Source organism: Lactuca serriola, chromosome 3 (genome assembly GCF_051521515.1).
Source record: "Lactuca serriola cultivar US96UC23 chromosome 3, Lser_US96UC23_V15, whole genome shotgun sequence".
Taxonomy (NCBI): domain Eukaryota; kingdom Viridiplantae; phylum Streptophyta; class Magnoliopsida; order Asterales; family Asteraceae; genus Lactuca; species Lactuca serriola.
In genome coordinates, this window is record NC_136410.1 from 31,595,244 (window position 1) to 31,667,332 (window position 72,089).

Genomic DNA, 72,089 nt, shown 5'->3' on the forward strand with positions numbered 1-72,089 from the left:
ACCAAATATGCAGCTCAAAGGTCCTAGAGTAGATCATACTCACAAGATCAACAACCTTGGGACCAAAACATGGAAAAACACCACCCAAAGCTAGATCTTTACTAAAAAGCCATAAAGTTTGAAGCTTTTTACCTCCAGAAGGTAGATCAAGATGATTAGAGCTTGGATCCACATGCTCCAAGAAATCCCACACTTCTCCAAGAAACTCCTTCTTCTTTAATGAGCACCAAAATGCACGAAAACACTCCAAAAGCTCAAGAACTACACCAATGGAGGTTATGGTTTAATGAGATGGAGGCTGAGGATAAGAAGGTTTGGTGTTGAGTTAAGGAGATTAAATAGGGTCGAAGACCCTAAATTAGGGTTTGGGTCTTATTGGAGTATGCCAACGTACACTTGGTACGTCCAATGTGCTCCAAAAGGTTCCAAAGATCAGCCTTCCTAGCACACCCAACGTACTAGGCTAAGCCTCTTAAGCCTTCAAACTTTCAAAAGTCATAAATTCTTCGTTATATGTCCGATTTCGATGATCCTTATATCCACGGAAGGTATCGAGAAGCTCTACACTTCTATCAACTCATAATTGCCTTAAAACTTTCTAAACTAAAATCCAAAATTCATAAAAAGCCCAAACTGACACTTTACCGATATACCCTTTGGCTCCAAAAACACAAACCGAACTCCTGGGTCATCAAATCTTCATTGCCCACACCTAAATAGGTCTAAATCTCTCTTTCCCAAATGCCCTAAGCCTTATGATAACCGATCTTTAGGTTACAACCCTGAATTAGAAACGATTCGGAACAGGGTGTTACAGTTGGATAGAGGATGGGGGAATCAACAGTGAACGACGTTGATGTAGAAGATGATCTAATGGATATGAAGTGAAGAATTACGATGAAGGGGGGGGGTAAGAATGTCGGTGTATAGATCTCCAAGATGAATTCGGGCAGTGAAAGTTGAGGTGTGGCTCCATTTAAAACTAAAAAAATTTAGGATTGGGTGTAACGATTTTAATCTTGGGGGGAATAGAAAGCGGGCAACCTGAAATTTTCAATAGCTTTTATTCTTGGAGGGAATAAGAAGCTGAAACCTAAGATTTTCAATATGATACATTGTCACATAAATTATATGCCACTAAAACCTTATATATAGTGACATAAAACCAACGTGTTGGTAAATGTTTGTGCCACTAAATGTAATTTTATTTGTAGTGGTGGTTGCACGAAACGGGGTGTCGATTTCAGTTGTCTCCGACCGTGACATCCACTTTACTTCCAAGTTTTAGAGGAAGTTTCATAAGGATTTGGGTACTCGGTTATTTTTCGATACCGCCTATGTAACGTCCCCAAAATATTGACATAAAATTTCGTTTTATTTATAGAAGAAGGATCATCAATGTGACATCCCCATTTTCACGGACCGAAAAGACAGATTTTGTTTATGCTTTTTTTGAAAATCAGAGTAACATTTTAAATAAAAGTGTTTTGGAATTTGTCCCAAAACAAAATATGATAAAGAATTATCTAAAGCATTTCCAAAGAAATGTATTTCATTAAAAGACTCGGGATGTCATGTTCGATACAGATCAAAAGCATAAACAGTACAACATAAGCCTTACTACATTATTTCATATTTACAGGCCTATAATCCCTTATCTCTCATCCAAACATCTATGCTCATGCGCCACTACCTGTAATATAAGAAACTGAGTGGGTCAGGATAGGGAGCATGGTGAGCATATAGGGTTTTCAACCCACAATAACTAAGTTTATTATTTTCAACAATCTTTAACCCGATTACCCGTTCCCGTTATCCTCACCTTACGTCCCTAAAGCATCTATCATAAGGGACCTATCCTAAGGAATTTCATCGGGATGGACACTACTGCTAAGGGGATTCCTTATCCATAAGTGTCCGTAAGGCAACCATGGGGGGATGGGGTACTGTGACATCCCCAAAATCACGGCCAGAAAAGACCGGTTTGTTTATGCTTTGTTTAAAAATCAGAGTAACATTTTAAATAAAAGTGTTGCGGAATTTGTCCCAAAACAATAATATGATAAAGATTTATCAAAAGCATTTCCATAGAAATGTATTTCATTAAAAGACTCGGGATGTCATGTTCGTACAGATCAAAAGCATAAATAGTACAATACAAGCCTTACTACATTATTTCATATCTACAGGCCTATATCCGTAATCCCTCGTCCAAACATCATATATATGCTCAAGCGCCACTACCTGTAATACATAAAACTGAGTGGGTCAGGCTTGGGAGCCTGGTGAGCACATAGGGTTTTCAACCCACAATAAATAGTTTATTAATTTCATCAATCAACAATAACCCGATTACCCGTTCCCGTTATCCTCACTTTACGTCCCTAAACACCTATCATAAGGGACCTAGCCTAAGGATCATCATCGGGACGGACACTACTACTAAGGGGATTCCTCAGCAATAAATGTCCTAATAGGCAACCATGTGGGGGATGGATTACATCTGGTGAGCACACAGTTCAAATAAACACCTACAGGTTGCGAGCCTGCTAGTGTTCCACTGGACTGTCTAGAATAGTCCGTGGTCGTCATCTATACTCCGCTAGATGACTGGATCATCAATAACATCTATAACGAGGCCTCTCATTATTTTATTTTGTCACACAACAACTATTACATCTACCCATGTTTTACCCAACACATTTTGTAGATATAAAATACATATACAGTTTAAATCTTTGAAAACATGTATAAAACGTTCATCCAGCATAGATAGCAAGTATTCAGATAATATGCACAAATAGCACGTAATTTATATTAAATACTTCATATCTATGTGTAAGTTGAAAGTAAATATGCACTCACCTGAAAAGGTGGTGATTCCGAACTCAGACAGCGCTTCGCTTCTTAAAAAGAATTTTCTTCGACGAAACCTAGTATTATTATCACTAGAGTTTAGTTTATTATTCGTCGAGACTAATTAATAGTCTAGCTATTATTATTATTATTATATAAGCGTCAAAAAAATACTTATATAACCCATAATAATAGCCCAAGTATTTATTATAAGTTCCTAATAACGTTACTATAATTAAATAAAAGCTATATTAAAATAGCGTAGGCGTAGCTCACTTACAGCGGGTTTTATAGAAAATCGGGCTTTGCTTGGAGCAGCGTTCCCGAGCCGAAAAGCTCTTCTTCTCGGAGCCTTCGAGCACTCCGGGGCTTCCGCCTCGTGCTAGGGAGGTTCCCTAGGCTTTTCGGGGGATTTCGGGGCTAGAGAGAGGTTCTAGAGAGAGAGAGAGAGTAAAGAGAAGAAAGAATGAGAAAGGTGTGAAGAAAATGAGGGTGGGAGAGGTGGTATTTATAGGGTGAAATGTGGCTGAACTTGGTGCCACATGTCACCATCTGGTGGCAAGCCTTGGGGAGAAAGCAATGGCCAAGATTGTGCCACATCACCCATTTTCGCACAGCACACTTCCGACTTCTAAAATCCGTAACTTTCACATACGACCTCCGTTTTTGACGTTCTTTATATCCACGCGTAGGTAATAATAAGATCTACAACTTTCATTTTGACACCGTCAAGCAATTCTCGATCGATCTTAAATTTAACAGTACAAGGAGATTATACTGTTAAACGTCTGCGTAAAATTAATAACTTCTACATACGGACTCTGTTTTTGTCTGTCTTTTTACCGTTGATTTCCTATTAATGAGATCTTCAACTCTCATTTACGTTGCGTAAGCCAAAAACCGCTCGAACTAAAATTCGAGTTTCAGGCCGTGTACTGCTAAGCCGAATCTTAGAAAAATCATAACTTCTTCATACGAAGTCAGATTTGGGCGTTCTTTTTATCGATGTTCTTAGTTTAACATATTCTACGACTTTTGTTTAGATTGATAAGGCTAAAAAGTCTTCTATCGTAAATTCACTATTTACGTCTCCCGGTGTCGTGCCGGTTTTGCCGTAAAACTTCGGCGGGCCATAACTTCTTCGTTATAGCTCGGATTTCGGCATTCTTTATATGTACGGAAACCTTGAGACGTATTCTACAACTTTATGTAGAGATATCAGGATTATCTCACACTTTAATTTTGACGCTCATTTTTATTCTTTATTAATTATACATTTATAATTAAATAATAAACACATAAACACACATAATTCACATAATACTCAAATATTTTATATTTATTACTTCAAAAAGAGTTACAATAGTTGACCTAGACTATTACATTGACAAAAATGCTTAGCCCTGAAAACCCGGGCGTTACAAGTACACCGGTGAACACTTCGTTCACAAACACCTACAGGTTGCGAGCCTGCTAGCGTTCCACTGGACTTCCTAGAAAAGTTCGTGGTTGTCATCCATACTCTAGTAGATGACTGGAACAACGTCAACATTGAGGCCTCTCATCATTTTATTTCACCACACACCAACTATTTTATCTACCCATGTTCTACCCAACATATTTGTAGAAATAAAATACATACATGGTCTAGATCTGTAAAATAAAGCTTACATCTTTTATCCAACATAACTTTTAAAGCATAAAATACATATATAGTCCAGATCTAAAAAACAATGTTTACATCCCTCGTCCAACATAACTTTCAAAGCATAAAATATTTTTACGGTCTAGATCTGAAGAAAAAGTTCAGATCTGAAGGAAAGAAGTTCAGATCTTTCATCCAACATAGATCTCAAAGTATACAGTTTAGATTTAAAGAAAAAGTTTAGATCTGAGATGAAAAAGTGTAGATCTGAAGGAAAAAGTTTCAGATTTGAAAAAAAGAAGTATAGATCTTTCATCCAGCAAACATCTCATTTAAACATATAACATATATATACACATAGCACATAATTTATATAAAATACTTCATAACTATGTGTAAGATGAAAGTGACTATACACTCACATGATACGGCATGATTCGGACAGCACCTCGCTTCTAAAAATAATCTTCTTTGACGAAACCGGGAAGTTTGCTTGAAAACCGGGCTCCGCGTGGGAAGAGTTTCAAACCGAAAAACTCTTTTTCTCAGAGCCTTCTGGCTCTCCGAGGCCTTTTTCTATTGATAGGAGGTTTACCTAGGCTTAGTAGGGAGTTAGGGAGGTAGTGAGAGAAAGTAGAGAGAGAAAGGAGTGGTAAATTGGTGAAGAAATATGGTAGCCCTCGGCCTCCTTTTATAGCCTGCAAGGCCTCGATACATTGGGCGTACCTTGGACCTACGTTGGGCGTAATGCCTGATCTATACACATGTGGCGAGACTTCGGTGGGGTGACGTGGCTTGTTGTGGACCGAGGAAAAAGTCAATACGCGGGGCGTAGTGCGAACGTTGGGCGTACCCCTTCGCACAGCCTTCGTGATTTCCCACTTCGACTTCAAAAATTCATATTTGTCACGTACGAGCTCCGTTTTCGACGTTCTTTATATCCGCACGTAGGCATGACCGTACTCTACAACTTTCATTTAGATATCTAAGGCTAAAATTCGCTCTATCGTAAATTCACTTTTTACGTCTCCCGGTGTCGTGTTGGTTCCCTCGCGAAACTTCAACGGGTCATAACTTCTTCGTTATAACTCGGATTTCGGCGTTCTATATATCCCCGAAATCCTTGTTTCGACCACTACAACATTATGTAAAGACATATAGCCGATCTCGTACTTTAATTTGATGCTTATTTTTATTCTTTATTAATTATACCTTTATAATTAAGTATAAAACACATAAATTCACATAATACTCAAATATTTCATCTTTATTACTTCAAAAAGAGTTACAATAGTTGAGCTAGACTATTGTATCATCTACTAATGCTTAGCCCCGAAACGCGGGCGTTACAATCAATTAGTTGCTTAAATAAATCAGATACATTATAATCGGAGTATAAACCCCAAAACAAGTCAAATGCAGAACAATAAGTGTGCGTGCCATGCGGTCAACCCGAGCTCTTCCTTTTGAAAACCGAAGTACCTGAAAGATAAACTGAAAATCGTAAGCACAAATCTTAGTGAGTTCCCCAAGTTACCACATACCATACATAACAAAACATATAATGGGCCCCGCCCGGTCATTGGAATGAGCTCGGTAGTAAATCGGGCCTCGCCCAACATGTATGAAAAATCTATGACCTATCTTCACAAGCCTGCTTCATTCAAGTCTTTAGCTTTTTAAGCCTAAATCTCCTTTAATTGGATCCGCAAAGCCTAATAATGCCTTGAAAGCCCACAAAGCCCATTTCCAAGATAATACACAACCGCAACAAGCTCCAAAACCCTACAAAATACCTCATGCAAAATAGAAAGTCCCCGGTACGATCCATAATAAAGAAAATAAATAAAATACAGTGCAATACTAATAAAAAGACCTAAAAATCTAAAATAAACTAATAAAAATAAGTAAATAAAATAAATTATCAAATCATCCCAAGCTTAAACCTAACTTGTCCTCAAGTTAGAACAAGACTAAAATGAGCTTGGGATGAGCTAAGCTAAAAAGGGAAAAAGAAAGATATCATAGAACTTGGTCAACATCAGTCAACATGGTCAAAATTAGTCTTTCATGGACCCTACACATCTTCAAAATGTTCCCCGCTTTAGAGCCATAAACCATATTCTCAAACCACTTGACGGGCGAATAGATTTCGGTCGGATGTAGTCACGGTGTGCAAGACAAAGGAAACAGAGGATACGCCTAGTGGGGGCACTTTGAATCACCAATGCAGACCATAATGCATGAAGGAAAGGCGTCTCTTCACACACTATGATTCCTACACTTGTCAGGATAAAGTGTATAGTAACGAAATAGGGTTTTGCAGCACGACCTCCGGGCAAACATCCGGTTTCAGAGGCTTCTCCCTTGTATTGTCCTTTACAATCTATCATCTCATCGTCATAACCTTTTCTCACCAAAATTAAAAATAAAATAAAATAAGAAAAAATTCTACTTACCCTAACAACTTAAATCTTCAATCTTGAACTTCTGTTATTTTGGTCTTCAGTCTTCTTGCTGCTCGATCTTCTGTCTTCTTATTTCTCTCCCTTTTTTCTCTTTTTCTAAGAGAAGTATTGAACTTTGAGTCTTGTTCTTCTTGTTGTGTTGCTCTTTTTTTCTTCATTGTTTTTGTTGCTTTTCTTTAATCTTCTTCATTGTCTTTTATTATCTTCGTTTTTTCAATTTCTTCATTTTTTGTGTTTTCTTCTTGGAAGGTCTAAGGAATTTCACCATGTAATATAGGATGGAGGCTAACATGAACACCTAATGATCATTGACAATGTGCCAATATCAACTAAAAAGGGTGGGATATGACTCAAAAATGGGTTTTACCGAAAAAACTTGATTCCAAAAGATGTGAATTGGGGGACCCACTTCAAAGTTCATCAAACACCTCAATGCAAGGTGTGATAAACAAAATCTATCTAACTATCTACTCTTGTCCCCTAAAAAAATGATGACCTATCTTAAAAAGGTGGTGGGAATCTAACTAAGCAAGGCTCAGACGAGACTCGGGAGTTCTAAGGGGTATTCCCCCCAAAACCAAGATGTGAGTCTTCAATGTCTTCAAAATACCATACCGAGCTAATATTTGCTCGCACACATCAGTTTGACCAACCACATCCCTCTGCACCTAGACCCAATCAAGCTACCTGTATCTGACCCCAACACAAGCGGTCTCAAAGTGGTCTGTGAGGCTTAAAACGTGTCCCATTTATCAAATGCAAGGAATTCCGTATCAAGACCCGGGACCAATCTATGATTCAATACTTATGACTCGGTGCTATGGTACCTGTAGGGATGAGAAGACAAGACAGAAAAAAAAATGCATGAACTTAAACTAGAATGCATCTAAAAAGTATGAAAATTAGAAAAGAAAGAAACAAAATATGCAATATTTTTGAAATTTTTATGAATGACCTAAATGACTTGCTCTAAATGCAACAATATACAATCGAAATGCAATCAAAAATAAAATATAAGAATACCTCACTCTAAGCTTAAAATGAAGCATCGTCCTCAATGCTTAGGATGAGAGTAAGGAATGATCATACCGGGATCACGGTGGAGAGGCCCGCGAGGACGGTATGGAAGCAACACATGGGTCGCATAATGATGTGTGGGTGGAGTTCTTGGATGCCTAAATACACCCTGGTAAAAGCTTGGTCGCGCAAAGGAAGCACATGTAATGACTCGAAATTTTCTTATGAAGTGGCAAATTTGTGTGGGTACCCTCGCAGATCTCTGCGCGGGTGAGGGGGTAGTCTCGCAAACTTTGTGCGAGTGATGTATGAGTCGCACATATAAATAATTAGCAGCATTGGTCTTGCAAAGAAGGGGAAGGATTTGGACTTGGCCGCCCAACAATCTGCGAGGGTGGAAGGAAGTCGCGCAATCAGTTGTGAGGCTGGCAGTCGGCTGCGCTGCGTGGGTGGGGGGTCGCCCGCACGCATACATCAGAATGTATCCCATGTGGGGGAAATATGGACTCGGATTTTGCGCGGCTGGGATGGGTCGCACAACCTTTGCGCGGGTGCCCGCGCAAATTGCAGATTTTTGGCACTTTTTGCATACTTTACCAAGATCATTGCTAAACTTCAAGATGCTTATTTTTTACCAACTTCAAGCCTAGAAACATCAAAACTTCAAGCGGATCTTATTTATTTACAATGCATTTATTTAACGTCTTTGCCAAGACATAGCCCCGGGTCCGTCAACCTTCATAAATCGGAGTTTCCAATGTTAAGTTGTAGAATTATCCCGTGTCACATCCTTCATAAAATGGTGTCAAATGGTGCTCATTCACTTTGAAGATTTGGTTTGTTTCCAAACTCTTGATTTCAACCACACCAGGATCAAACACTTTTATAACAATGAAAGGTTCGTGCCATTGAGATCGCAATTTTCTCGGGAATAGCTTTAAGCGTGAATGATAAAGAAGAACTTTTTGATCCAGAATAAAGTGTTTTTGAGTTATGTGCTTGTCATGAAATGCCTTTTTCTTCTCTTTTCACCTTTTGAACCTTTTAATTGTCTTCTTCTTGATCACTTCCATCATTGAAGGATTTAATCTTCTTTGAGCTTCTCTCTTAGGGTTACAATCATCTTCCATGAAAATCTTGTGTGTGCATACAGTAGGACTTATCCTGTTTATTGTCTCAATCACATCAAATCGATACAATGGATAAATTTTGCTAGGGTACCTCATTGCTTCAAAGATGTTGAAGTGAATGGTCTCTCCATCAAACTCCATAGTTATCTTTCCTTTATGGACATCAATGATTGTGTGAGCAGTATTCACAAAAGGTCTTCCAAGGAGGATCATAGATGATTTGGTAGGATTATTCTCTTCAATATCAATGAAATAAAAATCTACAGGAAAACAAGTTGATTAACTTGTACTAACACATCCTCCAACACTCCTCTTGGAGACACACATGACTTGTCCGCTAATGGAATGATTACTCCAGTTTCTTCCAAAGGTCAAACATTGAGAGATTGATAAACCGAATATGGCATCACATTGATCGAGGATCCAAGATCTAACATAACACTTTCGACATGCAAATCACCAATGGTACATGGGATAGCAAATATTCTCAGATCCTTGCATTTGGGAGGTAACTTCTTATGGATAACTGCGGACACTTTTGCGTTGAATTGAATCTTTTCATTCACTTTGAATTTGCTCTTCTTGGTGCACAAATCCTTGAGAAATTTTGCATAACTTGGAATTTGCTTAATAGCATTCAATAGTGGAATGTTGATTTGGACCTTGCAGAAAGTTTCAAATAATTCATTTTCTTCCTCTATCTTCTTGGAAAAGGCTAACCGGGAAGGGAAGGGTGGTGGTATGACCAATGGCTTGATAGGCTTGTTGGAATATTCAGGTTGCTCAATGTTTGGAACAACCGGTTCCTTTGGAGGAACTACCACTTTCGAAGGTTCAACAACAATAACCTAATCTTCTTCTTCTCTTGAAACTCTTTTGAGGTTGATTTCTCCAAGTGTTTTCCCACTTTTCAAGGTGATTGCACTCACATTGGGATTCTTCTAAGTTTGAGATGGAAGTCTACCCATTTGTTCTATATTGTTGAGAGCGGTGGCCAAGTCTCCAATTTGTGCTTGAATGTTGGAGAAGGTGTTCTTGGTCTCTTGTTGAAATTGGGTTTTGGCTTTGAGCAAGAGAATTAACAAGTTCTTGATGACTCACTTGATGGTTACTATTTGATTGGCCTTGTTGATGAGGTTGTTGGTAATGTGGAGGGGGTGAGATGTTTGTGGATATGGAGGTTTTGGGATGTGTGTTGGGAAAATTAGGGTCTCATCATAACATTTGGTGGATTTTGCTTTGGTGGGGACGGGTTGTTTGGGTTATTCCTCCAATTCAGGTTGTAGGTGTTTTGAAAGCCCATAGGTCTTGGTTGACCTTAATATCCTCCCATGGCATTAAAATCCTCCGGTTCACTTCCAAGTGTGGGACATTTATCCGTATAATGCCCCGCCATTGCGCAAATACCACACACCATCAATTGTTGACCACTTCCCACCACCATTTGACTTAACACATTAGTCAAGTCCAAGAGCATTGATTCCAAGTGTTGAGTGTTGCTAACTTCACCAACCACTTATGGGGAATTTCTCTTTATTTCATTTCGAGTCCCAAAGTTTCGTTGATTTTGAGAAATGGTACCAAAAAGTGAGCGTATCTCGTGAGGTGTCTTGTTGAATATGTCACCACCACTTGAAGCATCAATCATCCTCCGATCTTTTTCATTCGTACCCTCATAAAATTGTTGAAGAAGTAATTGTTCGGGAATGTTGTGTTAAGGACAACTTGTACACAAGTTGTTGAATCGCTCCAAAAAATCATGAAAAGTCTCATTCTCCCCTTGACGAATCCCCAAAATGTCATTTCTTTGACTTGATATCTGGGAGGTGGGATAAAACTTGCTATTGAAGGCGTTGAGTAACTCTTCCCATGTGTGAATAGATATCAGTGGTAAGTTGAATAACCACTCTCTAGCTTTATCTTCCAAGGTGAGCGGGAAGGCGGTTAACTTGAAATCATCCAATGTCACATGTTCGGGTAACATGCTAACACGTATCATATGAAAGGACTTCAAATGCTTTTGAGGATCTTCTCTATCCAAACCATGGAACTTGGTGGATTGGGGTTACTGGGATATCGTTTCATGTAATTGGGATGTGGTTGGTAAGGTGGATATAGGTATTGAAGGTGATTGTATATTTGTGGTGGATAAGGTTGGTAGTTAGGATATTGGTTGTAGGGGAGTTGTTGTTGTGGGTACATTGGTTGTTGGTACATTGGAGGGTGTTGGTAATTAGGTGGATTTGGGTAATGTACTTGTTGAACTTGAAAAACATTGTTTTGAGGTTGGTTGTTTTGGTGGAAGTTTTGTTTTTGTGTTTGTGGTTGTTGATAATATGGTTGATTTGGTTGAGGAGGTGGTTGATTCCAAGGTGGCATATCAATGAGAGGTTCTTGGTGTTGTTGTCTTGGTTGTTGGGGTGGTGTATTGGCATCTTGATTGTTTGGGTTTGGGTTGGGATTGTGAGGTGGAGTGTGATTCATGGCTATGTAGTTTTCAAACGAAATCTGTTCAAAAGAATGACCAACAATTGGAGAACTCAGTTTAGTGTCGGTATCACTAGAAGTATGAACTTGAACTTCTATGTTGATTAGTGGAGAAGAGGAAGAAGCTTGAACAAGTTGTTGTTGCTTTGCTTGTTTGGCTAACTTTTTCAACCTTTTTGCTTCTTTTTAAATTTCCGGATTGTAGAGTAGTTCACCGATTCTTGTAGACCTAGGCGTAAACAATCAAATAACAATAACCAATTTCCCCGGCAACAACGCCAAAACTTTGTGGGATGTCAAGTCCACCAAGAAAATTACACCCTTTGTTTGCAAATAAAATGTAATATAATGGTAAAAAGGGGTATCGATCCTCGGGGAAATGGTTGTATTCAATCATCAATGCAATCCAATAGAACTAGTGTAAATAAACTAACTAACTACAATTAAACTAAAAAAAGGGGGTGTTCGATTGCTTGAAAACTAAAAGAATTGAATAACAAAAAAGCTTGCAATTAATCAAGATGATGAGATGCTCAAATATTGGAGAGAATTGGTCAACCAAGGCAATTCAACACAATGGACATTTGTGTGTTTATCATTAGGATTCAATATGAAGCTTATCATTCATCCCAAATTGGTTATAGCGATCATGAAGCATGATATGCCAAGATTCCTCATAGGTATTATGGAGGTTGGGGAATCCCAGAACACACCTTCTTAATCAAAATCAAGGATTCAATTGAAGCAATTAAACCCAAAACTTGATTAGCCTTAAGAATGAAGGAATCCCCAATTCCTAGTGGATGTCAACGCTTACACATCCATAAAAAAGTTATGATCCATAAACTAGAGATGATTTCTACCATCATAAAGCTCTTGTTCTAAGTAAATTCAATGATTCAATGCAAACCCAAAGAAATAAACCAACAATTGCTCATTCATTTACCAAGCTCATGATCAAAGTATCAAAAAAGCACAAGAAATATGAACTAGAATCACAAACATAAGATAAAATGATAATCAAGCATTAATCCTTCAAAACCCACAAATATCCAAGGGTTTTAGCCAAAGTTAACCAAAATAGACAAACTATCCACTCATGGCAACAAAATAACAATCACAAAAGTGTTTTTGCATCAAGAATCTACCAATTACTTAGAAAGATGAGAATAAATGTCTCCAAGCTCCCAAATTCGCCTTCTATGGTCTGTAATGGTGGAAAATCAAAGTCATTGTTGTTAGATCCAACCCCCAGGGTAAATGGTGAGCCAAATGACCAAAATGCCCAAAACTGGGCAGTTGCGCGGGTACCCGCGCGCGTGATAATCTACCCTCGCAAATATTGTTGGAATGCTATTGGCTCATTTTTCCTCCACTACACCATTACACTACCCAAGATTCCCTTGGTCCCCTCCATATCCCACATGATTCAAATTAACTAATCATCCTCTAGCTTCAAATATGGATGCTCCAAGCCCAAAATAAAAATCCATGACCCATCTTCACAAGCCCACTTCATCCAAGTCTTTAGTTTTTTAAGCCCAAATCTCCTTTAATGGACCCGCAAAGCCCAATAATGCCTTGAAAGCCCACAAATCCCATTTCCAAGCTAATCGACAACCACAACAAGCTCCAAAACCTTAAAAAATACCTCATGCAAAATAGAAAGTCCCCGATACGATCCATAATAAAGAAAATAAACAAAATACAATGTAATACTAATAGAAAGACCTAAAAAATCTAAAATAAACTAATAAAAATAAGTAAATAAAATAAACTATCAATATAACATATATCAAATAAACACATACACATGCAACATAGATACATAACATACAAACAGTCATCGGGCCCCGTCCGGCATCGGACCTTAGCCCGGAAAGCATATAAAAACATTCACATACCAGAGTCACAAAGACAGCTAGCATACTAACGTAGCATAAACATGGTCCGACATTGGTGCCTTCGACCCGCTAAACCCAGTGAGGAAACTCACCACGCACTGCTAAAGTCTTGCGGATAAAACTCTAACTGCTGGCTGACAGATCCCCCAATTGTCAATATCAAAACAACACCCAAGTAATAATAGGGTTCCACGCAAAACCATAAATCCATACTTAGGGTAAAAAGACCAGTTTCTCCCAACCTAGCTTGATCCAAGCCCAAGGCCTAAACTCACACTCTAAAGGCCCAAAATCCAAGCAATCAACCAAGGCCCAATATATGGCCCTTTTTTTTCCAAATTGGGTTTAAACCCCTTACATGGGCCTTACCCTAAAGCCCATTTAAATATCCTTGTCCATACACTTGTTCTCAGATTGCCCAACAAGAACCCAAACACCTAAGCCCAAAAGAAAGGCCCAACTCGAAGCCCAAACAAAATTAGGGGTTTCACATAAAATGACGTTTAGGGTTAAGTAAAAACATTTAACCCATAAAGGACTTGGTCCATCAAGTCCATCCCTCTATTAGGTCAATCATACAATGTGGTTGGGCATAATTCATAACTCCAATCTTACGGTCCAAAACGTGAGTCCCGAAAAGTCCAAACTAAAGTCTCCAAGATTAGGGTTTCCTTAGGGTCTCCAACCCAAACACATGTCAATTGGGTCCAGGTTATGTTTTTAGATTAATTTGGGTTTCACTAGGTCGACACCACCCACTGCCACCTCGGGTGGTGGTGGTCGACGACGGTCTACGACTACACACACCCACACATGGCGACGACTTGAGGGATAATTATAATAACCAAACACACACACACACACACAATTTGCACATCAATAACACACACACACACACAACCACCTCCTCATGGTGGCTGGTGGCGGCAAAAGAAGGCGGCTTAGTGGCAGCCACCATGGTGGTTCGCCTCACCTTCGGCCAACATAACATCCACATACACTTCTCGATTGTAGCAACAACACACACACACACGAACACGAGAGTTATCACAAAAAATGCACCCATCTCAGCCACTTCGGGTGGTAGGCGACAACCGGAGCATAGAAAAAGGTAGCTACAAGGAGCGAAAGTGGCGGCAAACGCGAGCTAGCTGGTACGAAGAAGAAACAAGAGGAGGAGGGACGATTGCATCAGGGAAAACGGAGGTTGCACCTCCACCAAAAAATGATAGCAGCGGCCCTGGTTCCTAGAACTTCCGACCTTCCCGAAGGTCGCAACTTCGTCCTCGACTTCACCAGCGATAGGAGCGATGGTGGCTCAAGCAACAACAAGGAGGTGGCGATCCAACTCGATGGAGGCGATGACGGCTGGAGAATAAGGTGGCAGCTACCAAAGTTATGGTTAGGGTTTGAGAGGGATATGCATTACGTGAGGGAACAAGGTGGAAGGGGTGACGACTTAAGTCCCCAACAACATCTTCAACTTAAGGACAACTTACACTTCAGTCCCTCCCTCTCAGTTTCTTTTCAAATTAAATCCATAATTTACCAAACATCCCCCAGCTTTCATAATTCATTATAGATCAAGTCCAAAAGTTACAATTTAACCCTTAATATTCTCAAATATAATTTTTAACACCCCCAAGGTGTACACCCCGCTAATTATATGACTTAGGGCAAAAAATACAATATATAAAAAATACGTATCGGGGTCTTAGGGTTTATTATTTATTTATTTATTTACTTATTTTAATTTAAGCGGAATGTTACAGCCTACCACCTACAAACCGATAGACAGAGTGAGCAGACCATTCAGACTCTTGAGGATATGCTGCAGGCGGAGGTGGGTGACACCTAGCTGGAAAAAGGGAAATCACCGAGCAACACTCTTACAGGACCAGAAATCATTCGAGAAACGACAAAGAAGATAATCCAAATCAAAGCCCGACTCCAAGCGTCGCGTGACCGACAAAAGAGTTACGCTGACAAACGACGAAAACCTCTGGAATTTCAAGTCGAAGACCGAGTACTATTAAAGATGTCTCCCTGGAAAGGGATGATCCATTTTGGGAAATGAGGAAAGCTAAATCCACGATACATCAAACCGTTCGAGATTCTTGCCCGAATTGGTCTGGTTGCCTATAAGCTGCAGCTACCTTCGGAGCTCAGCAATGTACACTCTGTGTTCCACGTTTCAAATTTGAAAAAGTGCTTAACAGATGAAACCCTTTTCATTCCTCTAGAAGAGATCAAAATAAATGAAAATCTCCTGTTCGTCGAAGAACCGGTCTAGATAATGGATAAGGAAGTGAAGCCTACTAAACAGAGTCGCATTCCGATTGTGAAGGTTCAATGGAACGCTAAGCGTGGATCGGAATTCACATGGGAACGCGAAGACCAGATGAAGCAGAAGTACCCTCACTTATTCTCTCATTCATGATCCTACCTTTCAAAAGAATCTTGGGACGAAATTCCCTCTAACGGGGGGGGGGGGTGATGTCACAACTAGCATTTTTAGCTAGGAAGTTTTGTCCTGATGTAAACATCAATTATTGCAAGACTTGTAATCTAAGTGGATATCATACTCTATGCTCAATCAGAATCATCCATTTAAATAAATACTCCTGAGTGAAGTTCAATACCTAATACAATGCATCTCGTATACTTAACTATTGGTCTGAAACCCTAAAAATCCAGGTTCAAATTTATTATGGACTAGGATCCTCTTATTGGGCCTAATGGGCTAGTAAACCTTCTATTTGATGATTTTGGACCAATGAAACCCATTTGGGCTCTAGTTGGGCCTACATTTGTCAAACCATAGCCATTGGGCCATGTTAGGCCTAAAATAACTCACTTATTTATGATGGGTCGTGAACCATTCTAATGAACCATGATGGGTCGTGAACCCATCTTCTCATGGTAATTAGGCCGTAAACCCCATCCCTTTACCACCTTTGGTCCGTGAACCCTCAAGAAGGGCCCAATGGGCCGAAAATTCTCAACTTGGGCCTCATAATCTCAAACATAAGCTAGTATGTCCCAAAATTTTCCCCTTATCTTTTCTTCTCCCTCATTCTCAGCCCAACGTTTATAAAAAAATAAAAAAAAATAACAAGATGATAATTAAGTGTTGCCACCTAATTGTTGTTCAAAGGATAATTAATCAAATTACACACCATGTCTCTAGAAAATCTCATGTTTCCATGCAATAATCTTGTCATCTCTCTCTTCCCTCCCTCTTCTTCTTACTGTCGGCCCAAACAACCCACCACTACCCTCATTTTACTCTCAAATCCACTCAAACATTTCTCTATAAGAACACTCAAAGAAACCTCCTCTATTCTTCTTAGAATTCGTGTGTACTTAGGTGTGTCTCAAAGAAAATCTCTTCAAGCTTCATACTAAGGTAAGATCATGTAAACTCAAAGTGATTTATTTCATTTTATGGTAGATCCATCCTCATAAGCACATGTATTCATGGTCATGCTCTTAAAACTTCTTAGAATTCGAAGATCTCCTCTCAAGAAGACTTTTAGGGCGAGATCCTTCTCAACCTTCATCCAAGACCGAAAACAGCAACCCAAAGTGAGTTCATACCCCTTATTTTTGGTTTTTATTTTGTTTTGGGGAGAATACAAGTTGTTTTGTGTGGATCTATGTATGTATGCATGATTTTTGTATGTTTTTCATGTTATATATGTGATTATGTGTTTTAAACTCCATGAACTTAAAGATCTACTAAAAGATGATGCTATTTGTAGAACATAACACTCATTTTAACTTATCTTACCAAGAAATGGTCTTAAAATACATACAAGCTACTTAAAACCAAGAAAATTGCATAAGAGGGCCGAAAGTGACAAAATGACCGAAAATGGGTATATTTGTGTAACTCACGGTTAGTAGGGGTCAAAAGGGTTATTTTTGCTAAACATGGCTATTTACGACATATGAGACTCCACAAGGACTAAAAATGTAAAAAATTTCATAATTGGGCTTTTCACGGCTTTTGGGCCAAATTGCAAAATTTTGGACTTTTGTGGGCTTAAGTGTCATCTTAACACAAAGTTGTGCCAAAAATGTAAGTTTTCGATAAAAAGGGATGGAAATGTAAATCTGTTAGAACTTGGGCCAAAAAGATAAAATTATTTACAAATGGGCCAAGAATGCACATTTTCATAAAAATCAAGCCAAAAATTTTATTTTGACAAACAGGAGTTAAAAATGTTATTTTTACAAAAACTAGCCTTAAATGCAAGTTTTGTTCATAAAAGGGACCCAAAATGTTATTTTTTAATCAAAAACGTGCCTTAATTGTAAATTTTCGGCTTAATGGGCCAAGAATGTCATTTTTACAAGAAGTGGGCCTTTTATGTAATTTTGGTAAATAATTGAGCTAAAACAAGCAATATAATAACAAACGGGCTAATTACGTCATTCTCATGTTTATCGGGCCTTAGTGACCCATTTATATGCTTGATAGGTCATGTATACTCTTTACATGTTTATTGGGCCTTGTTGACCCTTTTACATGCTCGACGGACCTTGGATACTCCTTGCATGCTTATTGGGCCTGTAAATAATATACATTTGAAATGGGCCTCAGTTATCATTTTACATATATATTAGGCCCGAAATATATAATCTCATTCCTTTTGAGCCTAGAATGATTTACATGCTTAGTGGGCCTTAGTTGTCCACTTACATGTTCATTGGGTCTGGAATGTACCTTATATGTTTCTCTTCGCGTAAATTCGATTAAGGATCTAGTGAGACGTGTTGGTTGACACCTATTGAGTGTACGATAGTAGCCTGTAGTTATAACCAGAGTCTCTTGGAGGGAGAGCGGGGTTTGTGTATAGATCTATACGGGGATGACACCCACACCTAAGTTGTTCGCTACAGTTAGACTAAACCAGTCTAGGGTGATGAAAACCTTACTTTATTCCATCGACGTCTATAAACACCAAGACAGGCGAAATTGTCATTATCTATTATGGTTATAACGTCTCACTTAGAGGAATTAACGTTATAAAATTTACGGGAGACCATTCTTTTTTCTCATTGGATTACTCGGTAACATACTCGCGCCATTACTCAACCCCAGGAGTTGATATACCAACATTCTCTATCACAGACAACATCGGGTTGTCTGGGGGCATTCTATTTACATTATCTTCATTCTCTTTTTGCATTCTAGTAAAAATTAACAAACAAACATACTAAATTGTTTTCAGAAAATATAGGATTTTCTGGTGGTTACAAATTTATACAAATCATTTTCTCAAACATGCTTATGAACTCACCAACATTTTTATGTTAACCTTTTTAAATTAACTTGTATTCTCAGGAAACCGTTGAGCAGGTTGGGCGGAACGAATTAATGGATATTTTGTATATTTTGTTTCATCATACTTTAACTATATTGGCATGTAATACTCAAAACACAATACTCGATGTAAACAATGTATGTTGTTATATTACATGTGTGATGATGATGATGTTATTTTTGAGAATAAAACCCTAATTGAGATTTGATGAACAAGATGCGGAAAATAAGAGCAAACAAAAATATGAAGATTATGTTTAATGATCACTTGATTTATTGAATTATGAGGAACAAATTACACTTTAAGAATAAGAATCTAACTCTACAAGAAACCTCACAACGTGGCGGCAACATTTTGCCTCACTCTTTACCCTAGTTATGAATAATACATGACTATTTATAGGGAAAAGACAAGTCTTGGGATTTTAACCTACACTTCATCAAGGGGGCCCATTTCCATAATCCATGGGGTACTTTGAAACCCTAGAATCTCCCCCTCAAAGTATGGAATGGATGACAAGGCTTCAACATCCAAAACAAGCGTCTAGCAAATAAGAAATGATCTCGCAACGAGGAATATCTGAAGTAATCCACAAATCTTGATTCTTCAATAGTCTTCAAAAACGGGTTCTAGGATATATGAACCAAGCACTGAAGTAATGTTTTTAAACTTCATTTTCTGATGTAATCCCAAAGATCTTCAATAAAGCCAAACCCGCCATAAAAACCCATTTCAGAACAAAGAAACCAAATCACTTCTTGTCTTTGAAGAGCTCCCCCTCTAATTCACAATGATCTTCAAATAAGCTAATGATATAAGCCACCAAAAATTATCATGTAACAACCCAATTTTTAAGATTCGTACGCCACTTGATCGAGAAAGTACTAGAAGTCGGAGATATAACAAGTCCTTATAAGAGATCGATGAAGAACTGCTACTGTGAAAGATACTTCTCTGCAAAAGCTTTAGAGGAGCTCGATGAATAAATGCTACTGAAAAAGCTACCTTCATAATTCTACCACAAGCTTTATCAAAAATCTTCAAATTTGAAAAGTCACAAATCCAATTTTGAATGGCCATACCAAATTCTCCCCCGATTTATAATAAAAAAACGTGATTATAAAGCCTTCAAATGGTCATGAGAATGATCTTGAATGGATAAAAAATTACTATTCTCCCCCGTGACAGAATGATATAAATGATGAAGTATAAAATCCAAAATAGTCGAAAAAATTTGACGTTATCACGAAAAACGACTTTCCAAACCGACAAGGCTTGATGGAATCCTTACTTCTATGTTAACAAAAAAAAACATGTGCGTTAAAAAATCCAAAACTGTTCACCAGCCCTCAAATTTGCAAACTTTTCGAAAAATGGGCTGAAACTGTCACTTTGCTGAAATTCTCGGACTGAAAAGGTAATTTTGCATCAATTTCCCCCTTTAATTGTAACAGTTACTGGAAATGGACCAAAACTGCCAAGCTGTGAAAACAACAGGGACCAAAAATGTCAAATCGTTGAAGTTGCAGGGACCAGTAGTGTAACATGAGTCATCTTCCCCATTGATACAAGCGATTGACGAACACAATGATATCCCTGTTTAAAAAAGACTTCGAATCCAGGAAATTACCAACCCCGTATCACCCTTCGTTCCGAGCACACATACTTGAGTCCGAATCCGAGCACATTCACAGATCAATTGCAAGACGATACACCATAACGAACGATTTCAGTCTCGCTACAAAACCCGGTACAGGTTCGTTGCGAATCAAGGCACCCCGAATCCTTGACCTCTCGCTACGAATCAATCGATTATACCCCAATGCGAATCTATGTCTACGAACGTTCGTGAAAGAAGAGTGCGAGCCCAATTCCGATCGTTCGTAAGTTGGCGTTCACAATACATCAATTTTGACTTTTTCTAGTTGACTTGCAGGAACATCCGCTCAAATCACCCCATTTCATACGTTCGCATGTAAGACTTTCGCACTTGTTCACCCTGATTGACTTACGATTCGGATTTCATTCATTCGCAGGTTAGGACTTTCACAGCGAATTTGACTTTTCAATTTTGTCTATTTTTCATCCCAATTGCTTTCCAGCTCTCGTTCACATCATACTTCTGATTACAACTTAAGCCATGATTGCAAGACCCATTTTATCACGAACCAGAAGAATGTGAAGCACCAAATTTTATTTTGACTTTTTGCATAGACTACCAAAACGAGATCCAACACAGTTCATCCCATCTTCATCATTGTTATCTGTTCTTGATTGTTCTTCAAAGCACACCCAATCAAAGATTCATAAATATTGTTCTCAAACAAATTGATTGAAACAGATTGGTCATTCAATCACAAGATCATACAAAAAAAATTAAGATTGATCGAATATTGATTACAGAATGAATCGAACACAAGAAACACTCTATAATACAGACACTATTATCGAGAAGATTAATTCAATGAAAAGATTGTAATCAAACCAATGGAAAACACATGATTTTGAATTGATTAGAATACAAGAACACTTAATCGTCAAATAGATGAACACATCGTTTTAATAATGAATTTTGATTTGAGGACCAAATTTTGCGACATCGACAACAATATATATCAAAAATGATGAACAATGGACGAAAAATGTGAGCTCAAGAATGAACAGTAAACGACACTAGTTAGGCTCAGGAACAATATGGAATTGAATTAATGGATTAAAACAAAAGAAACAAATCCATCCACAACAAACAAATGATCCAATCCAATCAAAAATATGAACTTAAGAACGAATGGGATTAAAAAAAATACCAGATGAACAGAATACATAAGTATCCATGAACAGTTGCTTGAACAAAAAGCTTGATTCCAAGACGCCAAAACATCCAAAATCTTCAATAACTTGTGCAGAAAATCATCAAACCAAGAATCGATACTTAAACAATCAATAGATCTTCAAAGACCCACTCTGATACCACTTGTTGGGAATAAAACCCTAATTGAGATTTGATGAATAAGATGCGGAAAATAAGAACAAACACAAATATGAAGATTATGTTGAATGATCACTCGATTTATTGAATTATGAGGAACAAATTACACTTTAAGAATAAGAATCTAACTCTACAAGAAACCTCACAATGTGGCGGCTACATTCTGTCTCACTCTTTACCCTAATTATGAATAATACATGACTATTTATAGGGAAAAGACAAGTCTTGGGCTTTTAACCTACACTTCATCAAGGGGGCCCATTTCCATAATCCATGGAGTACTTTGAAACCCTAAAGTTATGTTTCAATTATATACTATGTGATGGTACTATAAAGATGAAAGTCACACCAAGCCCCCAGACGTTTCCACCGTCTGGTTCGGAGGTGTGACAGTACTCAAGACCATTTAGTTGATTCAGCAGGTGCGTGATAGGTTGCGTATCGTGCAGAGCAGGCATAAAAATTTACACTGACCAACGCCAATCTGACCTTGAGTTTCAGATGAGAGATCTTGTGCTCCTAAAGGTGTCACCTTGGAAAGATGTCATCCGGTTTTGAAAGCGGGGAAAGTTAGGCCCCATATTTATTGGTTCATTCAGATTTATCGCTTGGGTGGGCAAGGTTACGTATCGATTGGATTTACCCATCGAGCTTTGCCAGATTCACGACACATTTCATGTCTCTCAACTGCGGAAGTGTCTGACTAATGATTCCGAAATGGTTCATTTGGATGACATTCAGGTTGATGATTGCCTAAATTATATAGAGAGACCGGATGTGATTCTAGACAGAAGGACGAAGACCTTGCGCAACAAGGTAGTAAGTTTGGTGAAGGTGCAATGGCATCACCATAAAGGGTTCCGAATGGACTTGGGAACCCAAATATGATATGGGGGAGCATTATCCTGAATTATTTGCAGCAATAGATTTCGAGGAAGAAATCTAATTCAAGTGGGGGGGGGGGGGGGGGGAGTTGTAACAACCGTTTCCTAGTATGGTTCTTATGATTTTAGTTTCATTAATTTAGTTTGGGATTTTGTCTAAGCCACGACGTGATGATGGATTGACCACGATATGGCAGCCCGGTTTAGGAAAATGCGCATCCGTAACCATCACGACGTGGCAAGGTCTTGGACATGAACGTGACAACGACTAGGGTTTAAAACCCTAGGTTTCGAGATTAGTGCCCCATTTAAAAGCATTAACTCCTAAGGTCGTCTCATTTGGCAGCCTCCATCCTCTAAAAGCGATCCCCACCTAAACACAAGCCTCTTTATGTGTGTTCTAAGAGTGTAAAACCATTTTGTGAATCTTAAGAAGAAGGAGTCAATCTAGTGGTTTGGAAGCTTGGTTTTGGATTGGATCTAGCATCTTTATCTCATTTCTGACCTTGTGGAGATATAAAGTATCAACCTTGATCACTGTAGCTTTAGATCTTATGCTAGGCCATTTTATGAGCTTTTAGTCCCAATCTTCTTGTCTTTGGAGTTTGGTTAAACTCCAGAGCATTTGAGTGCATTATATAGTTCTAGACCATGGTGTTGGTTGGAAAATGGTCTTGCATGACCTACGGTGGTGTCCATGTAATTGGTGCAACCATTAAGAACCTAGGATTAGAGATCTCGACTTATTGGAGTGTATTAATGGATAAAGTTGGAAACTTTGTCCAATAAGACCTTAAGGAGATTTAAATTTGAGCTTTGGAGCTCTTGGTGTAAAGGGATACGAGCTTAATCCATTAAGTTGTTTATGCCTAGTTACCATGACGTGGTGGTTGGCCTGGTCGCGATTGTTTTGTCGTAATGCTCTCACGATGTGGCCAATGAGTGGTCACGACATGATGATTGTCTCGGGTGACTTTGACCGTTGACTTTTTGACATGGTTGACTTTTGGATAAATGGTTAGTGTGAGAGGTAGACTAAGGATTAATCTTGAATATTTCGATAGGTGGGTTGTACCACCAGTTCCTTGATTAGTTCGAGATGTGGTTGATCATATTCGAATGTGAGGTGAGTTTTCTCACTATACTATGTAGAATGTTATATTATCTTCTTATTGTTGCATATATGTTGGATTCAGCCCGTTATGTTGGGTGGGGCCCGTTATGTGGGCAAGGTCCGATGTTATGTATGGTATGTGGTATTTCCGAGAACTCACTAAGCTTTGTGCTTATTGTTTTGTGGTTTAAATGTTTCAGGTACTTCTGGTTCCAAAGGGAAGTGCCCGACATGATTGCACAACATCCCTGGATTTTTATTCCGCACTGTTTATTTGATTTACTCTGATGTTGAGAATATTTATACTTTGGTTGGTTTTGGAACAAATGGTTGTATCATTTTGGGTGTTTTGAAAATGAAATTTTTACTAGTATTTTTTGGGACCTTACACATTCTTTTTATTTATTTTTCTACTCCAAACATATTTTTTGACTCCAAACATATTTTTTGACTCCAAACAAACCTTCAACATTTTTGGTTTTTCTCGAAAAACCCCTTACATTTTATAACTTTTTGTGAAAAAAATGACTAAAAGGGTCGGATAAAAAATACAACTTTTTAGGCAAAAAGTAAAGAAAATGTTTGATAAAGTCTCAATATTTTGGGTCAGTATATGGTTTAATCATAATATTTATTTTTTGAACAAAAAAAAGTCTCGATTATTTATTTTTATACGTTGATCTGTTATTTTGTATTGGAAAAAAATAAAGGTTATTTTATTAATTTGGGTAAAATATAAAATAATAGAGACTTTTAAAAAATAAAAGTTAGAGTTAAGTCATAAACTAACCTAAAATATTGAACTGATATTTTTTCAAAAAAATAAATTTAAACTTTAATCCAGAAAATATTATATAAGATAGAACAAATTACATGAATGGTCCTTAAGGTTTTGCTTTTTTCCCTAAAGTAGTCCCTACGAAACTTTTTTTCCCTAAAGTAGTCCCTACGAAACTTTTTCCCCTCAGATGGTACCTACGGAGCAAACCTTGCACACAAAAGGCCCCTGTGACTAACTTTGTTAACAGATTCTGTTAAGTTTTATTAAATGACAAAAAGATCCTTTGTTTTATGCACACAGATCCCCCCCCCCCCCCCCTCTCTCTCTCTCTCAACAAAAAGTCAAAAACATTAGCCATCATCATTTTCACACCACCTAATTCACAATCTTCACACCGTCTCCATCATTTTTTCAGGTCAAAAACAATCTTCGTCATTTTCACACCAACTAAATCAAACCTAGAAACTTCATCTTCAAATAACCACCCATATCCCCACCCACCGTATGCCCTTCTCTATGTCATTCCCCTTCCACCTGATATTCCACCGGATAAACAGTGCTTCTGAAACCCTAAAAATTAAAAGAGGCAGATGAATGTCATGATCGATTGTTGATGAAGGCATATCTGTGAAATCGAAAACACTGGCTGCTGATGAAGGTCAAATGGATACGAATTAGATCAACAAGCACATCGCCAGTTGAGAACCAAGGGAACAAGTCTCCTTCTTCTTCTGATCGGGGAGCAAAATGTTCAAGGCTGCTTAACCCCTTGGAAGGGAACGAGCAGTAACAATAGCGAAGGAAGGGAGGTTCGTGGGGTTTTTTTAACAACCGAATGAGAGATTAGAAGCGGCAGTGGCAGCTCCATGTTCGTCGACAGCTTCTTTGATAGAAAGAACAAGAAATCAATCTCATCATATCTGAACCCATTAGAGGAGGTGACACTTCGACTTCTTGCTTTATTTTGGTCTAGAGTCTGGGAAGGGATTGGTGGTGGTGGAAGGCGGTGTCTCCATTGGCGATTTTGTTAGGGTTGGGGTTTAACAGGGTTTAAAAGGATCCATCTGATCCAGGTTTAAAGCTTTTTTTGTTGCAAATCAAAACCTTGTCTTTCTGAATCTAACGATCTTCCCGTTCATGAGATTTCAAGAGAGAGGAGAAGATGGAGGTGGCATGTCAGCGAGGACGATGTAAGGTGGGGGAGAGACATGCCGAAGAATATGAATTGGGCGGTGCTTTAATGAGAGAGAGAGAGAGAGAGAGAGATTTTAATTTGAAATGAATAAAATATTAAAAATAAATAAAAACAAAGGGTAATTTCGTCTTTTCACACACACACATAACAAATTATGTTAACAAAGTTAGTCATAGGGGCCTTTTGTGTGCAAGGTTTGCTCCGTAGGTACCATCTGAGGGAAAAGAATTTCGTAGGGACTATTTTAGGGAAAAAAGAAAAACCTTAAGGACCATTCGTGTAATTTGTTCTATAAGATATTTTATGAAATTAAGCCTTATGCTTAAAGGTAGGGTTTTATTTCAGCAATGGTTGAAACTTAGAAACTTTTTAGTATACACTGATGGAGATTTTAGGGATATTAATTTTCAGATGGTTCAAACCAATCGAAAGGATATCTGAATTTGAACACTGCACACCATTTCTGCCGACGGTCTAGGATCCGAAATTCTGGATGAATGGAGAATTGGAATTACATGTATCGCCTGTAATTGCCGAATTCACCCCATTATCACCTGAAGCGTACGATATTTTCCTTATCTATCTTGCGAGGAAGACTAATTCAATCAATCGAAGGGTGAGATCCACCATTTTCATCAAGGTAACATTCACACCCTGCCATTGTTTTCTTCTTAATTCTTAACTATTTCGAATTCCATTATCTGAGTACAAGAGGGCATATACCAGTAGTATGCCACATCTAATGATTTCTTTATCATTATCATATTATTATTTATGTTACATTACTGTAGATAATAGTTTTATATGGTTACTTGATGCAATAGTGTGGCAACACATTTTGGGTATCGATCATTTGGATAGTGCCTCTGTCGTAAAACCAATCACCAACTGCCTGTGCAATAGCCTGTAAAAATTGTGTTTCAACTTACAATGCTATAGAAATAGAGACGATGAGTGAACATGTTTGAAGGAGATCGAGATGTTTACCTTATGGTTCAATTCCCAAGCAGGATTTCCTGACCATTTTGATTGGTATTCACATTGGCCATGAGTAAAACAATTGTTAACAAACCATCCTCTTGATGAACCATTTCCAACCACCAAAAATGCTTCTAAAAACTCCCATCTGAAATCTAATCAAAAGCAACAAGAAAAAGATATTACAAGTGTCGTCTACTTTCTATAAACTAACTAAGTGGCTGTTTGATAACATCTTTATGGAGCCATTCAGAGGTCAACATTCAGCGAGTTTATTGACCTTGTAGCCTTTGGATCTGTGCAGATGAACACACGTTTATATCTTCCTTGCATTTGGTAAAGAGTCCATTAGGATCGGCTTGTGGCGTAGCCAAGATGTTTTGTACCTTAATATTTACAAAATCAAGTCAAAAAACAAGTGTAAGATGTAATCCATTCAACTTGATTTGTACTTAGGAGAAAAAAAATTCTGATATATTGTTTTAAAAGCTTACCTGGAATGTATCGTATGTAGTTTGTAATATAAAAACAGGTGTTTTGACATATGGGATGACAAATTGTGGGTAGAAACACTACAATATAATTTTCGTTAGTAAAGTAGGTTCTATGAATCTATGGTGAGGTGAGTATAAAATGTTAGCAAGACACAAGTGCTTACTAGACTTGGCTTCATTTTTGAAGTACATTCGGGATTCAAATTTTTAGATGATCCCTATAAACACCAATAAACGTTTATCTTCCAAATTATGTGATTTTTGGAATAATTTACATCATGAGCTATCGAAAAGGAATAGTAAAAGGAGATAACAATAACATACATGTAATGTAACTATCATATCGTAGTATCCCTCAAACTTATATTCTCCAGATAGGTCTTTTCTGTTAACATTCAACGAAAAGTACATATGAATAACCATATCGATTGGAAAGAAATGTACATATGTATGAGAAATAATAATGTCTTAATTGATGTGGGAAGATAAACTTACACATGAGCAAAATAACCAGCATCAGAAAAGCATTTTACTCGAGTTCTTTTGTGAAAGAGATCTCGGAACTTGTCACAGTGTAGTATGGAAGCCAATCCACCAGCGGAAGATCCCGACAAAAGAACCTGTTGAAATTGTGTTTGAGATTCTTAAAATAGAAACAAATGAGAATACAAATAGAGGGGATAGATTTTACATTTGATGCAAACTTCATCCCTTTGCTAAGCAACTCCTCAACAATGGCATTAAAGACCCTTGCACCCCTGAAATGAAGATTTGTAGCCTTCAAAACAAATGACAATGACATAATTCATAAGAAATAGTAAGATGCTAAGATAAACACAAATTAACTCGAATTTAACCCAAATATAATATATATATATATATATATATATATATATGGTAGTAATATGACTTACAGGATCAACGGTTTCCACATCTCCTGTAAATGACGATCCATCACAATATCTCATGACGACCCTGTTCCAATTGTAGAAATCTATGGAAAATAATTTATATATATATTTTTTGTTTGTTTCCAAGGTCTTTCATAATCACTTAAAGTAATAAAAACACGTACTCGGATTTAATTCTTGCTTATTGCTCATAATACCCGTGAAGTTGTAGTCAGAACTCTTCATGTTCTTCGATGATCCATATAGATTATATGTCCTACTATAACAATCTTTTACTGAATAGCACCATCCTCCACCCTAACAAAAAATAAGCTCACCAACATATATATATATATATATATATATATATATATATATATATATATATATATATATATATATATATATATATATATATATATATATATATATATATATATACTGACCTGTATATGAACCAGCCAATTTTGAAGACCTTCACCAAAACCTGCATCAAACTGATATGCTGGTGGGCTTCCATCTAAGCAAACTGTAGACCACCATTTACCACAATCAAAAACAAAAACTTTCTATTAATAGAAAGAAGAAAAAAGACAGGTTAAACAATCAAAGTTCACCTGCTCCTTTGGCCACAGCTCCCTCAATGAGGGTTATACCCTCTCCACTTGTGTTTTCAATTTTTAGAAGGATGAATATACATACTAGTGAGTGTGGGAGCCATTTGTTTGATCTTACTTTCATCGTAGTATATACTCAAAAAATTGCAAACCTCAAGGTCAGATGTGTGCGTGTGTGTGAGTATATATATATATATATATATATATATATATATATATATATATATATATATATATATATATATATATATATATATGTCACTTTTATAGTAAATTTACATTCACAATATGAAACAAACTTTAAAAGATATGATATGATGAACTAAGAAAATTGCTTCTGCTTATTTATTTACTTTTGTTAAATTAGTAAAAAATATTAAGATATAGTTATTGTAAAATCATAAATATATTTTGGATTTCAAACAGGAAGAAGAACATGTTCAATATTCGAAGAAAAAAGTATGTTCATTTTATACTGAAATTTAAGTTTTCACAAAAAATTAAAGAATCATGGCAAAAGCGAGATAGATAAATAACGATAAAAATACAAAAAGTCTCGTTAAATTGAAAAACTGGTAATAATAAATAATATTTCGTATTCTGAAATTTTAAGAACATATCCTAGACCTAACAAAAAATTAAAGAAACCTGAAAAAGATGGAGTAGATTGTAATAAATGCATAAAAAAGACATTTAGTTAAAAAAAATAAAAACGATTATGCTAGAGACAATAGAAGTTTTTTTGAAAATGTTTGGTAGAGAGAAAAATCCGTGGCTTTTTCAACACTAAGATCCAAAATGGTCCATCTCGAAAATGGAGATCAATTTGACAAATACTCAAAAATTAGATTATTTCCTTTTATTTATGAAAATCATGTGATATTTATGTTTTATTATTCTAATATTAATTATTTTATTTATATGGATACCGATGCATACCACTACCGTCCACTAAATGATGCACTCGACACGCGTGGTTCAAGGCTTGGCATGTGGGTTTTGCATCCCAAATATTTAGTGTTTTGACCACTACCAAACCAAATTTATAAAAGATAATCCACAATATATTTCTCAAGTAATATTATACTTGATAACAAGGATATGTTATCAAGGTTTTAAAAATCGTTCGACGGTAGTTTGACGGTCGATTGGTGTTAAAGGATTAATTGGGGACCATAGATTATTAATAGAATATTAAAATTAATCAAAGATTAATATATTTAAGAAAAATAAGTACTTCAAAATTAAAAAATAAGAGAATTTGTAATTTAAAAATACAAAAATTTGAACATTTTGGTATAATATTTGAAATTTTGAAATTTTTGGAGTAATTTTTTTTTTTAATTTTTTTTTTTTTTTACTTTTGTTGCTTTTCTTAACTGATTAATCCCGCTAAAACCAATTACTCCATAATTTCCGTCAAACATACTAATCCTAGTCGGTTGAAGAATATCAAACGATTAATCCACGATTAGTCTCAATTTCTGCAACCATGTATATGATACATTCATGCTATGTATCTTTTTTTTTTTTTGAAACGGTGGAATTTTATTAGAAACTAGCAAGGAGCTAGAAAAAGAATTACATCAAAATAGTAGCTGAAATAGGATTATGAAGCCAAGAAGACCAACTAAGCTTGACTTTTGTACACCTAATTGAAATCCAATAAAAAGTCTTAAAAACAACATCATCAAAAATCAAAGTTTTCCTGGGAATAGCTGCTCCAAAAATCGTTGTATTTCTGAAATTCCAGATGCACCAAAACGAAATTAAAATCATTGCATTAAAAACTTTCCATTGACCAATTCATCAAGGACAAGACACTGGCCAGTTGATAAGAGAATCCACAGTAATCTGAGAAGGAAGATTGACACCCCACCAAACAGTAATACGAGACCATAAGATAATCAAATCAGGGCACTCTACAAAAATATGATTAATAGTCTCCACCCTAGAAGAGCAAATAGGACAAAGAATGGAATATACCAAAATACCCCTATGAGATAAATGCTCTCTAGTAGGGATACTAAAAAGTCTAATCCTCCAAATAAGAATATTAATTTTAATAGGAATCCAATTATTCCAATGAATAACACGACCACCAGTGAAAAGCATAATACCATCCAAATATCTCCTTGCTGAAGAAAATGAATAAGTATCTGAAATATCAAGAACCCAGCCCAGTCTATCTGGGACTGACTAGAGACGAAAATCCTGCAAATGTAAAGTAAAATTGTCCCATTGTTCCTGCTCCACACCTCCTCTAGGATTACGTTTGAAAGTATTAAACCCCAAACCCATAGATAACCTTTCACTAATAGAAACATGTTTGTGCAAGTCTAGAAGATAAACTCTAGGAAAGATGGAAGACAAAGGCATATCACCCCTCCATACATCATGCCAAAAAGACATAATTGTCCCATCACTAACACTAATAGGGCAAAAAGAATGAAGGTCGATATATTTTTGTCTCAACTAGGAGAACATACGAATAACCCCAACCCAAGGTCCTGTCCCACTAGTAGGAGAGTTCAAGTTCCTACAAGCACCATTCGACCCATAAATAGCTTTTATCACTAGAACCCACAAAAGATCAGAGCTTTGATAAAACCTCCACCACCAACGATATATCATAGCCCTATTAAAAGAGAAAAGACTTCCGATTCCTAATCCTTCTTCATCCTTTGAAGAAAGAACTCTGTCCCACCTAATCCTATGCACCCGATGTTCGTACCCATCTTCAACCCAAAAAAATCTCGCCATCAATCTCTCTAACTCCTTCAAGACCGAGAGGGGGGGGGGGGGGGGGGAGGGTAAGGAAAATGTACATCATGTAGCTCCTCAAAGAACCCAACGCAGACTTCACCAACGTAAGCCGACCTCCAATTGAAAGACTCTGAGGCTCTGAGCCGAGCTCGAGCCTATGTCACTAAGCTTGATTAGACTTGTGAGCCTATATATAATATAATTTATTATTGTATTTATATAATAAAATAAAAACATATTTGAGGAATTAGGGATTTAGGGTATTAGTAAACAAGCTCGAACCGAACTTAAGTTTATTTAGGCACGTTAGACAAAAAACAAGCCAAACTCAGTATAATAAAGCTTGAATTGAGTCAAGCTCAAGCTCGAACCCCGTATAATTTAAACGAACCCGAGCCGAGCCTGTCAGGCTCGAGCTTAGCTCAACTCTTTTGCACCCTTAAACATTAGCACTGTGTAATATCAAAATTGCAGAAATTGTCTTGTATAACAAGGTATCGGAAAAAAATAAAAATAAAAGACGTTAAATAGCGAACAAGCCGAATCAAGATCAAAGTTACAATCGAGAACTTATCATTCGAGAAACACATCATGAGGTTGAAACTGTTAGCGTATTCCACATCGGTGCGACACGATAATATAAGTGACTATATATGTTAGAGTTCCTTTTCTCTATAAAAACTTTTTTGAAGAGACAATTTTGGGCTCCACGTATATTTATAGAAAGCTTTAAAAAACAATTGATTACATCATGGATCTTTTTTACTAGTGTCACGATTTGAATCCAACCACTCTCTACCATTTCTACTCATAGTGAAATTTTGGATAAATGACAAACTGGAATATATGTATCGCCATGGATACCAAATACAATCCATTATCAACTGCAAGCCAACTGATCTTGTCCATCTCGATTGATTATATAATTGATTTCACAAAGTTTGTTCTTTAATCATGTAAACAATTTTTTTATTCAACACATATTTCACATCCATTATTTGAATACTTTTAGACATGTATTACATCTATGAATTTTTTTATAATTATTATCGTTTTATTATTTGGCTCATATCAAGAGAACCATACATAAGAAATGGGTTAGTTGATGCAATAGTGTGGCAAGAGATTTTGGCGATCGCTTATTCGGACTATGCTTCTATCGTAAAACCAATCACCAACCGACTGTGCAATAGCCTACAAAAGATGTGTTATATATGTGACTAATAGAAATATAGACTACAAGAGAACATATATGCATAAGGAGATCCTTACCTTATGCCTCAATTTCCATGAACGATATCCTAACCATTTTGTTTGGGATTCAGCTTGGCCGTGAGTAAAGCAACTATTAACAAACCATCCTCTTGAAGAACCATCTCGAACCACCAAAAATGCTTTTAAAAAATCCAATCTAAAATCTAACCAATACAACAATAATCAAATGTTACAAGTGTCTCTTCTACTTCCTATAAGCCTACTAAGACTATCTTTAACCCTTAACATAATTCTACATCAAATTTATAAAAATATAATAATAATTCTTGAAATAGTAATTCTTCTCCGATGGTTATAGTATTTTTACAACGAAAATAATATTATTGGTATATTCCATTTGTTTCTGATCACCATAGATTTTTAAAAATAAGCCTGATAATTGTTATTTTTAAAAGTTTGACCAAATCTTTTTATTAAAATTATAAAATATTAAATGACCAGTCAACATATATATATATATATATATATATATATATATATATATATATATATATATATATATATATATAATCAAAACAACCATTTTACTAAACTAATATGAATTTAATTTATAAAGTAACATCAAATGTAACAAAAATCACATAAAAATATTACTCCCTCCATCCCAAATTGATAGTCTACTTTTAACTTTTGAAGTCTTTTTTCTTTAACTTTGACCTTAAATATTTTTATTTGTGTTATATATTACTTAATAAAACTTATAACAATGAAAAAACATTAAAAATATAACACATTTATATATTTTGCATATCAAGTATTATTTATCAAAATCAAAAATATTTAAGGTCAAAGTTGAAGACAAAAAACTTCAAAAGTCAAAAGTGGACTACCAATTTGAGACGGAGGTAGTAATATACAATTACAAATAATAAACCAATTAAAACTACATTATTCAAAATTAATGGTCAATTTGTAAAAACAAATGGTGTTGGATTGGAGCAACTTTGCTAAAAAAAAGGTGCAAAATTTGGATTTGGTGTTAGGTTGGAGATTTCCTAAGATATTTTTTTCTCATTAAGTTGTTTAGATGAAATGTTGTCTAGATAAATGATCTTCCTGAAAACCCATTTCCTGATTTTCTCTATTAAATCATTCTTTTTTTTTTTTTTACATTTAAAAAAAATGTATATATAGTTTACCATATTGTGTTTAAGTCCATTAGTTAAAAAGGAAACAAACGCCTTAAGCCAAGAATCTTTGAATAAAAAAGCAAAGACATTGACCTCGTAGCCTTTGGATTTGCGGAGATGAACACAAATTTATATCTTCCTTGCATTTGGTAAAGAGTCCCATAGGATCGGCTTGTGGTGTCGCCAAGATGTTTTGTACCTTAGTATTTGCAAAATTAAGGCAAAGGACAATCGTAAGAAGTAATATGAACTTGATTTCTATGTTATTAGATGAAATTATAAAAATTTGTGAAATAATGTGTCAAAGCTTACCTGGAATGTATCATATATAGTTTGTAATATAAAAATAGGTGTTTTGACATATGGCATGGAAAATTGTGGGTAGAAGCACTGCAATATCATTTTTTTTTTCATGTTCATCAGTAAAGTGCATTCTAAGAATTTTAGAAACATTCAAGATACATGTGCTTACTAGACTTGGCTTCAGTTTCGAAGTACATTCGGGATACAAATTCTTTGATGATCCCTATTATAAGCACACAAAAAATATTCATCTTCTGATTTATATGATTTTTCAGACAGTTTATCTCAATACTAGTGGAAGATAACATACATGTAATGTAACCACTTGATCAAAGTACTCCTCAAACTTATATCCTCCAGAGAGGTCTTTTCTGTTAAAATTCAACAAAAGAAACATATGTGAACCTTTTGTTAATTTTGACATGTAACGATTGATCCCTATAGAAGAAATGTAGCATATAACTGAATTAAGAAGCTAAACTTACACATGAGCAAAATAACCAGCATCTGAAAAGCATTTTACTCGAGTACTTTCTGGAAAGATTTCTCGAAACTTGTCACAGTGAAGAATGGAAGCCAATCCACCTGCTGAAGACCCTGACAAAAGAGCCTGTTGGCATCGGTGTATAACTTTTGTAAACTAGGGACAACCAATAATATACAAAGAGAAGGGGTCATGGGGGATTTTACATTTGATGCAAACTTCATTCCTTTGCTAAGCAACTCCTCAATAATGACATTGAAGATCCTTGCACCCCTAAAGTGAAGATTTGTAGCCTTCAAAATGAATGACAATGAGAATAAGAATGTTCAACGATTCTTATTATTTTCGGATGACAAAGACCATATATATATATATATATATATATATATATATATATATATATATATATATATATATATATATATATGTTGATTTTTCTATTGATTTTAAGAATCTATCAATGAAATGGACTGAACTAAGAGCACTTAAATTCCTGGAAAACATGGGAATGCTTGTTATTATGTAAATGTAAGGGCATTGCTATTATGTGTTAGGAAATGAACATATGTTTCTAGTATGTGCAAAAATGAATGTACATTGCTACTATGCGAAAGAAATGATAGTACCATGTTATTACGCATAAAGAAACGTGTCGTCGTTATAAAAATAAATGTAAATATTTTGTTATAATGAGTGAATAGATTTTATGATTTTTATGTTGCTTGTCTTTATTGCTACATAGATCCGTAAATATATTGTTTTATGGGCAACAATTATAAGTATGTAGTCATTATGGGTAACAACTGTAAGTTACAATATTGGCTGTAAAATGTAACGACCATTAGTTGTAATATTATGTTGACAATCTATTAAATTGATATTAATCGATCACATATTAAATTCAATTTGTAAAAGACCTAATAAATAGAATGCTTTTTTTTGACAATCTTTATAAATTATAGAATAATTATATTATAAATTTATTTTTCAGTGTAAAATTGTGTTAACAAGTTGTAGATACCATTAAAATAAGTATCATTCTAATATAGAAAATGATGAGGAGGACATCCTACCTAACCAAAGCATTAACTTTTGAATAAAACGTAAATATTATCAATAGTCGGTTTTTAATTCAAGTGGCTTAATTGCTAGTTTCCAAAAATTACAATGATGAATATATCAGAATGAGAATATATGGATTTTTGGCTTTTGGAATGAAGTGTATATATGTCGTTTAGAAGTTTTATAGTTTTTAAATAAAAAGTAAAAACATAAAAAAGGTACAAGATAAGGCAATGCAATGATGATATAAATGTATGGTACACATAACACAGGACTTACAGGATCAACTTCTTCCACATCTCCAGTAAATGATGACCCATCACAGTACCTCACAGCGACTCTATTCCAATTGTAGAAATCTATCCAAATTAATTGATTGCAAAATAATTTCCAAATTAGTTCTTTGAGTCTTATTGTAACTAATATCATGATATCATAATAAGCAATAAATATACGTACTCGGATTTAATTCTTGCTTATTGCTCAAAATCCCTGTGAAGTTGTAATCAGAACTCTTCATCATCTTTGAAGACCCGAATCGATTATACATTCGTGTACGACAATCTTCTATTGAATTGCACCATCCCCCACCCTATCATATATAATTAAACACATTTACCAAAATACATACATACATACATCCATACATACATACACATATACATATATAGTGACCTGTATATGAATCAGCCAATTTTGAAGGCCTTCATCAAAACCTGCATCAAACTGGTATGCAGGTGGGCTTCCATCCAAACAAACTTCCGACCACCATTGTTACCACAGTAAAACAATCAAATATTCCTAAAATAGAAAGAAAGATGGTTAAAGAATCGAAAGTCACCTGCTCCTTTGGCCACAGCTCCTTCGATGATGTTTATACCACTAAGTATACCCTCTTCACTTGTACTTTCTGTTTTTAGAAAGATAAATAGACATACAAGTATTTGTAGTAGCCATTGGTTTGATGTTACTTTCACCATAGTATAAACTCGAAAAATTGTTAATGAATAAGTCAAGTCTAGATATGTGTGTATATATATAATGTACAAGTGGGTTTACTTTTGAAATATATTAATAAGATAATATGATATAAAAGGAAATTGCTTTATTTGTTCATAAAGTTTCTTTTTTCGACATTATTTTATTTAAATCACATGTCTGATTTCTTAGTAACATGTCATCCTTTTGATTTCTTTTTATTTTCGTTTTTCATCGTACTAATTTAGTTAATTAATAAGAAAAATATGTAAATAATATAATTTTTTTTATGGAGATCGATGCACACTACCACCCTCCCCTGGTTGATGCAAACTGGGCGCCTGGTTCAAGGCGTCGACTGTGGAGTTTGCAAAGTTTTTTTTTTTTTTTTTTTTTTTTTGACAAGATAGGTGTTTCAAAATTTTATTTAATTAATTTTTTATTTTTTATAGTAAATTATTAGAATGGTCCGTATAGTTTGGGTAATTTGCATGTTTAGTCTTTATTTTTTTTTTTTTAACTCGGACCTTCTTAACATCCAATTTTGTTGCGGTCATTGATCCTGTGAAATAAATATATTACCCTTACTGATTCTTTTTCTAATTTATTTATTTGGAATATATATTTTTGTTATTTGTTATTACTAATTTATTAATTTATTTATTGTTAAATGTATTATTCTTTAATCTTCACCGATCTTGTTACTTTCTTGCCGGACCACCAATACGTCATCGGAAATCACCACCACCTCTGTATGAATTACCACCATCTCTCCCACCAGAATTCATAATTCCAACAAGTAGAAAGATATGAACCTAAAACACAATCTCCTAACAATCTAGAATTAACAATTAAAAGTAGAATTTCAATTAAACCAAGTCAATATATCCGGGGAGAAAAACAATCAAAAAATAGATCATTAAACTTCTGATAGAAGAGAAAACACACAGAAGTTAACTTGAAAAAGTAACCCAACAAAGCGATAAAGCCATTTTAAGAAAAATAGAGATTGACAACAATCCCACATCCAAAACGATGGAGGTAAATATGTGAAACAGATGAGTGAAAAAATAAAGTTACTTACATCAGAAGACTATGAGTGATTAGAAAATAATAACGAAACAGATTAGTGAACAATGAAAGTAATAATAACAAAACAGATTAGTGAAAATAATAATGAAAAATGAAACAGATGTGAGGCAGCAAAACGAAAGTGATCGACAAATAATAAGCTATCTTGGACTCAGTAGAAAAAAAACAAATAGAAGAGAACAATTGAAGTAACTTAAATCAGAAGACGATGGAGGTGATCGGAGCTAAGGGTGACAGTGAAGACCAGTGGTCGGTGGTCGGACTGATAGTGCTCGATGTCGGACGACGACGCTAGATTGGAGGGAAGACGTCGATGGGAGATCGTCGTCTGGTGGTCTTGGTGGTGCGTGGTCGCCGGCTCGCCGCCGAAAGGAATCGCCAGATACAATGTGTGAATCACAGCAGAACAGGGGAGGGTTCGTGAGGAGTGGCGGCTCATTTTCTTTTGATTTGAAACTGTGAATGAAACTCCCTCGTACCCAAAACCTAATTCAATAATTTTCCAAATATATATATATATATATATATATATATATATATATATATATATATATATATATATATATATATATATATATATATATATATATATATATATATATTCAAGAAAATGAATCATTAGATTATTCATTTGTAAGATAATTCACAAGAAAAAATTCTCAAAAAAACATCGCGATCATTCATTTATACAATGATTTTGTTGTTATTCACTAAGGTGCTGTTTGTTTTTTCTGAGGCGTAGTCTGCGGACCATATCTGTAAACCTCTGCAGTAGAAGAGGTGGACCAAACGTCTGTAGTCTGAAAAAAGAAGACTGTTTGTTTTTTTAACATCTGCGGACTACTAAAATAAACTGAAATCTAAATAAACTGATTTTTTTAAACTTCAAAGTGATTTTTTAATATTTTTATGACTTTGTTATAAATAATTAACGTATATATTTGATAAAAACCAACAACTTTGGTTGCAAAGTTATAACTAAGCATTATAAATAATGATCAAAAAATTTGATACATAAATGGATGGAAATAAACTTTGATTTTTTCAATTAAATCCATTAAAAACGTACCATAAATATTTTCTTGATAAATTGACAATAGTGTATTAAATAATGTTTTACAAAATTTGACAAAAAAAAATATAAGAATATATTATGATTTTTTTTTTCATATTTATATAAACAACTTCAACGACTATTATTGTAATAAATATTTATTTATAAATTTGTCAAAAATATCATGTTTGTATCGTCAAACGTTTTTTTTTAAGTTTTAAATTTTTTTTTTCAAATTGTTTATCATTAATAAAGTTGGAAAAAAATATAAACTAAAAAAAAACTTGTAAAAAATAAAGATATATATATATATATATATATATATATATATATATATATATATGTTTTTTAGGCTACAAGATGTCTGAAGACGTTATAAGACTCTGGTCCACATCTGCGCCAAGAAGAGGGCGCGCAGACATTTTTAGGTCTGCAGTCTTCAAAAAAATAAACAGTCTGCAAAGGCTAATGTCTGCGTGACGCAGACAGAAGAGGCCACGCAGATCTGCAGACAAAAAACAAACACTACCTAAAATTGTCACAGAAGTGAATTTTTTCATAATTTACTTAAAAATGAATCATAAAGATATTTTTTTTGAGAATTTTTTCTTGTGAATTATCTTACAAATGAATCATCTAGTGATTCATTTCTTTTGTTCGTCAAAAAAATATGTAGAAAAAAAACTTTTTACCTTCCTACCAAAAAAAATTTCTTACCGGATATATATATATATATATATATATATATATATATATATATATATAGAGAGAGAGAGAGGCTCGTTTAGTCTCGCAAACCTAATCGGTCTTTGTTACACATGCTCGAGCTTGAGCTCGTTTAACAAACAAGTTTAAAATTAGGCTTGAGCTCAGCTCGGGCTCGATAAAAACCGATCTCAAGTCGATCTTTTACCAAGTTGATCCGGAATAGCTTGCGAGTAGCTTGGATCATTTGCACCTCTAGATGTAGTTATGCTTATTCAATTGGGATATGCAAAACACAGATGATATATGACTTCCAAATCTAAAGTAATTGTTGAAATGAAGATTTTTTGAACGACAAATATAATATACTTTTAAACTACTCATAATTTCACCTGTCACATATGAGACTTGAACCTTTGACTTCAAGGAGGGAAGGCATGTTATGAAAGATCTATATACCCAAGATTAATTATAGAATGATATTGCTATATAATATATGATACTAAAGGGTCACATTAACAACAACTTAATGCAAATATATTATTTATAAGAATTTGATCCTTGATAAATAAAATATAATTTTGTAATTAATTGAAAATTATTTATTTCATGGAAATATTAATTTTAAATGTGAAGTATCAAAACATATCATAATATATCATAATGTATGATTTATTATGTAATGTACATCTTTTTGGACCAAAAAATATTTATTTTCTTATATGGATTTATATGTTTTATAAGTTATAAAAATTAGAAGAGTTTTTTTATAGAAAAACTAGCTTCTTCTTTTTATAAAATATTCAAGAAGACCATAAAGAAGAAAGAAAAATTGTTTTTGATTAATTTATTCAAATACCATGCTCTTAGAAATCATGACTAATTAATTTGATAAAGTGTGTGTCTTAAAATGCTAAGCCCCGTGGGATAAAGGCTTAAAGTAAGAACTTAAAACAACTACTTTTCTCCTTTCTTTCTTAAGCCAAAACCATGAAATTTTAGTCTTCCCATCTCCATATTCTCTATAGTTTTGTCTCTTAAAGTGTTAAGATCAAAATAGGAAGAAGTTGATACTTTACTTTAATTCTCCTTTAGAACAAAAACTTTGTTTTGTTCTTAAAGGCTTAAGAGTGCTATTATTAAAGACTAGCATTTTATCAAGTTGGCTAAATATTAGTGGATAATTCTAGAGAACCTCTTCTTTGAAGCTTAGAGCATCCACATCGGTGGTATTGCAAAACTTGACACATCAAATTTATAACTTAACCCACATTAATATAATATTAATATATTTTTTTAATGGTCCCCACTAAAAATTAAAAAACTATTTTATATATTTTAAAATATATGTTTGAATTACCTTATATAGTCATTTTATGGTTATTTTAAGTGAAAAGTCATAAACCTTTTTTTATAAATCATGAATTTGTGACTTTTAAAAACAACTTTTTGAGAGTTTTGAAAAGTCATTTCTAAAAGCACTTATCAATTTACCAAACATTTTTTTTAGACTTGGTGAGTCAAGAAATTATTTTCATAAGCAACCCCATCTTTAGTTTGAGATTGCATAGAAAGACTAAAATATAGTTGTTTAATTAACTTTTGGTGTAGCGTAATGTAACATTCTTTTGAGGTTAATGTATAGTTTTGTAAACTACGGTTATTTGATTATACATGATATAAAATATACCATGTGGTATAAATGTTATTTTGAAAGAAGCATTTTTAGTGTGTTTTGTATTTGGATTGGGATCTTAAACCTTTGGTACATGTGGGGTCTTGCAATTCCGTCACATGGTTTATGTATGATGGTTCATATGTTACCTAATCTTGCAATTCCGTCACATGGTTTATGTATGATGGTTCATGTGTACAATAAAATAAACTTGGAGCCTTTAATTATGTAAATATGTTTTCTCTTAATTTCATAATATGTTCCGTGTTAACCATCATTCATTCTATAGAAAAATGAAAACCATAATAAACTAAAGAAACACTAGTTTGCTATTAGACTTGGGGTTTAGGCACATTAATTAATCCATATCATACATTGCATCTTACATATATTGTTTGGTTTATAATGACTAAGATGTTTACATACTTTATTACATAAAGTATATTTTAAATTGCAATGTTTTTGTTTTTGAAAAATGAGTTTAATGATTTTAATGATGTTTTATGATGAAAAAATAGATTAATTTAAAATTTAAAAACTTGTGTCATTTATATATTAACCTTATGATGTCAAGCTCATATGTGATTCACTAGGCTTCACAAATTTAACTTACTATTTTGATGCCGGTTAAAATTAGGGGAAAATGTCATTTTAACCCAACGAACTTGTCATTTTTATTTTAAAAGGTGATTCAAATATTAAATTTGTACATTAAGGGAATGAAGCCGGATATACCATTTTAAAAGATCCTTTTTTAACTTGATATCGGTTAAGCCGGTAAAATGTGGTGATATATACAAAATTATTCTTTCAAGCATTTTGACGAGCACCTTCTATGCATTGCTTATCTTCTTCTTGTTTTTCTAACTTGTTTGTTTAATTTCCAAAAACTAATGCATGTGCATCCATCCCCATCTTCATCAGTTCAGCAAATAAAGGAAAATGATATTAGAGAGATTAGGTGAGTGATGTTGTTGGTAGAGTCAGTTTCCGAAAAGGAACCGAACAGAGAAGAAACAAGAGGCTGATCCCTCTTTTGTGTTTGTGATGACATTATTTCAAATGATTTGTAGGAGTGTGATGTACGAAAATAAAGTTGATATCATAGCTTGACTTGTAACATCCCAAAAATCAAGGGTAAAAATTTCATTTTTATTATAATCAAAACACTGATGTAACTTTATCCAAACATTTAAAAGCATTTCAAAATAAAACCATTATCAGAGTTCATTCCCAAAATCGCATATTTCATAAAACACGAGTGCATGCGCTGCGATCAATTCGGACCCTTCCATTTCGAACCGGAAGTACCTGAAACCATAAACCACAAACTGTAAGCACAAATCTTAGTGTGTTCCCCACATACCACATACCAAACATATCAAACAAGCCATACTTATCATGCATATCAAATCAATCAATAAAAGTGTTATGTGCAACCCATAGTCTTGCCAGGCCGGGGGCCAAAACCCTGGGTCTTACAGACAAGTGCCAAGAGTTACCTCCTAGTCTTCCATGTAAGCATCACAAATACAACTAGCATACAATCTAGTTAGCTAATAATTTCCAGAGTTCAGACTCTGGTCTTGCATACAGAATGCTAGGAGCCGCGTCCTGGTCTTTCATTCAAAATGTCAAGGGTCACCCCCCGAGTCTTCCTATAATACATAAACCGAATGGGCCGGCATTGGTGCCTTCGACCCATAGAACAATGAGGAGACTCACCTTGAATGCAAAAGCTCACTGAAAGAAATCTCTAGTTGTTTCCCTGACGACAGCTCCGAGCTATCAGATCAAAATAACACCCAATTAGCAATTGGATTCCATTCTAAGGCCCACGATCCATACTTGGGGTAAAATGAGCAATTTACCCCTAACCCAACATGAACTAAAACGGAGGCCCAAATCCAATAACCAAAAGGCCCAAAACCAAAAGATCCATAAAGGCCCACTAATGGCCCAATTTTCCAAATTGGGCCCAACCCCTTATTGGCCTTATCCTAATTCCACAATTTCCTTAGTTACAATTCATATTACCTCAAGTACCTCTTAGGACATACTTGGTCAAAGACAAAATTCAAATGTCCAGATCAACAATCCATGTTGACCCAACACATCGTGTTGTCCTTCAACACGCCATGTTTCTCCATCAACTTCGAATCGAGAAAAACCAAGCCAACATGCCGTGTTGACCAACAAACACGCCGTGTTCACCTAAGACCCAACAACTTAATACATTAAGTTGTCTTCATCGAATCAAAGAGCTCCAAAGCTCAGATCTCGACCAAAATGAGATCTAGAAGGGTAAAGTTTCCAACTTTACCCCTAGGAACCACCAAAATGGTTCCAAAACCCAAACCCTAGACTTAAAAGAGTGAGGGCTTAACCATTAAGCACTTAATCCTCAAAGACAAAGCCCCAAAATGCAGATCTGACAACCTAGAGTTGGAAGACCAAGTAAAGTTGCCAACTTTACGTTCATGCATGCCAAGGAGAAGCTCAAATGCTCAAGAAGGGCTTAATAAGGGACTTAATGCATTCATGAGGCCTAGAATCTTTTAAACCACCTTTTTGCCAAAGGAGTCTATGAAAACCCCAGGTCTGAAAGAATAAGCCTGTGGGACATCCTAATCCGAACATCCATTCAAACCATGGCTAAAACATACCAATTTAACCTAAAATTAAGAGAGATTTAAGCATCTAGCAATTAAGATAAGAACTTGATACCTCAAACTCCTTGCAGAATGGGTAGTGGTTCCGGATCCAAAACTTTCTTCTCCAAGCTTAGAAACTTCAAGATCTTTTAACTCCTTCACAATGCACAAAATGAACACCAAACTTTCTTCCAAGGCTCAAATGCTTGACAATGGAGGCTACAACTTGTTTTAGGGTTTTGATAACAATGGAGGCTAATAAGGAGGCCATCCAAAGGGACTAAAGGCCTTTAAATAGGGTGCAACACCCTAAAATATGGGGTTTCCTTCCCAGCTGCCAACACGTCGTGTTGAGGCACCCCAACACGCTGAGTTGGTTCATTTAATCATCGTGATTCTTCCATCCTAGACACGTCGTGTTGGTTCCTCCAACACGCCGTTTCTAACCCGAAAAGAGGCTTTACTCCCCAACAATTTCTCCTCAAGATTCTGGGCGTTACATGACTGCAATCACAACCGCAATGGTGGCAACCACAAAAGTCCATCGGGAATGGAATCGTAAAAGATTCTAGCGGTGGAAGCATGGTGTTTATCCATGGTAAGTTGGCCTCTGTTTTGACAAACTGATTGTACTTTGTTTCCTGATACTATGCCCTTCTGAGGGGTAAAACTCAACAAATGGCCTCTGATTTGATTTGCAGTAAAAAAAATTATCTAAAGACACACTTTGTATCTTTATCTTCTCTGATTTCTTTATTTCATTGTTTGTAATACCATCATTTCGTTTTAGCCTTGTTGATTCTTGTTCACCATTGAAGTTCTTTTTCTGTTCATCATCCATGGCTTCTTCTTCTCCATTTTCACTAACTTTTAGGTCCATATCTGCTCCTAAAAGTGTTGTTTGTACTACCTCTTAAACATCTTCAATACATATAACTGCTTCCATCTTCCGATATTGTAGGTAATACATCTTCTGAAAGTGTTTCTGTATGGAGGATACTTGTTCAGGTGAAGTAATAAGGATCTATTGCTTTACACACAATGGAGAACTCAAGTTCATCCCACCACAACCAACATTTGTGTTCGGAATATTCTATGTATAATCATTAAATGCAAATGTGACGTGGATTTTATTTTTGTTTTTTAAGTGAAATTAAGTTGGAAACCGATAATTACAAGTTAAGGTACCTTTTTAGCAGGTCAATTTAGACTTCATTCCCTTGTAAAAAAAAAAAAGAAGCTTGAGATAACTTTTAAAACAAAAATGACACGTTGGGAATTCTCATCCTATGAGATAAAAACAAAAGAGAACGGTACCTCTATTAAAATTTTATTAATAGAAAAAATTAAAATAATTGTAAGTTGGGAAGGCCCAAGGTAGGGATGTTGATCGGCTATAACTTTCGGGTTTTAGCTAAAGTTTAGGTTTTCTTCAAATAAAAATAAGAACCCATAACAAAATTGTATTGGAATTCGGGTATTCGGATATGGGGATTTCAGGTATTACCCGTAAAAAAATTTATAAAAAAAGTTAGCATGTTGCCTAAACTGTAGGGACCAATTATATAACTATATTTGTAACTCACAAAAATGAACCATTCATGATTTTGCATATAACTATAAACATTCGAAAACGTTGTAGTGGTCTGTGGTACAAAAATAAGGAAGGAAAAAAAGTGCAATTTTATTTCAGAAGCAATGATGTGATGTGTGATCGATCAGTAAAGAAGAGGAGACACATTCACACATATTTTAAATTGTAATGGACCATGTATTATCTAATATTTCAAGGGTTTTTTTTTTAAATAAAAAGGTATTTAGGTATAGCCAAAACCGTATACACATACCTTACCGAATACACCAAACCCGATAAACCTGACCTATTCTACCCGAATTCAATACGGTTCGGTTTATTATTTCGGGTATCGATTATTTTCGACATGCCTTGCCCTCTAGGAACAGCCAGAACAACCTAAAAATATCATAAAAGAGACTTAACGGGAATATAACATGCTCTAAACCTAATACATAGACATAAACATAACCAACCATAAAGAAAAGAAAAAACCTTTAAGTTGCATGGGGTAATTACAATCAATAAAGCAAAATAGATAATTTGTTGTACGTTTGCCTTCACATTCGTTGTACGTTGATAACTAAGTTTTGTTAATTAAAGTTTGAGTTAATTAAAAAAAAAGTAATTGCAATAAATTTGTCACTTTTCTAACATTTAAATGGCAAGTTGTCACTTTTCTAGCATTTAGATGACAAGTACTATATATAAAGAGAGTAGGTGCATAAATTTACAGTTGAAAAAAAAATGACTTAGTAGGGTAATAATCTTTGTTGCTTTGTTCACATTTAGACAACTTCTTTATTTTTGTACACATTGGATCATTTAACTTGTTATATGTGTTCACATATTGTCATTGTCATCGACTATAGTAGGTGACAATGGTAATATTTGAACCAATTAAGAGTTAAATGGTTAAATGTGTAAAGAAAAAGAATGTTGTCTAAATGTGAATAAAACGAAAAGTTAATTACTCTAATAAGTCATTTTCCCCACTTTTAATAGCGATTTTATTTTTCATATTTGTTTGTATTATTTTTTCCAAGCGTTATTTTTAAAATATCCATAATTTCCTAAATATTAATTAAATATTGATCAATTCTAAACTTTACTTTTTAATAAATAAATATGTTTTTGTTTTGTGAAATATTTTATATAGCCTCTTATAATTTTTTTTCTTTTGTTTTTAAGCATATACAATATTTTAAAAGTAAATACTATCTAACAATAAAATTAAATATGTAACAATAAGTATGAAGAGTTTTTTTTAAAAAATAACAAGAAAATATTACTTAGCAAATATAAAAACAGAAAAAACTTATATAATGTAAATGTTTAAAATATTACAACTTTTTAATTAGAAGTTTATAAACTTTTAATTTTTTAATACAACGTTTTAAACTTATAAAAAAATATTAATTTGTCATACAAAATCTGTGAAACACTCTAAAAATGTTGTAAAAGAAAGTAAGTTAAAAACTTGTAAGAAAAAATTAAAACATTTATAAAATATTTGTTTAAAAACACTTGTATTAAAATTATATGAAAGTATAAAAAAAAGTTAAAAAAAATTATAAACAAAGTTTAAAACATTGTATTAGAAAAACCTATAGGAAAAAAAATATTATAAAATGTTGTAAGAAATTATAAAAAATCTTAAGAAATTATAAATAAAAAAAAGAAGAAAAAAAAATTGCTCACATTTTGACAATTTTTTTTGTACACATTTGACCATTTAACTTGATAAATGTGTTCACATATTACCACTGCCACCTGCTATAGCAGGTGACAATGGTAATATGTGAACACATTTAGCAAGTTAAATGGTAAAATGTGTACAAAAAATTTAAGTTGCCTAAACGTGAACAAGACAAAAAGTTAATTACATTCACAAGTCATTTCCCAAAAAAAAATTATAAATATTAGAAAATATATACCTGCATGTCTTTTTCCTTTCAAACTAACCTTAAATATGTAACAAACATATTTTTTTTATGTTAACTGAGGAAGATATAAAACGTTATGTTAAGGTAAAATGAAACATAGTATTAGCATGTGATTTATCAACAATTAATATCTAAATTCGAAATAACTCGGAGGACGTGTTTGGCATGGAGCTTTTGTAAGCGTTTGGAAGTTATAGCTTTTAGCTTTTGATAAAACGCTCTAGTTTAAACAAAAAGCTTCATTTGACAGTACGGACGTTTAACTTTTAGTTTTAACAAAACGCTCCGATTTTAAAAGCTACTTCATGTAGCGTTTAACAAAACGCTCATGAGCTTTTGAAATTAATTTCCATAATTACCCTTATATATAATCAAATGTCCTTTTATGTAATTTTATATATTTCAAAAGCTTCCAGCTACTTTTTCCAAACATTCATATAACAAATAAAAGTTACAGCTTCCCGCTACTAGCTACATGCTGCACGCTAGCAGCTAACCGCTATCCGCTTCCAGCTAACAGCTACTTTTGCCAAACACGCCCGAAATTTCATTAAAAATATATTCAATTATTTAATTTGTATACTACTTTTTTTATCATTCAATATCCTGTTTCTCATGCAAATTCTTAATCTAAAACTTCAAAGGGTAATAGCATAAAAGACATTAAGTTTACACCAAAATTTTAATTTGACTGTGGTTTTTTTTGTCTCAAATTTAACACTGTATTTTTTAATTTTTTTTATAATTTTGACTACTTGACCGGTCAACCAGGTTATCTGCTGACATGACATGCTGACGTGTCAAAATTAATTTTTTTTTTTGCACAAAAAACACTAAGTTTTCACTTTTTTCGATTTTGACATTAAGTTAATTTTTTCTTTCCAAATTTGACACTTTATTTCTTTTTTTCCAAATCAAACATCATTTTTTACAATTTTGTTCAATGTCGAACATTTTCCATTTAAAACCGTATAAATATATTTTTATTATATTTTAAACCGTAAAATACATTTGAAAAAAAATAAAAAATAGTGTCAAAATCGAAAAAACTGAAAACTTAGTATTTTTTGTAGAAAAAAAATCAATTTTGATATGTCAGCATGTCATGTCATGTCATCAAAACTAACACATTATCATGTCATGTTAGCAGGTAACCGGGTTGACAAGTCAAGATGTTGGTGTCAAATTTTAGACAAAAAAACACAGTGTCAAATTAGAATTTTGGTGTAAACTTAGGGGTTCTTTGTTTTTTTTTTTTGTGAAGATCTGCGCAACCACTTTTGTCTGTGCCGTGCAGACAACGCGTAGACATATGCCCTCACAGAGTGTTTGTTTTTTGGAAGTGCGCAGATCAAAAAACGTCTGTGCAAGGTCTTCCTGGCACAGACATGGACCACTGTCTTCAAAGGTCTTCAGACCCCATTTTACCTAAAAAAACATGGGCCACCGTGCAGTTTTTTTTTCTTTATTTTTTTGCTGAAAATGTATTTTTAATGTTTATGATATGAACTTAAGTTTGAAAAATCAATTTATTTCGACAGCTGCAGACGTTAAAAACAAATAGTTTTTTTATTGCAGACTGCAGATATTTGATCCACCTGTTCTACCGCAGAGGCTTGCAGATGTAGTCTGCAGACTGCAAATATTTTAGCTTCAAAAAAACAAACAACACCTTTATATCATTTGTACTATTTACCCAACTTCAAAAAAAAATATTGGAACTTTTTGCTTACTACTATTGTTTTATGACTAAAGTAAAAATAATAAATATTGAACAATGTTAAGAAAAAAATAAGAAAATATTATTATTAGTAATTAAACTATTAATCAACAGATAAACAAATTTAATTAAAAAAAAAAACTAATTATATATCTAGAATAAAATTTCAATTTGTTAGAAATGAATACATTAAATGATAAATTGAGTAATTTATAACTAAACTAGTTTATAACCATTGAGAACTACAGTTATAAAATTAATTAAATTTTCATAATAAAAAATTAAAATTATTAATCAAATATTTTAAATAAATTATTACTTAAGAGATATTTTTTTAGTTATATAAAATTATAATCATTGATTTAAACAAATACGTGAAGTTATATCACCTTATAATTTGTATTGATTTTATTTTATTTTTAATCTAATGTTATTAATTTAATATAATTAAATTGAAAAAATTTAAAATTTAAAATTTAAAGTGGAGAATCAATTATTAACTTAATATAATTAAATGAGAAAGTTAAAATTTGAAATTTAAAATGGATAATTAATAGATTGACAAGTGGCATGATAAGGGACATATAATATTAACGATGATTTTTAATATTATGACACTTGTCGATAGGAGAATAAACCTATTCATTTATTAGAATAAGGATTAAGTTTTTAAAGAGTTTCAAGCAACTAAAGTTAACTTATGCATTTGCTTGGCATAAAACAAACAATGTTGGATTAGTAAATATATATTTAGAATTAGAATCCAAACAATAGAAAAAATAATTATAATATTAATAATAATAATGGTAATAGTAACATACAACATAATTTTGTGTTCTCTGTGTGACAAAAGCCAAACATAGAGGCGTGTTTCATACAGAAGCTGTTTAATAACAAGTGAAGTCTGGTAAGCCTCCTAGTCTGCTATTTCACGTTAAGTTGGTTGTTGCATGTTCGAATATCCTTCTCTCCTTAATTGAAATGAAAATCTACTTCCAAAACAGAGATTTTGAATTGGAAAAGGTCTAAAGGCAGGAAGTTTGTATTGACAGTAGAGGTCACAGACCTAGAAAAATCGCCTACCCAAGGATGAAGTTTGTAATCACCTCTCATTCTTTTTGTCCCAAAGTTAAGATTCAATTTCAAATGGATTTGGTTTTACCTTGGTATATGTATGAATTTTCAAATTCAACAAAAATATCATGAGATTAGAAGAATTTTTCATTTCATGTACTCATAAAGTGAAGAGGGAGATAGAATTTGATGTAACTTGAAGTTATTTGTTGATTTTTTACCACTCAAAACTTTGAGGTAATTCTTATTTGTTTCTATAAGCTGGAGCACTGTATATACTTAATTTCATTACGCTTTTGTTCGTAGTGTGATGTCACAAAATCCAAGGCTTTTTCTTGAATTTCAATTTTGAAGTTACTAACATGCCCATGGGTTGTGTTATGATGGTCATGTTTTGTACTATAAAATAAATGAAATACAACCCCAACAATCCATAATGATTTAATAGAAATTGCTTTGTTCTTTATGCCAGACATGGGCCTATGCTCCTGCCTTTACCTTGTTGGCTATATTAATGTCAAAGTAAGCTTCAAATTTCCTTTTCCTCTTTTTATGATTTGAGGCTGATTTTTTTTTGTGTGTGTGACAGATAATGTTAATGTATTTTGCCAAAGATCAATGTTATAGAAGTTGTTAGATCATTAGTTGTTATAATAGTTATTGAGGATAATAAATTACTTTTATTAACAAAATTTATATATGTTATTATATAAAGCATTTTAGTAGAACAGGTTGTTCTTTTTCAAAATTATTACAGACAAGAAAATGAGTTGATATTGGATTTGGGGTTCTTAAAAAAAACATTTTATGCCTCAATTTTTAATCATTTGCTTTTTACAAGTTAGTTGATGTGTACAAAGTTGTATATGTACTTAGAAACTTATACCTTTTAAATTAATAATTTTTTAGCAAACATTTGAATAGTCATATACGATTTCGAATTATGAAATTTGTTTCGTTTTATCATCCATGGTTTCACAGGTTTAAATTATAAAACACCGAGAAGAGAAGAGACGGAAAAAATACATATACAATTACAATTAAAAATAATAGAAACAAAAACAATCATATCAATATCATATCATAATCATTAGGGGTAAATGCAAAGAATAACAATATAACCAACAATTTGTTATGAAAACATTATTCTTTGAAAACCTCCCCATTATAACAATGCGTAATCAGTTACTTTTTGCACATCCCATTAAAAGGAGAGCAAAAAGAAACAATATACTTTCCCTCGCTTTTATTCAACTTAAATATCCTATATGAACAATGACATCATCATTCAAAACTCAATGCTCTAATAAGAAATAATATGAAACTTTCACCAAATTTCATCCAAACTCATAAAAGATGAACAGGTCTTTAATGGATGAAACGAAACAAAAAGTCAAAAAGTATATAAAATTGTAGATAAAGATGAAGAAAAGAAACACTTAAAACTATACAACCAAAATGAAACAAAATGGTGTGATGATCAGAAATCTAACCACTTGGTGTAGTAAACACAGGTAGTTGGAGAGATGAGTCCATCAGGTGTACACTCTCTAATTCTTGGACAAACACCACAAGGAATTGACACCATTGCCCCTGTTTTCAAACCCTGAGCTGAATCCCCTGTTGTATATCTATAACATAAATTCCCAATAGGAATGGAATGATATTCACCCAATCCAGTACTCTTCACCTCTATAATCTTATTATCCAAAACCATAGACTTCAATATCTCACTTATCTGCTGACTTGTGCAATCGATATTAATCAGCCCATTTTTAACAGAAAAATCATATACTCCATCAGCAGTTGCAACCTTTAGCTTACGAATGATCCTGAGGCAAAGGTCTTTAAGACCATTAATGAAGTCCTGATCAAGTTCCCCTTTTGAATACCATGAACCACCTGTGATCTCCTGTGATGGCTCAAATTCAGCTGCAATATAGTGTTTTCTTCCCTTTAATTGGACATGGGCAACTTCTTTTACTAAACCAGAAGTTAGGAGGTTCTTTATAGACTTGTTGAAAGTCGGATCTGGGAGTCCTGCTTCCTGCTTTAAATCCTTTACAAAGATTGCCATTTCTCTTTTGCTTTTGATCACATTCAGTACTATGCGATCTGATTCCGCTATATTACCACCTGTTTTTGGTTTCGTCTCTGGGGCTTTTCTTTTCTGTAAGAGACTCATCTTGATGAAGCTGCAACAACACTAAACACTTTGATTTCAGTCATATAGAATCGAATCATGCAAACAGAACTGACTTCATTACTGAGTTTCTAAACAAACAGAGGCAGGCTTCACACTGATCAAAACAGACTTCACAGTTCACAAGAAATTAACACAGGGATCTCAGGAACCATAATGATAAAAAAACATACAAGAGTGATCGAAACAGGAAGTAGAAGTATAATGATCAAAAGAAAGAAACCAACAGGAATAGGAACTATAATCATCAAAAGAAAATGAAAGACCGCAAAAATAAAAATAAAAAATAGGAAAAAACTTCCAATCGGACCTGAGGTCGATGTCTGGTGGCCGGAAGTGAAGCTCTGAACGCCGTCGAGCAGAAGAAACGTGAAGGGCTTGGAGGTCGGAGGTCGAAGCGGATTGATTTCTAATAACCTGAAGCCCTAATTTCAATTACTCTCGTCGTGGGATATATACCATGGACGTTTTTTACATTCCAGTTAACCTTTATAAGTATTAAATTATGTGAGCCCATTTATATTTGGATCATGATAGTTCTTGCATTTAGCTGCGTTACGCCATTTTTAGGTATTTGGATAGTAGTACGGACAAATAAAGAGCCTTTCAAATAAATCATAGTTGTGAAGAGATCATAAATTGTTCGCAATAGTCTCAAACTCAGATTAAACTATTGTGCTTGTTAGAATCCACGCATACACACAAAAAAACAACAAATGTGTCGTTCTTTGCAAGTGGGAAAAATGAAGTGACAACAAACAAGAGGCTGAAAGAGATATCATCAACAACAATGGATGAAATGAAAATTAAAAAGTAGAAACCTTGGGTTCAACGGAGATGTGCAGCCGTAGATGATGCGATGCAGAATTGTCCAAAGTGATTGTGAATTGGTGATTTTGTGCGTACATGAAAGGGTTTTACATTTAGGGCTTTGTACGCCCACTAAAGCGTGCGAATTTTAAAAACCTATCAATGTAAAATTTTCATTTAAAACCCATTAAAACTTGAAAAATCAATTTATACCCTTAAAACTTGCCCCAAGACCTCGTGTGAGAGGTAAGTCGCTAAAACAGTGAACACCAGCACGTCAGGGTTTTGAACTCTGGATCTTTATATAAAATTTCCCTGATCAATCAATAAGTTCTTAGTTCTTATCGCGGGGAACAACTTCATTTGAGCGCTTTTAAAATATAAGTTGCATCATATGACTCATACCGAATCTACCAAAAAGTCATCATGTTAGGATAGACTGCGGGGCACTAATGCATTTTTGGGTGTGCTTGAATCTTTGGATTTTTTTTTAGAATTACGAAGATGTTTGGGATTACTTTTCAAATTGATTTATTAGATTTTTGGCTTTTTTTTAAAAAAAAAAGACAGATATTTAAAAAGGTGTTTGACAATTCTAAAAGTCATTTTGGATTGACTCTTTGGTAAGAAAAAAAAATGAGCTTTTTTAGAAGTCATGAATTGCTGATTTTTGATGACTTTTAGCTTTTTGGCTTTGGGAAAATGACTAAGATAATTAACTTTTCGGTATATTCATATTTGGGTAACTATTTTTTTTGTATATATCTAGGTAATAAACTTGTTGGAAGTTAGGGCTGTCAAATCGGGCAGTCGTGTCATGTTTTTGTCTGACACAACACGACACGACACGATGTCGTGTTTTTTTTCATTAACACGAAAATGAACCAATTAAAACACGACAACACAACACGACACGACAAATATAATATTACATAACTATTAGTGTATTTCGTTCATACTTAAAGATATATAACACGACAAAAACGACAAACCCGAAAAACACGACAACCACATGCTTAATCGTGTCAATTTCGTGTCGATTTATGAACACGAACACGACACGACATCGTGTTTTTTAATCTTGACACGAAACGACACGAACACGAATTCAAATTTTGATTTCGTCCTGATTTCGTTTTGTTTCGTGTATTTTTGTCGTGTCGTGTCACAAATTGACACCCCTATTGGAAGTGTTCACATATAATCATTATGACCTGCTATAGCAGGTTAAATCCTAGATGTGAACGTTTTCAACAAGTTCGTTACCTAAATATGTACAAAAAAATAGTTACTCAAATATGAACAAACGAAAAGTAAAAGTAAATTACACGAATGGTCCCTGTTGTTTGGGGGAATTTGTGTTTTTGGTCCCTAACTTATTTTTTTTAACTTGGATGGTCCTTACTGTTTATTTTTATTGCGTGTTTGGTCCATGTCTTACCTAAAAAGACTATTATGCCCTTATTAATTTATTTTTCAATTAATTTCTTATTTATGTATTTATTTTTTACATATTTAAAAAAAATTAATAGACCCCACATATTTGTATCTCCTCGGATAATCTATATTGTTTATTTTTAATTAATTTAGTTTTTTTTTAACTCGAATGATCCCTACTATTTAATTTTGTTACGAGCTTGGTCTCTCCTCACCATCCTATCTCTCATCCTCCTCAACTTCTATTTATTTTTCATCTTTAGTGATATCGTCGTCTTCATCATCTCTTCATTTTTCGGTCCTTCGACTCCGTTGAATCAAAACCACAGCCCACTAAAGATGAAGAGACAGTAGGTTATGGTGTTGGTTCACCAAAGTTGAAGTACCAAAAAAAGAATGATGATGAAGACGTCGATGTTACTAAATATGGAAAAAATAGAAGTTGGGAAGGATGAGAGATGGGATGGTGACCGGTAAGACCCAAATTAAATTTCTCAAATGTGGTTTCAAGTTTACGGTGAGAAGATACAGATATGTGGGGTCCACTAATTTTTTAAAATATATAAAAAAATAAATACATAAATAAGAAAATTAATTAAAAAAATTAATTAATAAGGGCACAATAGTCTTTTTAGGTAAGACAGAGACCAAACGCGCAACAAAAATAAGCAGTAGGGACCATCCGAATTAAATTTCTCAAATGTGGTTTGAGGTTTATGCTGAGGAAATACAGATATATGGGGTCTATTAACTTTTTTAAATATATAAAAAAATACATAAATAAGAAAATTAATTAAAAAATAAATTAATAAGGCACAATAGTCTTTTTAGGTAAGACAGTGACCAAACGCGTAACAAAAATAAATAGTAGGGTCCATCCGAGTTAAAAAATAAGTTAGGGACCAAAAACACAATTCTCCCAAACCATAAGGACCATTTGTGTAATTTATTTTTACTTTTCGTTTTGTTCATATTTAGGTAACTATTTTTTTTGTACACATCTAGGTAACGAACTTGTTGAAAGTGTTCACATCTAAGATTTAACCTACTATAGCAAGTCATAATGGTCATATGTGAACACTTCCAACAAGTTTGTTACTCAGATGTGTACAAAAAAAATAATTATCTAGATATGAACATACCGAAAAATTAATTACCTTAATAAGTCATTTCCCTTTGGCTTTTGCCACATAAAGAGTTAATCTAAGCACATTTTAAAAACTTTTTTTTGATAAAAACTATAAACCAAAAAGTCTTTTTCTTTTGTCAAAAATGACTTTTTAAATTAAAAAGCAATCTCAAACACCCCCTATATACATCAACCACTAGTCTCTCATCGTATAGACTTATAAAACTTTTAGTCATTAAAAAAACTCGAATTAAGAAAAAAAAATGTCAATCTTAAAGTTTTTAGAAAAAAAAAACCCTCATAATCCAAAAGTTATTTCAAATAACGTTTAAAGATAAACTTTTTTTTGTGCTTTATTGATGTTCATTTATATAATTTTACACATTTTACAAACTTATATATAATTTTGTCTAATAATTCTATATAATAAAAGTTACAGCTTCTGATTATCATATATTTTTGTGAAACATACCCTACTATCCTTTAGGCTCATCATAGTTTGAGCTGATCAAATGAATTTTCGAAAGCCTATGCAAAGTGAAATTAAAATACCTAACTTGAAAATGATATATGGACATCATTAGGCATGTCCAATATTATTATAGTTCAATTTTACAATTATAATGAAAACTAAACTAAATTGATATAAAGTATTAAAAATATAAGAAAAATAAGAAAGGATGTGGCTCTCACTTCTTATATAGTCCTACTCAACAATAGTTATAAAAAAAAAAAAAAAAAAAAAAAGAACCATTATAGGCGCAAATAAATAATGTCTTTTCTCTCCAAAATTGAGAATGAACAAATTGTGTGGTCGATTTACATGAACAAATTGTGTGGAAGAAAAATAGATTACGTTTAATGAAAATAACTATCTCTTGTATTTATCTGTAATAATTATAATAATAATGAAAATAACTATATGATAAAATAATATGATTAGGCTCTTTAAATCTAGAAATTTGTTTAAATTGTACCAATATAACCGTTTGTTGCACATCCAACCAATTTTTGGGTGCTTAGTTGGCATACATGTTTGAATGACTAGGAAAAGAATCGCATGTTTAAATGAATCTGAAAGAAAGTCGTTAGATAGATAACATATTTCATTTCAATGTCTAACAAAAGAATATTCATTGAATCAAAGATCAAACATTCCAAACTTATAAAAGACAAACAGGTCTTAATGGATGAAACCAAACAAAGAGATTCTAGATCAAGATCAAACACCAAAACAAAGATATTATATGTACCTCAAAATGCTGCAGAAAATGGAAACATGGTGTCATGATCAGAAATCTAACCACTTGGTATAGTAGACACATGTAGTTGGAGAGATAAGTCCACCAGGCGTACACTCTCTAATTTTTGGACAAACACCACAAGGAATTGACATCATTGCCCCTGTTTCTAAACTCTTAGACGAATCATCTGATGAACACCTATAACATAAATTCCCAATAGGAATGGAATGGTATTCCCCCAATCCAGTACTCTTCACCTCTATAATCTTATTATCCAAAACCATATACCTCAATATCTCACTTATTTGCTGAGTCGTGCAATCAGTTTTTAACAACCCTTTGTTCTTGATTATATCCATTACTCCATCAGCAGTTGCAACCTTTAGCTTACGAATGATCCTGAGGCAAAGGTCTTTAAGACCATTAATGAAGTCCTGATCAAGTTCCCCTTTTGAATACCATGAACCACCTGTGATCTCTTCTGATGGATTAAACTCTGCTGCAATATAGTATTTTTTGGTCTTGAATTGGACATGGGGAACTTCTTTTATTAGACCCAAAGCTTGGAGATTCTTGAGACACTTGTTGAAAATGGAGTCTGGGAGTTTTGTTTCTTCCTTTAAATCCCTTTTCAAGATTGCCATTTCTTTTTTGCTTTTGATCGCATCCAGTACCATGCCATCTGATTCGGCTAGACCACCACCTGGTTTTGGTTTAGGCTCTGGATTTTTTCTTTTTTGTGGGAGATTCATTGCAAGAAAGCTAAACACTTTGAGTAATATTCGATGATGAATCTGCAAGAACAAATAGAACTTGATTTAGTCAGATTCTACACAAGCCCTACCAAAACAAAAGAAAAGTCAAAATTATGGATGTTAGAACATGCATAATCATTTTATGGAGCAAGACGACTAAAAACTTTGTATCCAACTAGCGTTTACTCTTTTTATTGAAGTTGTATGTGTTCAATTCAATACAATAGGCAAAGAATAGAGAAAGTTATGTGCAAAAACACTGTTTGAAAGGCAAATACATTATCTATTTATACAGAGGCGATAATCAGCAGCTAGATTCTTTCTCGAATCAACAATTAAATACTATCAACTTAGACACTGTACATTGTTTATATTCTAGTTAACAAACAATTAGTCGATTATGTGAACTAAGTTGTATCTGGACCAAAATAGTTTTGGGATTTCGAGGCGTAACTTCGTGTTTATGTATCTGGATAGGAGTAGAGATCACGCAATAGCTGTGTAGAGATCATAAATAAACTGATCACAATAGTCTCATAGTCTCATCAAATCATTGATCATTCACTGATAAAATCAGAAAATATACTTGTTAGGATCTATACAGATACGTACACATATAAAACTCTGTCAAGTTGGACAAAAAAATTGAACCCAAATGCATTGAGGAGAGGATAGCGTCGATCAACCACAATGAAGAATTAGAAAATGAGAATTGAAAAGAATTAAGGAAACATAACCTAACCTTGCTTGGGTTCAACGGAGCGCCGTTCGCAACCGGCGACCGTATGAGAACTGACCGATGCTACAGCTGAAGAAACGTGCGTGGCAAGGGATAAAGATCTCTTCTATATTTCGTACCACATGGTTAATTTAAAAAAAAATTAATATAAAATTCAAAATACTTGAGAAGTTTGAATTTATAAGAAAAGCGAGAAAAATATTGAATTATAAAAATTAAAATGTTTTTTTTCTCTTTTAAATTTAAACAAATAATTTAAATAAATAAATAAAGAAAATTAATGAAACTTTAATTTAGTAATTTTGAAATTAGAAGGAAAGTCCATTAATGAAATTGATATGCATTTATTATTAGATTTAAATAATATTTGACATTTAATAAAATAGAAAAACTATAAAATGACAAGTGGAATAAAAATTAGTTTAAAATTACCATAAAATTACATGTGCCAAATTGAATGAGAGGATGACAAGTGGCAAAAAAAAATTTCATTTATTAGAGTAGATTTTTACGGTATTTTTGATATAATAAATAGGAAATATTACCATAATTAAATATGATAAATGATAATTATAAATAATATTTTTTACTATAATTAATGTATTTTACATTTAGTTAGAGTAATATTATACATAATTAATGTTTATTACATTTAATTATGATAATATTTATTATAATTAATGATTTTTATATGTGTTTTTAGGAAATATATTAAAAAATCCCTATTTTTATATCATATTTTTTTTAAATGTTTTTAAAGCTAAGATTTAGTTTTATCAATATAAAGATCTCTTCTATTATGAAAATAGTTTCGTATTTCACATGTTAAACTTGTAAAAAACAGAAGTTTGAAATAACATCGCTTTGGACATTTTGACATTTCAAACCTATGAAATAGTATTTCTCAGAAAGAAAAATGAAAACTATTTTTTTTACATTCTATTGAATATGCAAAATTAGTAGTTATTTGGGAAAAGCCTTTTTTTGGCGGGAAAATGACTCTTGAGGGTAATTAACTTTTGCGTTTGTACTCATTTGGTCCCTTTCCTTTTTTTGTATTCAATATACCATCGAACTTGTTGTTTGTGTTCACCATAACCCTTTTGACGGGCTTTTGACCTGTGATAGTCGGTCAAAGGGTTATGGTGAACACAAACAACAAGTTCGATGGTATATTGAGTACAAAAAAAAGGAAATAGACAAAATGAGAACAAATGCAACAGTTGGTTACCCTCCTGATTCATTTTCCCTTTACTCATTTACAACAAATCTCACGTCATCTCCTACTGATATTAATGACTTTATGAGATTCATTCTTGCTTCTTTTCAAAACATAACCCACGAAAGAACATTATTCATACATGTACAACTTTATAATGCACTTGAATATTTATTAGGAGAATCTTGACTAAGCAGATGCATTTCATGACTACATTTACATTTCCAATCAAATGATTTATCGTATCATAGATTCTAGACAAGTCTACAAACGAGTGGAATCACAAGTGCTGTGATTTTTGAGTTTACTTAGCTTTAAGATCGAACTCATGGGATAAGATACAACATTAATATGTACGATATCATGCTGCTTTTGTAGACACATTACCATAATATTGTACATATTTATATTGTATCTTATCCCATAAGTTTGATCTTAAAGCTAAGTAAACTCAAAAATCATAGCACTTGTGATTCCACTCGTTTGTAGACTTGTCTAGAATCCATGATATGATAAATCATTTGATTGGAAATGTAAATATAGTGATGAAATACATCTGCTTAGTCAAGATTTCCCTAATAAATATTCAAGTGCATTACAAAGTTGTACATGTATGAATAATGTTCTTTCATAGGTTATGTTTTGAAGAGAAGTAAGAATGAATCTCATAGTCATTAATATCAGTAAAAGATGACGTGAGATTTGTTGTAAATGAGTAAAGGAAAAATGAATCAAGAGGGTAACCAACTATTGCATTTGTTCTCATTTGGTCCATTTCCTTTTTTTTACTCAATATACCATCGAACTTGTTGTTTGTGTTCACCATAACCCTTTGACCGGCTATCACAGGTCAAAAGCCGATCAAAAGGGTTATGGTGAACACAAACAACAAGTTCGATGGTATATTGAATACAAAAAAAAAAAAAAAAAAAAAAAAAGACCGAATGAGTACAAATGCAAAAGTTAATTACCCTCAAAAGTCATTTTTCCTTTTTTGGCTAAGTTTTGTAAAAAAACCTAGGTAGATTTATCATTTTCCATAAACCTATCGATTTAAAATTCACATTTAAAACCCACTAAAATTTGAAAATTTCAATTTACACCTTTCAGTATACGAAACTTAAAACTTTTCACATTTAAGCCCCACTAAAAGTTGAAAGTTTCAATTTACACCCTTCAATATACGAAACTTAAAAAAGCCCTCAAAAACACGTTCACTTCATGTAATCTCATTCGTATTCATCATAATTCAAGACTTGGAGCTAGTCAGTTGTTAGTTGGACACTTCTCTTATTCTTGTATTGTTCGTCTTTTCTTTTTTCATATATAATTCCAATAATCACTTGCTCTGTTTGTTAATGTTATCTCTCGGGACATTATTAATTCTTACATATCTTTCATTTGTTCAATTTCATTATAACTGTTTTAATTTAAATTAATCTAAAATTATATTATTTCGAATTTGTCATTCACCAAAATCGAGGATGATAAATTTTATGGTCGACCAACGCGATGCATAGAACGAATTTTTTTACTTTATATCCCTACGCATCAGAACATCTCTCTCTATACATGCTGATGTATGTGTGAGGGTGATATTATATATGGAAGAAAAATCAAACAAACTAATACTCTTTCTTATAAATTTTGTTTCTTCATGGATAAAGATGTATCACGGATCATGTTTCTGAGATCTTTTTTGTGATCAACATCAATATTAATACTTTCTTTCCTCAAAGCATGAGCTTCTTTCTCTAATCTCTTCTTTTCTGTCTCTGCTTGCTGTGCATTTTCATCACGTGCTTTCTTAAACATCTTAGCAAACAGTGCCAATATTTGTGTCACTACATAAACAACAAACCCAAGAACCACTTATATATATATATATATATATATATATATATATATATATATATATATATATATATATATATATATATATAATAAAACTTTAGATAAATAAATGTCAGGAAAGAGAGAGAGAGACATTAACATGAAAAAAGTAAAGATCAAACCTTGCTCGAATGGGCAACGAACAGGATCTTCTCCAAAATACTGTGAAAGTGAATCAGCATTTCTTCCCTGAAAAGAAATACTTGTTGGAATGAGATGAATATATTTATTAAAAAAAAAAAAAAGGTTGAAAACTCACCACTTCTGTATACAAAGAGATTAATGCCCGGACTTCAGCTTCAGCAGTATCAAGAAAAGCCTTCAACGCCTGAAAACATGGTTGGTTTAATAAAATATTCATCAGTTATAATAAAATATATACAAAATAGCAACCTAGTTTATGCTCATTACCAATATAATAATCTGTTTTTTTATCCATAGTAGCAACATACTTAAATTTATTTACCCATAATAATAATAATATAATAGCAACAGACTTTTATTCCGCAATATGTAATTATTATGAAACTTGTGGAATGCTTGCTTATAATTATAAGATTATCAGTAAAGAAATTTAAGTAGGCTGCTATTTATTGCAATTTGTGGATTAGTTTTTTTTTTTTTTTATGAATAACTCTGACCTTTTGGAAGCCAGCTGATATAGCGCCATCATTTTCAGAAGCAGTGAGTTCTTGCTCAACTTTTTCAAGACCTTTACTCACTGCTTGCATTTCTTCAGCCAAATTCTTCAATTGGATCTTTCATTTTTGGAAGGGAAAAATAAAACTCAGCAACAGATTGATTAACTAAAAAAAAAAAAATTCCCAAACCCTAAGTTTTACAATATTGAACTGAAATACCTTGGAGGCAGTTTCTAGATGAACAAGATCCTTGTCAAAATCTAGCAACTCTGGCATCTTCTCAGCAAGGAGCTAGTAAAAATAAACACAAATTATAATTTATAATTTGAGTTGAGGTATGTATAATAAAAATTGTAAGATGTTTTGAGATTTGTACCTTGCATAAATAATGCATTAGTGTCATCTTGTTGTTTCTTGCACGCGTATCAGACAATTTAAGAAGGCTGTCCAATTTAAAACCTATGGCGGATCCTGCAAAACAGATCATGCATGTCTTGTCTTTATATCATGAAACACAAGTTTCTAGAAGATTCTAGAAGCTACCAGACATAATAAAAGCTATTTGTTTTGAATGGTACCTCGAGCAGTGCCCTGATTTAAAGCATTTCCAAGCGTAAGAATTGTTTGCATTATTTGACGCAACTTTGCAGATTCCTTAACCTACATTATAACATATAGTATTAGGTAATTATAAGGATTTTGATAGAAACAAAAAATAATAATAAATAAGAATAATGTTGAAATGTAAGAATCCTTACCTCAATAGTAGCATCATTGATTGCACTCAGGTTTCGTCTCAAATCACTAACCTGGAAATTTTTAGAATTAAATGCATGAAAAACTAACAATAATGTTGAAAAAAATGGTAAAAAGTCTTATATCTACCTGACTGGTAAAAGTAATTGTGAATGCAAATACTCGAAGTTTTGACTCAACCCGTGGGACCTTCATTAGCTCCATGAAAAACTACAAACCCATGACCATGAATTATAATAAATTTCTCTCTCAAACACTTTAAATCCTAGAGAGAGTAAAAATACCAGTTCACACTTTCCAAGCATTTCCTTGTTTCCTGTATAGTTCTGAGATTACAAGAATTATTTAGGACAAATTAAGTATTATAATAATAATAATGGTAGTAATTTGAACTTATGGGAAAAGTAGAGACAGTACCTTTAATGTCTCCATTTCTTCTTTTGTGGGACAAAATTTGATAAGATTTTCAACTTGATCGATGTCCAAAGCAGAAGCATCCAAAGCAAGAATGGCATTCTAAGATGGAAAATGAAGTTTTTAAATTTGAAGGAAAAGTAGCATAGCATGCATCCTAAGAAGAAAATGAACTTACAATCATATCTGGGAGAGGAATCTTTATTTTGGTAAGCATGATTTCACAATTATATGCTCTACGCAAGTCAACCTAAAAATTAAATGTAAGAAAATAAATTGGAAAAACATAAAAATTAATATAGACAAAAAATATTAGATTAGGAGTAAATCCAGTAACTAACCAATTGAACTTTTTCAGGTTTATTGATTTTTGAACCTCGTCGAGCACCACCTTTACTGGTATTGTCAGAAACAGATGCTGCAGAAAATAGACTCTCAAGCTCTGATATATCAATTTCAGGAGCCCTACAAAATCAAATATAAAACTTATTTTACATTTCTACTCTGGTTTTATATCAGAAACAGAAACTCCTATTTGATTTGTGAATTATATACCTTGATTGGTCTTCTTGTTTTTGATTATCAGCCCATAAACTCCCTTGCATAGCTCTGGTAACTTTGACCCAATGCAAGGGCTTTAAAGAGGTCTTCTTAGGAGGAATTGAAGAACCTGAACCAACTTTACTTCTTCCACTACTTAAAGAACCAGTAAGACGCCCCCTTCCAGTGGAGGGGGCAGCTTGTTGCAGCCCATTACCACCCTTTGTTCCGGGAGGTGGAGGTGGCGGTGGACCTGGCCCGCCACTACGACCTGGAGGTGGAGGTGGAGGTGGTCCACCACTGCGACCTGGTGGTGGAGGTGGAGGTGGTCCTGGTGGACCTGTGCGACCTGGAGGTGGGGGTGGAGGTGGACCTGCACCATTGCGGCCCGGAGGTGGAGGTGGAGGTGGAGGTGCACCAGGTGGCTTGGTTACTGAAGAAACTGTTCCTTGACGTGGAGCTCCAGGAGGGGGAGGAGGGGGAGGAGGGGGCGGCGGTGGTGGTGGTCCAGGGGTAGCACTAGCTTTAGTAGCCACGCCAAATGGAGGTGGAGGTGGGGGTGGTGGAGGACCTTTCGAAGAAACAGGTGGAGGTGGAGGTGGTGGTGGTGGTGGTGGAGCACCTTTTGAAGAAATGGGTGGAGGTGGAGGTGGTGGTGGTGGTGGAGCACCTTTTGAAGAAATGGGTGGAGGTGGAGGTGGTGGTGGTGGTGGAGCACCTTTTGAAGAAATGGGTGGAGGTGGAGGTGGTGGTGGTGGTGGTGGAGCACCTCTTGAAGAAACAGGTGGAGGTGGAGGCGGAGGTGGTGGTGGTGGAGGGGCTTTCAAAGAAACAGGTGGAGGTGGAGGTGGGGGTGGGGGTGGGGGTGGTGAACTCTTGGAAAAACTAGAAGTAGAAGCGATGGGAGGTGGTGGTGGTGGTGGTGGTGGTGGAGGTGGAGGTGGTGGAAGGGTCTTTGTGGAGATAGGAGGCAAAGTGGGAGGTGGTGCTATAGCATCATCTAAACTATCAACAGGAACATGTTTTGGTGATGCTAAAGAACCATTCACATTACTTAAATCAGCACTTGTAGGGGTGGAGGTGGAATCACCTGCATCTGATATCTTATGCTGCAGCTGCAATGGATCCTCCAATGATTTCCGATCAGGTGTGCCATCCGAAATAGAATCTCTATATGAAGCTTCATCATAAAAGCTCACTGTAGATGCAGGTGTACACATCATATCATTACTCCTTTCAGATTCCAAAAAATCCAAACTATCAGCAACACTCGATGCATTATTTTCATCCTCAGAGTCAAAAGGTGAAGAATAAGTACTCAGTTTATTCCTCAACATTGACAACTCTTTCGCATCATTTAAAACAGATAACTGTTTCACTAACCATAAAGCAGTATCATCACCACCATCACCCCATTCAATCCCATTAAAAAGTTCTTGAACTTTGTTAAAAGCTTCTATAGGCAATCCACCTTTTTCTTCTCCATTCAACATTGTGGTTGGTGTTTTTGGTGAACAAATGTTCTCAACATCTCCAAAAAGAACCTCAGCTCTGAACCCTTTTGGAAACCGTGCCTTTGAGTCCCATAAAGTGTCTAAATTGTCACAATTCAGCATCAAAATATTGGATCTGATAAAAGCAGTGTTGAACATTATGCGAAACATCATAACTTCTCTTTCAGAATCAATGTCTAAATGGAGACACTCTAATACAACATCACCTTCCACCAAACACTGAATGTCAATCTTTATAACATCGCTTTGTTTCTGCATCATATCATGCCTATTTGTCAGCAAATCCCATAAAAAAAAAACTTAAAATAGAAAAAAGATGGAAATAGATTGCCTAAAGTATGCAAATTTAAAATTTTTGGCAATCAAAGTATTGATATAAACTTAGAAACATGTAAGCTACTTGAAAGACATCCTACATATGTGTAAGTAGAATTTTCAAGAAGTGTCAAAATGAAAACTGGTATAAAAGGTGTTTTGAGCCTTTATACACATTTGATTTGCTAATGGAATATGTTTGGATTAAATAACAATTTATGGAAACATTTTACATATAAATGTTACCTGGCGATAATGCCTCAGATTTCTACCTCTCCTGGGAGTGGAATATAACATTTGTGTCAAAAGCCCATCTTTACTTAAAAGATTTCTCCCATAGATTCGAATCACTGGTCTGCATCCATTTTTATTGTCAAAATTTGGAATAGCACGCAAAATGAGGCAATCCAAAGACAAAGCTCTTTCAGGTGGGGGCCACTCCTCAGATAAATTTCTCCTTGATATGTATTGAAGGTACCGAAGCTGTGAAGGGTATGGATTTAAAGGTGACAAAAGTTGAGACAACCCTTTTGGGGCCTCACGATAAACAATTTCAAGAGTTTTCCGCTCACCAGTTTGTAGTTTTTTATAAATCAAAATGCTGGCTAAAAGGAAGGCTAAAAGAGGCCAACCACCTCTCTCACAATGAAGCAAAATGACATTTTGATTGTTGCCAAGAGTAAGCCAACTCTCACAGAGACGAAGAAAATGATGGACAAGAGATAATGGAAGAAGGGGACAGCCTTCATACTGTTTTGGGTAGTCCATGACTGTGATGTCATACTCGCATAAAATTTCTGAGAATTGGCTCCTTCTTTCACCTTCTCGGAAATTGAATGCAAGAAAGGAGGATTCTGGGAATTCTTCGTGTAATTCATTACTAATTTCATGCAAATAAAGTTGGTAAAGTCCCTCTGGTAGAACTTCAGTTGAAAAGCAAGAATCAAAAACTGCAAATAAAACAAAAACAAGAATATAGAGAGGTTATTGTAAAGAAGAAAAAAAAAACTAATGAAATGAATTCTAGATAGGATTGCAATTGTGGTTAAATACCATATATTCTATCCACAAGCTCAAGCAAGCCATCAGGTGGTCTTCTATAGAAGAATCTACTGAGAAGAGACATGTCTCGTCAAATGAATAAACTGCTATGTCGGAATGAGCAATAATCTGAAAGAAAAAAGAGATAAGTGTTAATCAAGGCTACCAATTTATCTGTAGTGACCTAATTTCCTTCAGTAACTCGACACATGAAAACCACAGATAATTGATAACATAAGTGTTAATCAAGGCTAATACAGAACTTGTAACCATATCCCACGAAAAGCATCTGTGATGTTATGTTTAGGGTCTCGAATTTCATGGCTACATCATTAATAGGGACCATTTAGCCTCGCAGTAACAGATCACAGATGTGACTATTTTATTAGATTCTGATACTGAAATTGGGAAGGGAACCAAATCAGTTCAGAACTTGTAACTAAATGAGCTTCAATTCCATTCCATACCTTGAATTCCAACTCTCAAACGCTAAATGGAAAGGGTTTTCACAAAGTAAAAGAATAAAAAAGCGAACAGATTACTGGGGATTTAACATACAAAGATTCAAAACTAACCTCGTGGCTCCACTAAAGCTGATTGAACGACACAGATGAATGAAAGATGCTGCACCGGTCGCTCCTAGGGTGTCGCCGATGGTGTTTCCGATTGAAGGATAGGGGTGTTTGTGTGAAATCTGCACGGTGTTTGTGTGGTGCATCTGATGCGTTAATTTGAATTGAGGCTTTTCCCCTCTTTTCCAGATTTTGAAATCCTCTTGTTTAGTTTGGACTATGCGACTTTGTCTGTTGTTTACAAAGAAAGAAGAGCCCTTTTCCACGTTTGGATACTTTATTGCAGGGTAAATTGCTATGTTTTAACAAAATGATCTATTAGCTCAAACAAAATATTTTGAATTTTTCTATTTAGTCCTAAAAACTTTTTTTTAATGTTTTATGGGACATAAAATAAATATTCAACTGTTTTTTATTTGTGACAGCTATATGATATAATTTTATTTGTGACAGCTATATGATATAACAGATTTTATAAGTTACGTCATTTTTATTTGTATGTTTTTGGGAAAATGATTCTTCAGGATAACTAATTGTTGCGTTTGTTTTTATTTTGTTCTTTTTTTTGTACTCGATATATCATCGAACTTGTTGTTTATATTCACCATAACCTTTTTGACCGGCTTTTGACCTATGATAGTCGGTCAAAAGGTTATGGTGAACACAAACAACAAGTTCAATGATATATTGAATAAAAAAAAAAAAAAAAAAATGAAAGGGACCAAATGAGAACAAACTCAACAGTTGGTTACCCTTATGATGCATTTTCCCCGAAAAGTTAAATGAAATTAAAGTTGCAAAATTATCAAAGATTGCAACCTTCTTTAGCCATAACGTATATAAAGAGTGTTTTAGAAGGGTAACTTCGTTAAAACATTGTCTATGTTATGTTTACTATGGTTAGTTGTCAACACCTCTCTGCAAAAGGATATGAATGTGTATGAGAGGTATATTTATCAGCATAAACGTTTACCTCAAGGTATATTATGGTAAAGGCCGACAGAAGCAACCTTTCTTAGCGCGCTTTTCAAGCGCTTAGCTTCTGCTATAAAAAGGCGACAAGGCCATAAAGTAAGTGAAGTTGCAAGCCTAAGCCAAGAAGGTACGAACGAAGTGACGGGCCCTTTTAGAGAGAGGGGGTGGCTTTCTTGTGGTAGTCATTGTGAACATCTCTCCTCTTCTCTTAGCGTGCACAGTTTGCTTACGCCTTAGGCACATCTATCTTTCTTAGTTTCACGCTGGCCTAATGAATTGAATATGAATAAAAGTCAGTCTTTTAGTAAGCGTATATAAGCAGTTGTTTAGTGTATAAGCAATTCTTTAGTGGTCGCACCGGTACGATGGAGGTTGGTTGAAGATGATGTTACGCGACGTTCAGAACCAATCTTGAAGTGAATGAATTAGAAAGAACGAAGAAGTAAGGTAATCTATTTCATTCTATTTTCTTCATTTTGATATTGATATGGATCCCCATTCATTCCTAGATTCCCGGATTGATTGTCCCTACCTAACTACATGGTAGTGATCTAGGGAGCGCAATTGCTAGAGCACGGGAGAATGAAGAGTAATGATTTCAGCAAGAGCAGCCGGACGGACTACTATAGTGAGTCTAGTGACTACTAGAGTAGAGTTAAGTCAAAAGGTATGGTATAGCAGCCTTTTCGAGCGAGCCTCTGGGATCTCCTGTAAACCCCCATGATGTCGTAAAGGGAGGATATTAGGGGAAGCAGTGAGTGGAGATTCCCCTGCAGAGAGTCGGATGAGGGGAGACCCTCACGTCCGGTTCGAAGGGCGGGGATATCCCGACCCTACTATCATTATGCCTTTGCAATGTTACTTGGTTCAACTCTATTTGTGACCTTTTCTCGTATGTGGGACTCTCTATCTTCTTGGGTAGATAATCGATCGTCTTTCATTTGGATAGTGAGTTGTTTTTATAATAAGTCAAGTCAAGAATCATAATCGAACTGGATGAGCTTGCCAGGATGACTTGGTAAGCAAGCAAGCAGTTATGTAGGCACCAACTCCCAATTCTTTCTCTTCTATTCTTTTTTGTCGATCGAGCCGCTCTCCCTCATTCCACTCGCCCAGCCCTCTTCATGAACTTGTACAATCGATGCCACAGAGATAGCCAACTCTATTATTGAAAAAATAAGGAAAGGGGCGACGATTTGGCACCAGATATCCGGAGGTGTGGAAAGAGCAGCTGTGAGAAGCGGAAAAACCATCAAAAACGACGATTGTTCGTGGAGGTTTCCACAGAAAGACCCATTGGTTCTGGCAAACGGATCACAATTACAGGTACCTGGGAGCATACCGATGGAATGAACGAAATACGAACAATTAACATAATATGGTCATAGATCTTAGGTTGTAACTTGATCATGAGCGAATTTGTTGATGTTGCACCCATCAAGTATGGAAAGTGCCAAACATTGGGAACTACCCGGGGATGAGGTAGGAATAGGAACAAGGAGAAGCGATAACCACTTAAATGGATGAATCGATTGTATTTCGTCCTTTGTTCCCCATAGCAACTTTTTAGCGTAGCTTATTAGGGATTTCCCAACGGAAAGGCTTTGTCGAACCCTCTTACGTTAACCTACCTTCTTGCCAGCGAAATAAAATTTAAGGTCGCGCATTCAATGACTGCTCTAGAGCCGACTTATTCGGGTATTTCCAACGCTGTGAATAGAAGAGATTTTTACCCTTCTCTCTCCCCATATCTGTCTGTTTTGACCAAGCGAATAAAGTCGGTGGCTGCTGCTCTACTATATAAGTATCGTGCGTGAGGAAAGGATCTCGCGTGGTAAAGCATCTCGACGCTCAATAGCCGTAGTTGACTATAGACCTTCACGAGTTACTTGTCATCACCCGGAAATCACAAATCTTTACCAAGTGCCAGAGATTGGTTTGGAACTTTCTTGAAGCATCAAGCCTGGCATCCCAAAGCATGATGAGATCTGAACCCCTACCTTGACTAAGAGAATTAGGTTATTCTTTTGTTGTTGGTCTTTGGTGCCTATCCATCCTATGCCTCGTACGTAGTCTAAATCAGAACTGAAACCTCTTTTATACCCGGAAAAAAACTTTGATTCATTCCCTTTGCTAAATGAAGGTGTGAAGTGGTTGTAGTCAAACAATAGTAAGGAGAATTCTGCAAAAGTTGCATGATATTCTACATATTGATGATGTATCTTATCTCATGAATTCGATCTTAAAGCTAAGTAAACTCAAAAATTACAACACTTGTGATTCAACTCGTTTGTAGACTTGTCTAGAATCCATAATACGATAAATCATTTGATTGAAAATGTAAATATAATCATGAAATGCACCTGCTTAGTCAAGATTTTCCTAATAAATATTCAAGTGCATTACAAAGTTGCACCCGTTTGTAGACTTGTCTAGAATCCATGATACAATAAATCATTTGATTGGAAACATAAATATAGTCATGAAATGCACCTGCTTAGTCAAGATTTCTCTAATAAATATTCAAGTGCATTACAAAGTTGTACATGTATGAATAATGTTCTTTCGTAGGTTATGTTTTGAAGAGAAGCAATAATGAATCTCATAAAGTCATTAATATCAGCAGGAGATGACGTGGGATTTGTTGTAAATGGGTAAAGGGAAAATGAATCAGGAGGGTAACCAACTATTGTATTTGTTCTCATTTGGTCCATTTCCTTTTTTTGTACTCAATGTATCATCGAACTTGTTGTTTGTGCTCACCAATCACCATAACCCTTTGACTGGCTATCACTGGTCAAAAGGGTTATGGTGAACACAAACAACAAGTTCGATGGTATATTGAGTACAAAAAAAAAGGAAAGGGACAAAATGAAAACAAACGCAATAGTTAGTTGCCTTCAAGAGTAAATCAAATAGTCAAATAGTCAAATAGTCAAACAATTAAACTCACTATGATACATAGTAAATAAAATAGTCAAACTTAACCGTCAAAATTAAGATTTATTCATTTTATTAGTTTGATAATTAAATGATTATCAAACTGATAAAATGAATAACTTCTAATTTTGACTATTTTGTTGACTATGCTTTTTTGAAAACGACAAACGAATTAAGTGGAATCCTACTTGTAATATTTCAACGAGCACCTCGGGTTCCAGCTCCTTTACAGGGCAAACCCAGTCCCCATAGGGATTTTCAGGGAAAAATTCTCGACATGTGGCACCACAAGAGATAGCTTAAGGGAATCGGACTCTCAACTTCACGTCTCACATGAGTACAAAACCTGGTGCGTCCACCCAACTAGGTTGGACATCTCTTGCATTTGGTTGACTGTGTAGTGGGTTTAATTTTGAATAAAAAAAACATACAACAAAGTTAATGTGGCTTATAAAACCTGCTATATTAGGTAGCAGTGACCAAAAAAACATATGGACATCTACTTTATGCCCCCATAAAGCACCAAAACTAAAAAAAGGTTTTGAAACTGAATTGGAAAATCGAAAATATTTTGTTGGACAAATGTGTCATTTTCCTATAACACAAATAATGTTTTATTTATAAAAATATTAATAGAAATATTTTGGGTAAACTACGAAAATTGTCCTTGTAGTTTTTA

The 72,089-nt window shown here is 34.3% G+C and overlaps 5 protein-coding genes and 1 long non-coding RNA gene across 10 annotated transcripts; 1 reads left to right on the forward strand and 5 right to left on the reverse strand.

Moving 5' to 3' along the window:
* Nucleotides 1-24,851: 24,851 nt before the first annotated feature.
* Nucleotides 24,852-27,324, forward strand: LOC145091787 (uncharacterized). Its single transcript, XR_013702273.1, has 2 exons — nt 24,852-26,443; nt 27,086-27,324. It is a non-coding gene; the product is annotated as an uncharacterized LOC145091787 (long non-coding RNA).
* On the reverse strand, nt 26,464-28,946 carry LOC145091786 (pectin acetylesterase 8-like). Its single transcript, XM_079029581.1, has 12 exons — nt 28,783-28,946; nt 28,612-28,694; nt 28,351-28,483; nt 28,190-28,269; nt 27,967-28,053; nt 27,771-27,895; nt 27,600-27,660; nt 27,440-27,493; nt 27,276-27,353; nt 27,062-27,167; nt 26,791-26,936; nt 26,464-26,707 (listed from the first exon to the last, which is right to left on the reverse strand). Exons 1-12 carry the CDS (start codon nt 28,904-28,906, stop codon nt 26,612-26,614), a joined length of 1,173 nt encoding a protein of 390 aa, XP_078885707.1. The 5' UTR covers nt 28,907-28,946; the 3' UTR covers nt 26,464-26,611.
* Nucleotides 28,947-32,425: 3,479 nt separating this feature from the next.
* On the reverse strand, nt 32,426-36,823 carry LOC145091785 (pectin acetylesterase 8-like). The gene is made up of 12 exons (XM_079029580.1): nt 36,644-36,823; nt 36,478-36,560; nt 36,262-36,394; nt 36,082-36,161; nt 34,947-35,033; nt 34,742-34,866; nt 34,567-34,627; nt 34,426-34,479; nt 34,266-34,343; nt 34,047-34,152; nt 32,821-32,966; nt 32,426-32,742 (listed from the first exon to the last, which is right to left on the reverse strand). Exons 1-12 carry the CDS (start codon nt 36,780-36,782, stop codon nt 32,647-32,649), a joined length of 1,188 nt encoding a protein of 395 aa, XP_078885706.1. The 5' UTR covers nt 36,783-36,823; the 3' UTR covers nt 32,426-32,646.
* Nucleotides 36,824-51,557: 14,734 nt separating this feature from the next.
* On the reverse strand, nt 51,558-53,432 carry LOC145091788 (uncharacterized). 4 transcript variants are annotated; one of them, XM_079029583.1, is made up of 2 exons: nt 53,298-53,432; nt 51,558-52,479 (listed from the first exon to the last, which is right to left on the reverse strand). In XM_079029583.1, the coding sequence occupies exons 1-2, from the start codon at nt 53,382-53,384 to the stop codon at nt 51,754-51,756; spliced, it is 813 nt and encodes a 270-aa protein (XP_078885709.1). In that variant the 5' UTR covers nt 53,385-53,432; the 3' UTR covers nt 51,558-51,753. The 4 variants fall into 4 exon arrangements, with proteins under 4 accessions (XP_078885709.1, XP_078885712.1, XP_078885711.1 ...); XM_079029586.1 differs by having other exon boundaries at nt 51,558-52,468; nt 53,298-53,404; XM_079029585.1 differs by lacking the exon at nt 53,298-53,432 and adding an exon at nt 52,787-53,269 and having other exon boundaries at nt 51,558-52,468.
* Nucleotides 53,433-56,957: 3,525 nt separating this feature from the next.
* LOC145091789 (uncharacterized) lies at nt 56,958-58,688 on the reverse strand. 2 transcript variants are annotated; one of them, XM_079029589.1, is made up of 3 exons: nt 58,594-58,676; nt 58,306-58,415; nt 56,958-57,890 (listed from the first exon to the last, which is right to left on the reverse strand). In XM_079029589.1, exon 3 carries the CDS (start codon nt 57,846-57,848, stop codon nt 57,144-57,146), a length of 705 nt encoding a protein of 234 aa, XP_078885715.1. In that variant the 5' UTR covers nt 57,849-57,890; nt 58,306-58,415; nt 58,594-58,676; the 3' UTR covers nt 56,958-57,143. The 2 variants fall into 2 exon arrangements, with proteins under 2 accessions (XP_078885715.1, XP_078885714.1); XM_079029588.1 differs by lacking the exon at nt 58,306-58,415 and having other exon boundaries at nt 58,594-58,688.
* Nucleotides 58,689-61,294: 2,606 nt separating this feature from the next.
* On the reverse strand, nt 61,295-67,746 carry AFH14 (Formin Homology 14). Its single transcript, XM_079029590.1, has 17 exons — nt 67,499-67,746; nt 66,936-67,052; nt 66,129-66,832; nt 64,069-65,819; nt 63,855-63,978; nt 63,692-63,763; nt 63,517-63,615; nt 63,384-63,425; nt 63,229-63,309; nt 63,102-63,152; nt 62,922-63,003; nt 62,720-62,814; nt 62,563-62,634; nt 62,344-62,460; nt 61,962-62,030; nt 61,825-61,891; nt 61,295-61,653 (listed from the first exon to the last, which is right to left on the reverse strand). The coding sequence occupies exons 2-17, from the start codon at nt 67,006-67,008 to the stop codon at nt 61,448-61,450; spliced, it is 3,705 nt and encodes a 1,234-aa protein (XP_078885716.1). The 5' UTR covers nt 67,009-67,052; nt 67,499-67,746; the 3' UTR covers nt 61,295-61,447.
* Between the last annotated feature and the right edge of the window lie 4,343 nt (nt 67,747-72,089).

Bases quoted from the DNA above. Each gene is read 5' to 3' on its own strand.
- LOC145091788 (XM_079029583.1), bottom strand. From the start codon at position 53,384: ATGTACGCACAAAATCACCAATTCACAATCACTTTGGACAATTCTGCA. The intron at 52,480-53,297 runs GTTTCTACTTTT...CAAAGTGTTTAG, and splicing joins ACATCTCCGTTGAACCCAAG to TGTTGTTGCAGCTTCATCAA.
- LOC145091786 (XM_079029581.1), bottom strand. From the start codon at position 28,906: ATGAAAGTAAGATCAAACAAATGGCTCCCACACTCACTAGTATGTATA. The intron at 28,270-28,350 runs GTACGTGTTTTT...TATTTTCCATAG, and splicing joins TAAGCAAGAATTAAATCCGA to ATTTCTACAATTGGAACAGG. The intron at 27,354-27,439 runs GTAAGCACTTGT...ATTATATTGTAG, and splicing joins CAAAAATGAAGCCAAGTCTA to TGTTTCTACCCACAATTTGT.
- LOC145091789 (XM_079029588.1), bottom strand. From the start codon at position 57,848: ATGAATCTCCCACAAAAAAGAAAAAATCCAGAGCCTAAACCAAAACCA.
- LOC145091785 (XM_079029580.1), bottom strand. From the start codon at position 36,782: ATGGTGAAAGTAACATCAAACCAATGGCTACTACAAATACTTGTATGT. The intron at 36,162-36,261 runs GTACGTATATTT...TAATTTGGATAG, and splicing joins TAAGCAAGAATTAAATCCGA to ATTTCTACAATTGGAATAGA. The intron at 34,480-34,566 runs GTATGTTATCTT...TGCTTATAATAG, and splicing joins ATCAAGTGGTTACATTACAT to GGATCATCAAAGAATTTGTA.
- AFH14 (XM_079029590.1), bottom strand. From the start codon at position 67,008: ATGTCTCTTCTCAGTAGATTCTTCTATAGAAGACCACCTGATGGCTTG. The intron at 63,153-63,228 runs GTAGATATAAGA...AAAAATTTCCAG, and splicing joins CAATTACTTTTACCAGTCAG to GTTAGTGATTTGAGACGAAA. The intron at 61,654-61,824 runs GTTTGATCTTTA...TTGTTTATGTAG, and splicing joins TCGTTGCCCATTCGAGCAAG to TGACACAAATATTGGCACTG.